At 39.6% G+C, this 72089-nt stretch overlaps 2 protein-coding genes and 1 long non-coding RNA gene across 4 annotated transcripts; 1 reads left to right on the forward strand and 2 right to left on the reverse strand.

Annotated features, from left to right (window-relative positions):
- Nucleotides 1-21770: 21770 nt before the first annotated feature.
- LOC146719353 (uncharacterized) lies at nt 21771-24952 on the reverse strand. 2 transcript variants are annotated; one of them, XR_014921430.1, is made up of 4 exons: nt 24610-24952; nt 23754-23825; nt 23072-23173; nt 21771-22898 (listed from the first exon to the last, which is right to left on the reverse strand). It is a non-coding gene; the product is annotated as an uncharacterized LOC146719353 (long non-coding RNA). The 2 variants fall into 2 exon arrangements; XR_014921431.1 differs by having other exon boundaries at nt 23946-24952.
- Nucleotides 24953-25808: 856 nt separating this feature from the next.
- Nucleotides 25809-32697, forward strand: lto1 (LTO1 maturation factor of ABCE1). Its single transcript, XM_085463849.1, has 5 exons — nt 25809-25903; nt 25968-26073; nt 26156-26226; nt 27130-27247; nt 31416-32697. The coding sequence occupies exons 1-5, from the start codon at nt 25845-25847 to the stop codon at nt 31485-31487; spliced, it is 426 nt and encodes a 141-aa protein (XP_085319975.1). The 5' UTR covers nt 25809-25844; the 3' UTR covers nt 31488-32697.
- Nucleotides 32698-46666: 13969 nt separating this feature from the next.
- ccnd1 (cyclin D1) lies at nt 46667-52757 on the reverse strand. Its single transcript, XM_085463863.1, has 5 exons — nt 52081-52757; nt 50552-50767; nt 49780-49939; nt 49477-49625; nt 46667-49399 (listed from the first exon to the last, which is right to left on the reverse strand). The coding sequence occupies exons 1-5, from the start codon at nt 52276-52278 to the stop codon at nt 49244-49246; spliced, it is 879 nt and encodes a 292-aa protein (XP_085319989.1). The 5' UTR covers nt 52279-52757; the 3' UTR covers nt 46667-49243.
- Nucleotides 52758-72089: the final 19332 nt, after the last annotated feature.

Raw genomic sequence — 72089 nt, forward strand, 5'->3', positions numbered from 1 at the left:
CAAAGGAAGCTCTTTCCTCTTTGGGCCTATTGAGATGCCATCACCTGTAACTGGATGCAAGGTTTTCTTTCTTTTGTCTCTCTCACTCACACACACACACTCGCACACACACACACACACACACACACACACACACACACACACACACACACACACACACTGTGAATGTGGGATAATGTGAACAAATGAATCAGAGTCAATGGGAGAACATTTCTGCATCACTTTTAGATACAACCAAGTGCATGTGAGCTGAAAAGAACAGATCATTTCTGTGATCATCAAATGGAAGTTCCTCTCTTTAGGGATGCAGTTACAGGTACTGTGCAGGCTGTAGTCACACAGACCTGAATCACTGCTCCAGAGTGCAACAGCAAGCTTGATTTATACATTTTATGGATTTCTGCCATGTACCTTTACCAGATACACGAAGCAGATGAGGGGAAACCACTTTCAATACAATTTAATCATATTTCAAAGGGATAGTGATGCTTTTTTGATTAACATTTCAGCTGTTTCGAAGCCCTGGTCAATAATGTGCTCCATGAGTAATTCAACCACTTTGATGACATTCTTACCTTAAACAACTTGAACACCAAATAACTCAAAACATCTTTCACATTTTAAAATCTTAAAACAGCCACCCTTTGCTTTGGTTACTGCTTTGCACACTCTTGGCATTCTCTCGATGAGCTTCATGAGGTCGTCACCTGAAGGGGTTTTCCAGCAGTCTTGAAGGAGTTCTCAGAGATGCTGAGCACTTGTTGGCTGCAGGGTGCTGTGGTAGCCATGCTGGTTCAGTGTGCCTCCAATTTTGAATAAATCCCCGACAGTGTCACCAGCAAAGCACCCCCACACCATCACACCTCCTCCTCCGTGCTTCACGGTGGGAACCATGCATGTAGAGACCATCCATTCATCTTTTCTGGGTGCACAAAAGCAAGGTGGGTGGAACCAAGAATCTGAGATTTGGACTCATCAGACCAAAGCACAGATTTCCACTGCTCTAATGTCCATTCCTCTGGTTTCTTGGTCCAAACAAATCTCTTCTGCTTGTTGTTTTTCCTTAGTCATGGTTTCTTAGCAGCTATGTGACCATAAAGGCCTGATTCACACATTCTGCTCTGAACAGTTGATGTAGTGATTTGTCTGCTTCTGAATCTCTATGTGGCATTTATCTGGGCTCTAATCTGAGGTGCTGTGAACTTGTGATTTGTGAGGCTGGTGACTCAGATGAATTTATCCTCAGCAGCAGACGGGACTCTTGGTCTTCCTTTCCTGGAGCAGTCCTCATGTGAGCCAGGACCATTGCTGGATACCTGGTGGGAATCGAACTTCGACTCCAGTTGCAAAGGTGTGTAGTCTTACCACTGCACTATCCAACCATGAAGCTCATTGAGAGAAGGCCAAGGGTCTGCAGCACTGTCAACAAAGCAAAGGCTGGCTCCTTGAAGGAATCTAAAATATAAAACATATTCAGAATTATTTCTCAATTTTTCCTTTGCAACATAATTCCATGTATCTTGCTTCATATATTTGATGTCTTCAGTATCTACAGTGTAAAAGTAGTAAAAATAAAGAAAAAACATTAAATGACAGAAATCTATTGGGAAATTCAGAAACCGTGACGGTGGTTATCCTGCCTCTGCCCTCTATGAGCCAATCAACGGCCAGTATGGAAACTACATTAGCCAACTGTGTTTGAACCTGTTTCAGAAGTTGTGTGACTCTTCATGTAAGTAGCGGTAAAATGGTTCAGGGGGAAGCTTTTTAGACATTACTTTTAGAAAAAGTGACACACTTTGACATCACGTTTTGTTGCTGTACTTGCATTTGCAGTAACCACTGAAAATAGATTAAGTTCATTTAGACTTAAAATTTCATTTTAGATAGATGGTTGCCAGCTTTCTCCAATTATGCATATTCCAACAACAGTATGCATGTATTTGCATATTTCATGAAATAAATGTGCAACTTAGTTGCACTCTGGTGTAAACGACCGGCTGGCTGAAGTGTTTCGCTGAATCCAAGTTACTCCTGAAGACTTTATTGAGCCTACTCTAGAAATTGTTTTTAAACCAACTAACGTGTCTTGTCAGTATGTCAGCATGCATGTTGACTTAATGGGATCCTAATTAAACTATCTGACTCGATGAGGCTGAATGCTATAGACTGATTAGCTTTTGAACCATCAGACAGACAAGCAGAAGTAGATTTTCTAATTTTGGTGAAAAAAATATTTAAAACAAAAAGAACAGCTGAGTTTCTCACCTTTAAAACAGGAAACCCTCCACTGGCACAACTGAATTCAGCACTCTGTGGAGGACTGGATGCCATTACTTTTAGACACTCTCTCCAGACCACCCCCCTCTCTTCCACTCTACCTGCAGGCTGAATGATAGCAATGAGGAGGCAAATTAATGTCTTAAGGTTTGATGGAGAGCACCCCTGCTGACACACACAGAGGACACACACAGTGTTTCCTTTAGGGCTGTCCCCAGTCTCCTGTCAACTGTAAGACAGCAATGCCCCGACCGTTTATTGATGAGACAGCAGTGGTTTTCACTGACTTGCTATTTCCCTCCAGCTGTTTGAAGAATTCCTTTTCTCTGTCTTCATCGGGTAACAGATTGATATATGACCAGGAGCAAAACCCACTTTAGAAAGAATGAGCTGGTTTAAAATGCATGAATCAAGTAACTGATTCATACCTTTGAAACTTCTACAGTAAATAAGTAGCATCTGCTTTGGTTGATACAAAAAGTCCATTTGCCTAATCAGGAATTATGCCGAGGTTGAAGGGTATTTAAAAAAGATTTATTTAAAAAATGTAGAAAATGGTTTTAAATTCAGCACTGATTTATGCAAATGATACCATTTTAGTCTGTGTAAGTATATTACACAGAGTGTAAAGTTTCTGGATAGTGAGAAAACGTACTTTATCTACAGATAACCATTTTCAGATCCTGAAATTACATGATGAAGCTGCCTGATGTTCTGTGGGCTTCTAATGTATTTGTGCTGTATGTGCTAAAAATGTGCTAAAAATCACTAACCCTAATGACCGCTTGAGACTGTTTCCAAACACGAGTCAGTCCCAGAGAGTCCCATATTAAAATGCCCTGTTAAAGAGGTGCATTAAAAAACAGGCATTTCAGGTGTTTTTCTGTTTTTCTGTTTCCCTGATGAGTGTGAGTATTGCATATAGATTCTTATACATAACTTTGCTCTTTGTTTTTTGTTTTTTCTCATTAACTGCAAACAAATGTATTGTTCTATAAGCATTAATGTATGATCCTATTTGTACTTGTTGATTTGATGTCAAACTGGTACATAGCTTAAGCCTACTTTTGACTTCTGTTATTGTATTTACTCTTTCCTTTTGGACTGTGAAATACCACCAGAGTGAACGAGAACTATATCTGTGGCTCGGGAGGAGGCACAGGTTATCTACTGACTGTAAGGTTTCTAGTTAAGGTTTTCTGGTTGCTCCACTTTTTATGAAAACATATGCTTGGGTGAGGTATTGAACCCAGAGCTGCTGTGAATGTTAGATTCACAGCCTGATGAGCACTTAGACGTGGAAAAAATGTTTTTTCATGAGTAATAAAGGGGTGTTGCATAAAGCACGCTCAACACTCAAAAACAATAGAAAAGCACTGTAGAGGAACCAGTCCATCTTCCTGTGATGTGATGTCATATGAACTGGCCAGTCACATGAAAAAAAAATATTGGTTTAATGCACGTTATTGATTAGGTAGCAATTATTAGAACACCATTGTTTAAGATATGCCATCTAATCATAATGACTGGTGAAGTCTGGTTACTTGGAACTTTATTCTTTGGGATTTTATTAAGCGGATTCTTTTTCATTGGCTTTCATTTGTGACATGCATGCAACACTGTCCCTCAGAAGTCAAACCCAGAGCAACTACATTTGGTTTACACACATTGTTTCACCCAAGAATACTGAATGACAGTCTATGCAGATGAATTCAGTTTAAAATATTGGATGAGAGGTGGTGTGAGCTCCGTTTGAGTCCGTAGCACTGAATCAATTTACAGTTACAACAGTCCAAATTTCCTGCAGCTCTGCAGACGGTCATTTGCTTTAGTTTGGCCTGAAATCTTCCTGTTTTGTTTCAGTCACAGTGCCTTCATTAAACCTGCATCTAATCATAACTGACAGCTGTTTTTAGTAAAAAGCTCTGAACAACCTCCTGCTACCTACCGACTCCTACTACTAAGCTAATGACACCAAAATACTTTTAATCAGACTTGGTATTGAACTTCTAATGAATTCTGATGCAGTGATTTTAAAGAATTCACTATTTCGTAGCATGTTAAATAACGTTAATCTAATTTATGCAAAGCTTTGCATTTGCTTTCATGATAGGTTTAACTTAATTGCCCCCGTATATAAAAATAGTAATTGTATCAGCAGGACTTGGTGCATCCACAGTTTCTTTGTTTTGATGTTCATCAAAGATGAGTTTTTTAAGAAGACTTGAAGAGACATTCCCAGATTAGTTCTGCCCACACAACTGCCTGCTATGTTACTGGGAAGCAGACAGTAGCTGCCTGCCTGCCTGTTTGACTGACTGACCCTCATTGTCCTTCAGCAACCAGGAAGATCAGTGGACCAGGACCCAGCAACAAAAGGCTTTTAGGCACCGCTCTGTGTGTTTGTGTGTTCATGTATGTGTATAGCTGTCACGGCCCAGTGATATAAGTGTCTCAGCACCCTGGATGGGTCCCACAATGACAGGAAAAGAGAAAAAGCTGTCACTTCAGAGGGTCTTTTCAAAACCTGCATCACTTTAGAACAAACAGGGCCTAAAAAGCCACATAGTTCTCCAAGCAGTGGAATGACCGATGCTCAGCTTGTGCAGAAAATTATTTTATTAATTACCCCAGTGCGCGCGCGCACACACACACACACACACACACACACACACACACACACACACACACACACACACACACACAACCTTTGCATTTTCACTGCTCATGCATTTCTGTTTTCCAGTTGTCTTATCACTGTTTCTTTAAGCCAAGTGTTTATTTATGTGCAGTCTCCACATGATGTTGGATCATGTTGTCAGAGGTCACAACCTGTTGCTGTTCCAGTGGGACTGGAGTGAGGCTCACATCTTGATCCATGCCAGTAGGTCACACTAGGCATTTGATAGCAGCAAGGCAAACAGAACTCTTGGACGTCAACTCATCCATCGATCATGGCTCAAGACAGTATCAGCCAAGCATGCAGCGCTGTCACTCACAGGTAAGCAAGTCCCCCGTGACCCTGCTTCCTGTTGGTCACGGGGGACTTGCTGTAAACCACAGGGTTAGAGCACCAACTGTTTTTGGAGGCTCACACAATGAATGTTCTAGCATCTTTACCAGTGTTGGCCAAGTTACTTTGAAAAAGTAATTAATTATAGTTACTAGTTACTTCTTCAAAAAAGTAACTGAGTTAGTAACTGAGTTACAAGATTCTAAAAGTAATTAGTTACTTGAAAAGTAACTATTGCATTACTTAAAAAAAAAAGTTGAACCCTCTGGGGTCCAGGGTAGAATTGGCCTTTAAAAACTGTTTATTTGCCTTGTTTGGTCTCATTCTTTTCAGCACAACCTCACGTGTCTGAATTTACAGTTATGTTTTCATTTTTACAGACTGTATCAACACAATTGATCTAAAACATAAAATCAGAGTAGAAAAAGTTGTTTTACTGTAACAACCACAAACATGTTTAATGAACCATATTTCAGAACTTTAAATGCAAATATAAATTGACAATTTTAAAATCATACGCAGAAGTTTTGCAAACAACAAAGTTATTTGCAACCATTTACCTTTTACGCCTTTTTAAAATAACCATTTCAAACTATTTACAGAACAATCAGCTGTTCTTCAGTAAGATGCCACAAATTATTTGTGCCACTGCAAAAATATCTGTCCACTATAACGGAAACATCACAGCCTGACCTGCACAACCTGCAGGTCTGACAGCAGCAGGTGTGTCACTCCTGTTTCTACCTGGAGACAGCAGTCGCCTCATTGTTCTGACACACAACACAAAACTATCCACAACACTACACACTAACTACACACTCCAAACACGCTAAACGTCACAAATCTCTCACATCTCAAAACTCTCTCTCTCTCTCGCCGTCACTCCTAAAACGTCCCCTCTTCCTAAACAACCAAATGTCATGCTGCCATATCATCTTTTGATTGGTCGACATGGTGCATTTTTCCACCAAGAGGCTGTTGTTTTTTTATTTTTGTTTTTGTTTGTCATAAGCAGAGAGTGCTCGCTGCGCTGTCCTTAGACAGTAAACGTGATGAAAGTATTCATATATATTGTTTATCATGACTCTGGTTTTAGTTGCCCTCTTAGCACAATTTAAAAACTGGTATATATCACCTTGTTGCTTTGTCATCTTGAAGTGGTCATGTGATTGGCTTACCACGACTACTTTATTCTTCCTCAGCCAAAAGCACTCATGCAATTGTTTTGCCCCCTGAGCTCCAGGCGTTGTGTCAAAAAGTCATAGTTTGCCAGAACGTGATTGCCGTCCACGGGAGCGCGCAGCTGCTTAAAGCTGTAGCGAAGTAGCTGTAAGATTACTTACAGCTACTTCCGTGCAACTGATATAAGATGCAGTAAGCTGAATACAGCTTCAATCATGTGTTTATTGAAAAAAAGTAACGTAACCGCATTTTCTTGTTAGTAAAAGCGTTGTAACGATAGAAATAGTAATTAGTTAGATTACTCGTTACTGAAAAAAGTAACGCTGTTACTTGTAACGCCGTCATTCCCATCACTGATCTTTACTCCTTTGCATAAGGAAGCTAGCTAATGTTTATCCCTAGTTCCTCATAGATCTTTGGCTCATTTTGCCACCTGCTGCAGGTGCTGATATATAAATGAAGGTCTGGGCCCTGAAGAAGTGACAAAGATATTATTGTCATGCTTTGCCTTTCTGTTCTTCAGTTTTGATGTTATAATATCACTTCATGCATCTTTCAAAGTATGGCATCCCAAATATTCATCTGGTTGCTTTTACTTCCTCTTCTGGTTTCGGTCCTGTTTTGACTGTGTGTCCTGACCGTTCACACAGAGTTTAACAGACCACCAAAACTGGAGGGTCTGTTTGGTACATGATCTATGGGGTATATGAAGCAATGGCGCTTCAGATGACTGCTGAAACCGTTTTCACTGCAGGCCTCAGTCAGTGAATGACACTCCTGCCTGTGTCCAGTATGGAGGATCACAAAAGCCACGCACATCCAAATGAAGAATTCTGTGCTTAAATAATGAATTGTATAATAAATTATGCATTTGTAAATTCATTTTTATTATTTTATGTATTCAGACATTACTAAAGTCATGTATTATTTAATAATTGAATTTAAAATAAAAACGCTATTTTTAAATCAATTTTTTAAATGAATTATTAATCCCTCCATAAATACTTCACAAAAAAAGAATTCATTTCTCAATAAAAAAGGTTTTATACACTGCTGAGTGTGCTCATAGCTTTGCCTTCTAAGAAGTGTGTGTGCTTGCACAACGGCCATTCAGCCTCGGGATTTACACTCTGCCCAACACGGATATATGAAGGAATGGAGAGCTGCTAGCACATCAGTCCAGATGTTACCACATTTTCTTCTTTCTGATACTTAGAGTTAAAAGAACCGAGACAGGGTGATTAAAATAAGAGCTGCAGAGGGCTTTTGCAGAGGGCAGACCCCAAACCCCAAAAAGTTGATTCTGTTCATCTGGACATAACTGTTTTAGTGACCAAGTCACTTGGATGTGTGACGAAATGTTTCTCCCACTAATAAAAGTGCGTCCAGATGAACAGAATCAACTTTTTAAGATTTCCTTACCTGGATGAGTTCCAGCTTCCATTTAAGTACATTTCATTTCTAAGAACTTAAGAACGTATCTGTTATTAGTTACAACACATGCACACGAGCATATTTCCAGATAAATGTCCAAACTGCTGTTCAGTGTGCTGACCAGTGTTCTGTTGCTTGTTACTCCTGACTGTCCTCATCAGCTCTCATTGCCATCTCATCAGGAGCTGGATCTAATGAGGGCCAGTCTCTCATTACTGCCCATCTTGCTCACTCCAGCTTGACCTATGACCTCGATCTTCCTACAGCCAATAGGTTGGGGTTTTGTTTTTTGTTTTTGGGGTTTGCTTGTTTGTTTTTTTACTTTCTTACCTATTCTTCTTTTAGCCTGTGGTCAAACGCAACTCTGAATTTTAAGGAAAGGTTTCCATAGGCAAGTTGATAAAACTGTTGTGTCATTTCATGTCATCTGAAAATCTGGATACATTTTATCCATAATTTGTGACAGAATAATATACTGAACCAAGAGAGTTAAGAAAAACTGAGGCAGGGGGGTAGTAGATTTAAATTATGATTATGATTTTAATATGGTAGAACTTCAGCTACCTTTGAATGTAACTAGTAGTTAAGAGTGGGGGGGGGGGGGGGGGGGTGACAGCATGGGGTCACAGGAAGGGTGGAGGTGAGGATTAAGGGGCAACAATGAGTTAAATATTCCCATTGTAGAGCACATGGAGGCCAATGCATCCCCCAAGCATAATTTGTCTGAATGTCTATGTGTGTGTGTGTGTGTGCGCGCGCACGTACACACACACACTTTGTGAGGACCAAAAATGTGACTGTTACTACACTTGTAGGGACGAACAGTCCCTTATGGGGCCCAAATTCCAGGCCCCACAAGTTTAAAGGCATTTTTGAGACTCAAAATGTAGTTTTAGTGTCAGGGTTACAATTAGGGCATGGTTAGGTTTAGCATGAGGACTGGGGTCAGGCATTTGTTTTTGATGGTTAGGGTTATGGTAAGCGGCTAGGGAAAGCATTATGTCAGTTAGATGTCCTCACTAAGATATAAAAGTCAAGTGTGTGTGTGTGTGTGTGTGTGTGTGTGTGTGTGTGTGTGTGTGTGTGTGTGTGTGTGCGTGAGAGACTAGAGCTCAGGTCTTGGTCCATGGTTGTTGGAGGTGAAGGGGCTCTCCAGAGAGTGGAGGACCCTTGCTGTCAGACAAGAATCTGAAGAGACCTCCCAGTAGCCATCAGTGGTGAGATCCTGCAGCTCCAGTGCTTCACAAACCTCAGCAGTGGAGGGAGGTAAACCAAGTGAAGATTTCCAGCTGACTCCAGATTTACACATATTATGAGGCAAACGTAACACAACTACCAAACCACAAAACTCTCACCCTGCAACACTAGCAGTACTGGTTACATGTGACAAATACATGTTAATAGTGTGAACTGGAATCACTGGTTTACTACAGGACAGGCAAATGAATGTTAGTGTTCATTTTTCCAAATCGATATAACTAGCATATATTTATACAATAAACTGCAATAAATGAACCAGAAGATTTTTCCACATCGTCTCAGTTTCATGAGTGCAGGATATGGAGATGCTTTTTGAAGTGAATGGTGAAGGTGGTGTCAGAGAGGACACATGAGGATGTTGCTCTATTGCTCCCGATAAAATGATTTTCTTTCCCACTGCTGAATGTCACTGATGGTGCTCACTTTCAGTGTCACTTTAAATGAAGCACTGCCATCTAATGGCAAGAGTCAAACATTCTGCAGGAACACCAACACAGTGCTGTGAAAAACCTGCTCCCCCTTCCTGATTTCTTAAATTTTTATTGCATATTTGTCAGATTTACAAGTTTTTGAGTTTTGGTTTAAAGAATGATTTACTTTATTATAGGAAAACAACGATCTAAACCTTCCTGCCCTGTGTAAAAGAAAAAAAATCCCATTGCTTCCTTGTTAAATCATTAATTAACTGATTAATGACATTTTTTTGTAAAGGTGAGGCCTGATTACTGCTGAATCAAAATACCACAAACAAAACAGGTCCAACAAAATGAAGCAGGCTAAAAGATCCTGTGGCAAACCATCGGTGCCATGATTCAAAGAAACTCAAAAACAGAACTGCACTGAGCCTCTGTCAGTCTAGAGGGTTACAAAACCATTTCTAACCATTATGGGGAAACTTGGAACAGTCCAGAACTTTGCCAGAGTGACCAGACTACCAAAATCACTCCAAGAACACGTCAACAACTCATCTAAGAAGTTGCCAAAGAACTTATGATGAGACAAAAACTGAACATTTTGGAAGGTTTGAGTAATATTACATAAGGCATAAAAATAATAGCATTTCATAAAAAGAACATCACCACAACAGTGAAACATGGTTTCGGTGGTGTTGTGGGCTGGTGCTGCTTTGCTGCTCAAGGACCTGGATAAAAATGGAGCCCTGAATTCTGCTCTCTTCCAGAAGATCCTAAAGGACATAATCCCAAACACAACAGCAACTCCAAGAAAGAAAGAAAGAAAGAAAGAAAGAAAGAAAGAAAGAAAGAAAGAAAGAAAATGAGGGTTTTGGAGTGGCCCAGTTTGGACTTAATCAGATTAAGATGCTGTGGCACCTTAAAACAGGCTGTTTGTGCTGGAAGACCCTCTGATGTGGCTGAATTACATCGATTCTACAAAGAAGAGCAGGCTGAAATTCCTCCAATGTGACAGACTAATGCCAGTTATTGCAAATGACTGATTGCAGTTTGTATTGGCAAAGGTGGCAAATCCAACTATTACATTTATTGGGCAATTACTTTTTCACATAGGGCCAGGTAAGTTTGGAGTTTTCCCCCAATAAATGCAATCATCATGTAAAAACTGCATTTTGTATTTACCAGGGTTATTTATTTCTAGAATTAAAATTTGTTTGACAAATGTGACAAATATGCAAAGAAATATGAAATCAGGGAGTGAAAAATACCTTTTCACAGCACAGTATCATTTCATGTTGGGCATCCCGTTCTTTGTAAGCCAAAAGACAATATAATAATAAATGTGTTGTTCAAACTTTTCAGGGGTGTTAGAAACATGGACTGAGTTTGTGCTTAAAGTGTGACCAAAAACACTCTGCTCTAAGCATTTGCTTCTTGAGCAACCATAAACATAGATGTGGTTTCCCTGATGAAAATACAAAGACTGATGGATCACTTCTGAGCAAACTCCAAGTCTGCAACATGGTGGTGACATCTGGTGAAAGACGAACTACCGGGAAACAAAGCTACATCAGAAAGACCTGCATCCTGTACTTAGCCCCAAACAGTTCATTAGTCCACTGAGTTCTTTTTTTTCAAAGATGTATCATTATCCTTCTACCTTCATTGGCACATGATGAGTAAACATGGTCACGTTTGATAGTTGCATGCATTTTGCAATATTCCTCATTTACAAACACAGCTGCTCACATATGCACACGTGCCCCTGCAGCTGTCTTCCAGGCCAGGCTGTGTGGGCATGTTATCTGCACGTCCTGACATGTTTGGCTGTATAAAGAGTGGTACAAAGTAAGCAGCCTGTGCCGTTATAAATCTGCACAGGTGCAATAAATAGTAGTAGCGAAACATGATATGTAAATTTCTTTTACCGCATGGATCCAGACCTGTCAGTGGCTGTTTGACGAAATTATGCTAAATCATATATTTAGTTACATTTGCTTTATACCGACTTGATGATGTAGACTTACCTTTTTATTGCCAAGTGAAAATGATTCAATGATGACCAATCTGTATGTGTATGGCCAGGTGTTCGTGACGTACTGTTTAGAAGAAAGCCTGAGGTTTTATGACATTTACATAATCTTTGTTTTTAATGGAAAGTAAATCTGCTGTTACTGTGTAAGATAAAACGTTGTAGTCACAAGGTGACATACTGTACATCCATGTTTATTATGCCCCATCTTAGAGAAGCAAAAACATGAATCGTGTCTGTGTTTGCTCAGCCTATCACATACCTGCCCTTCACCTGCAGTAGGGGGTGGAGATGCTGCATGGTATGTCAGTGTAAATCTTTAGCATATCACAAAACACACACACACACACAAACACACACACAAACACACACACAACCCCTTCTGATGAGTTGCTTCTTTTGAAGTTCTCAGTTTACTTTGTCTTTGGCCTTTTGGATAACCTCTAAACCTCCGTAACACAGGCAGAAGGTTACTCTAGTTCAGGTTCATTTCATCTTTGGAAGAACGGACTTAATATATGTATTTTTACCTGACTATACTTGTAAAAATATAGTATTTAAAAAAGGGGGACACTTGACATGACAAACAAAGAAAGATAAGCACATTCAGTTAAAGCAATAACATGGACACATTAGATTCAATTAAAGCATTAAGATGGGATTTAAAAAGTATAATGCATATGTGGTATAGGGCATATGCATATTAATAACATTGTTAATCAGACTGTATAGTCTATGGGAAGATATCAAATATCCTTAGTGCTCAGTTGATCAATGGCAAACTAATTTCACTCTCAGAGTACAGACTTGTGGTTCCTGGAGTTTCTTAATAATAATGGATTGGATTTATAAAGCGCTTTTCGGGCCCTCAAAGCGCTTTACAATTCCACTATTCATTCACTCTCACATTCACACACTGGTGGAGGCAGCTACAGTTGTAGCCACAGCTGCCCTGGGGCAGACTGACAGAAGCGAGGCTGCCATATCGCGCCATCGGCCCCTCTGGCCAACACCAGTAGGCGGCAGGTGAAGTGTGTCGCCCAAGGACACAATGACCAAGACCGTCCGAGCCGGGGCTCGAACCGGCAACCTTCCGGTTACAACTCTTTGAGCCACGATCGCCCCAGAACCAGCCAATCACAGACTTGGATGCAAAAAAATCTGATCGGCTGCTCTGGTCTCCAATCAGCTCGAAATGACGAAATGCAATATCCCAGAATGCATGTTGTCCAAAACTCAAACGAGGCAGTGGCGGAGGAACACAGAGGGGCGGAGTTTGAAATATTACTCTTTCTGGGTCACAAAATAAACTTTTAAGATATTTTCATGTGAGAATGTTTCTGTGTAAACTTCAAATACCTGCTCGATTCATCAAGACATCACATATTTGCATAAGTGCTCTGACGTTTTCGGAGATGCCTGTTACCCACCAGCTGACCGCATAGCTGGACTGGCCATTGGGCATACCGGACATTTGCCCGGTGGGCCGATGATGATTTTTCATTTTTATGTTTGTTTGTTTGTTAGTTTTTGTAACAATATAAACAATGAAAGGTGGTGGATTAGCCAATTGGTCATGATCAACTCTGGGCTGGACCAATTACAATACATCCGTATTGAGGGGAAAAGGAACGCGATTCGTCCCGGACTTCAGCTACAATGAAAGAATAAAGTTACGTTGAAACCAAGCACACCATTGTTTTTCTTGTGACATTACCAATAAGTCTGATGTGTCACATGGCCCTCTTCCTATTGAAAAAAACAAAAGTTGTATCCAAGATGGCCGACTTCTAAATGGCCACCATGGTCACCACCCATCTTGAGGAGTTTGCCCCCTCACATATACTAATGTGCCACAAACAGGACTTTAATATCACCAACCATTCCCATGTTATTACGGTGTATCCATATAAATGGCCACCCTGTATAATAAGTATATAATAAAAATATATCATACACAACATGATATAGCAAGAAAATGTGGATTTTGTTCAAAGGGTTAATAAACATCTCCGTTCCAAAAAACAGAATTTTCTGGCTATCTTTTTGATGGGTTAAGACTATGATCAAAACTTTGTTCTCTCCCATACTTTGTTTTTGTCCTGTTTGTGGTCTCTCTATTCTGTCCTTTCTCTGTCTTCGCTATCCACTCAGCCTCCAACCAGTCACATCAGATGGCTGCCCCTCTCTGAGCCTGGTTCTGTACTCTCTTCCTGTTATAAGGGAGTTCTTCATGCCCAGTATTTCCAAGTGCTTCTTGTATAATTGCTGACAATGTCCCTATAATAATGTACGGTCCTTACATCACTATGTGTTAAAAATGTACAATTTTTACTAGTCATATAATACAATGGCATCTGGCTAAAGACAGTGAGCAAAATGCTAATGCTGAAGCTTCCTATTAGGGATTAATAATCCAATCAGTCACATCACAATACCTAAAACCTGATCTTTCAGTTACAGTCTATGTAGTAAAGCCTTTCCTAATGAGTAACCCTGTGAGCCAGTAGTTCAGGTTGCAGATCCTGCCCTGATTTAAGGCCCGATGCCACAAGTGTGAATGTCCCCATTATCCGAATATGTACACAGCAAATCCAGCATGTCCAAATTAACACTGTCGGATTTGATTTCAACACTATTAAAGTGTCTATATGGGTCCACACCAGAGAGTGTTCATTTAACTCTTTTTGGAGAGTTGGTACGTTAACTCTGATTTAGTGTTAAACACCAAATCTGTCTGGAGTTGATAATTTAACACTTGGTGTTAAGAGTTTATATATTAACTCTCAAAGAGTATTTTAGTTTAACTACGTAAGAGTTATCTTCTAATTCATTCTAAAAAGCGGGAATTTTACTGTTCTGAACTTCTAGAAATTTATTTTGGAAATAAACATTTACTAAAAAGATGCAATGGTTTTTGAAAAACATTTATTCTGAACTGTGCACCACAATTTCAAAACATTTTCTGAAAGATGTAACAGTATACATGTTCTCACTTTCATTAGAATTGTGTTTATCAAAAGGTCTGACATGGTAAATGCAAATAAAAGCATTCTCATCACTTATTTCTTCAATACAATATGCATGTCCTTCATTCATCCCTTTGTGGAACTTCAACGCACTTCTGCTCTCCCCCATATTCCATCTTCACAAGCATATCCTGTGTGGAGATTGAATAAAAATTAGTTGACACTAATTAATGGCACAAATAATCCAGTAAACAATTGCAGCACAGTAAAAAAAAAAAAAAAAAAAAAAAAAAAAAGGAATCCTTTTTGAGCCATTACTTGTGTAAAGTATTTTCCCAAAAGACAAGGACACAGGCAACAGGTAATACTGAACTAAATTTAAAACCTCAACCTTTTTCATTTTTACCTAAACCGTGTGCACAAAACTCTGGAGGGATCTATGCTAACGTAGAATCCAGTCAGGACGTCAGCTACTGCTGTTTGCTCGTTTTTTTTTAATGGGCGATCGTTTTCAGGCTTCAAGTAGCACCATTATACCAACATTTCACATTCTACACATTGTTTTAGGCGTATTTGACCAAAAGTTTGACTGAAAATTCACATGCAAGCTTTTTTTCAAGGCTGTGGTATTTGCCCACAAACAATACCTTTCAGCTAGCTAAAACAGAATATTATGCTATCAGCGAGCAACATGGCTAATGCCTTTCACACAGCTTTGTCTCAACTCCAAAGAGCCACAGAAGTAAAAGCTGATAATAATAATTGAAACAATCTTTGAAAAAAATGACTTACCAAGCATGGCAAACAACTCAAATACAGTGGGGCAAAAAAGTATTTAGTCAGCCACCGATTGTACAAGTTCCCCCACCTAAAATGATGACAGAGGTCAGTAATTTGCACCAGAGGTACACTTCAACTGTGAGAGACAGAATGTGAAAAAAAAATCCATGAATCCACATGGTAGGATTTGTAAAGAATTTATTCGTAAATTAGGGTGGAAAATAAGTATTTGGTCAATAACAAAAATACAACTCAATACTTTGTAACATAACCTTTGTTGGCAATAACAGAGGTCAAACGTTTACTATAGGTCTTTACCAGGTTTGCACACACAGTAGCTGGTATTTTGGCCCATTCCTCCATGCAGATCTTCTCGAGAGCAGTGATGTTTTGGGGCTGTCGCCGAGCATCACGGACTTTCAAGAGATTATCAGTGGTCTTGTATGTCTTCCATTTTCTGATGATTGCTCCCACAGTTGATTTTTTCACACCAAGCTGCTTGCCTATTGTAGATTCACTCTTCCCAGTCTGGTGCAGGTCTACAATACTTTTCCTGGTGTCCTTCGAAAGCTCTTTGGTCTTGGCCATGGCGGAGTTTGGAGTCTGACTGTTTGAGGCTGTGGACAGGTGTCTTTTATACAGATGATGAGTTCAAACAGGTGCCATTCATACAGGTAACGAGTGGGGGACAGAAAAGCTTCTTACAGAAGACGTTACAGGTCTGTGAGAGCCAGAGATTTTCCTTGTTTGAGGTGACCAAATACTTATTTTCCACCCTGATTTACCAATAAATTCTTTACAAATCCTACCATGTGGATTCATGGATTTTTTTTTCACATTCTGTCTCTCACAGTTGAAGTGTTCCTCTGGTGCAAATTACTGACCTCTGTCATCATTTTAAGTGGGGGAACTTGCACAATCGGTGGCTGACTAAATACTTTTTTGCCCCACTGTATGTAGAGCAAAATGTTCTGAAACGGCTTCACTTCAGCTTCGATTGGAGCCGTGCTGGGGGCGGAGTCTGTGAATTTACTCTGTTGGTGTCATAGCCCCTGTAGGAGTTCAGAGTTAAGAGGTCAAGAGTTAATGTTTCCATTGTAACACCTCCAGATTTGACAGAGAAACACTCATTTTTAACACTCGATTTAACTACTATCATTTTACACCTCAGAGTTACATTAAAAGAATGTGACTCTGCTTAGAGTAAAATTAACTCTACTTTTGCAAGAAGACTATTAACACCAAAACATTTAACACTTTTGAATTTGCTGTGTATGAAACAATTTGACCAATTTTTAAGTCCTGGGAAGGTTGCCATGTAACAATACATCCAATTTTTTTTTATTACTTAGTTTTTAATAAAGGTTTTACATATTTTTTACAACAGAAAAGGAAAACAACAAACAACCAAAAACAACAATAACAAAACAAGCAGTCGACTGAAAAGCACAGCTTTTTCCCACAAAGCAGTTCTGGCAGTGAGAACATGACTTTGTATTCATGAACTGACAGCACATCTACAGATGTAAGAGCAGCCTAGGAGAGGCATGCAGAAGTTTATATAGATGTGAGTAGGCACAAACAGGAGAAAGAAAAAATTTATTAATTTAAAAAAATTTCGGATAGATTTCAACCACTTGTCCCATCTTGTGGTATAAATATTAGCTTGCAACCTTAACAAAAAGGTAAGTTTTTCCATTTTATGAATCTCCTCAACAACGCTCAACCAGTCCAGAACAGGGGGGTCAGTACAGAGCCACTTACGAGTAATTTCTAAATAAAATGTTATGACAGGCCGTTGTTTTGATTTAAAGCCTATAGTTTGTTCTATCTTTGATATAACATCTTCCCAAAATTTAGAACGTTTTCGACACGACCAGAATATGTGGGTATGGTTTGCAACAGTTTCCCCAGCATGAAGAATTTCCCCGTGTTTGTTGTTTTGGTGTTATGAAAAATCGTACCACGTTTTTCCAACTAAATTCTCGCCAGTATGCAGAGGATGAGTTTGAAATAGCAGTCTCACACATATTGTCCCATCGCTCAGAAGTTATAACTGAGGACAACTCTCTCTCCCATCTTCCCTTTATATAATCTGTTGAAGTTCCCCTTCTTTTTAATATGCCCTGGTAGAGTTTAGAGATAACTGACTTACATCCCTTAAAGTATGTTTGTGAAATCAGATTAATTATTTCATTGGGTTGTGTATTAATTTCTTTAGTCACGTAATTGTAGGTATCTGAAAAAATCATTTTTTCCTAGCTCATATCTTTCTTGTAATGTTTGAAAACTTTGCAGGCCTTTCTTATCCAGTATTTTACAGTATACATTAATGCCTTTATGCGACCAGTTCTTAAATTGTAAATCCAATTGGTTTGGTTTAAACTCAGAGTCTTAAGCCACCCACTTAAGTACTTGAATGTGGTTCCTTAGATTTAGTTCTTTCACTAACTCAAACCAGATAAGCAATGTAAAAGATGCGAAAGGGTTCAGTTCTTTCTGGTGGGCTGTTGCCAGCTTCTGATCACCTATCAAGGCTTGTATTGGAATGACCCCACACATATTCTCAATGTCGTTCCGTCGGGCCCCATAAGTGTCATCACACCATTGTATAATTATTTTGAGTTGAGCGGCAAGGTAGTAATCTCTGAGACTTGGGAGGGAGAAGCCGCCTTTATCTTTATGGAATAATAATGTGCTATATTTAATTCTAGGTTTCCGCCCCCTCCAAATAAATCGAGATATTTGTTTGTCCCAGTCATGGAACTGAGATTTGGGGATTTTGATAGGCAGAGACATAAACAGATACAGTAGTCTGGGTAGGACTGACATTTTAATGACCTCCATTCTTGCACTAAAATCAAAAACAAGTGTTGACCATTGAGTGAGGTCCTCTTTAATCTTTTGGTTCACGGGCTCAAAGTTTTTTTTATATAAGCCATCTAACGATTTAGTCAGCCATACTGCTAAATATCTAATTGCTTTCAGAGACCAATCAACAGAATTTTTTTTTTGACCTCACTCAACGGGCTATAGTTAAAACTTCAAATTTGTGTTTTTCCTATGTTGAGTTTGTAACCAGAATACATCCCAAACCTTCCCAGCAAATCTAAAAGGGTCCGGATGGACTGGTCTGGATTCGACAAGTACAAGAGGACATCATCAGCATATAGTGCTATTTTATGTTCTCTTGAATTAACCACGACCCCATGAATACTATTATTTTCTCTTATTGCCTGTGCTAAAGGTTCAATGTAAAGAGCGAAAAGAGTCGGAGACAAGGGACAACCTTGGCGAGTAGATCTTTCCAACTTTACACGGTCCGTGACTCGTCCATTTATCTTGACTCTCGCGGTAGACATTGAATATAATGTCTTAATACTGTTAATGGAGTTTTCAGCAAAACCAAATCTTTCTAGGACCAAAATCAAATACGTCCAGCTAACGCAATCAAAGGCCTTTTCGGGATCCAGACTTTTTAGTACCGCTTTATGATTACTTCCTCTTACATTATTGATTATGTGGAGAGAGGGTCTTATGTTGTCTTGGGTTTGCCGGCCCCCAACAAATCCAGTTTCATCTTCATCAATCAAATCTGGGATGAACGAGTTTAGCCTATTAGATATAATTGAGGCGTAAAGCTTATAATGTTGGTTTAGGACTGATATCGGCCTATATGAGCTGCACAGCATTTTGTTCTTACCGTCTTTAGCTATAATTGTTATGATTGCCTCAGACCATGATGGGGGTGGGGCGGGGGGGTGGACATATTCTCTAATGTCCAGTTCATTGACCTTAGCAAAACTGGAAGCACCTCCACCTCAAATGCTTTATACCACTCAGCCGGCAGGCCATCTGTACCTGGTGTTTTGTTATTTTTTCGTTTCTTTAAGGCCATTTCCAATTCTTCTTCTGAATCTGTTTGGTTAGGCATTCATTTTGACACTCACCAATTGATGGCAAATCTAATGAGTTAAGAAACATTTTTATATCTTCTGTATTGGCTTGTGCAGGTTGTGTGTATAACATTTTGTAATAGGTTTGGAATGCCAAGTCAATGTTGTCAGCTTGAAAGGTCTTCTTACCCTCAAATCACCCTCACCATCAAATAATGTGTACAATGCACAGCCAACTTATGGAACAAAGCAATACTTCACACAGATCAACTGGACCTGGCCTCTTGTAACTTTACATTTGGCTTGGAAACTTTCATCATACCTTTAGAAAATTGGAAAAAATATTCTCAAACTACAAAATTGAGAAAACATGGGATTGTCAAAATTATTTCCTTCGGGATTAATAAAGGATTCTGATTCTGATTTCGATTTATACCCGATATATAATTTAAGTCTATGAGGGTTTGGAGGTTAGAGCTTTTAAAGTGGGCATTGGGCCTAAATCGTTTCAAAGGTGTTGTCTGTTTTTTGTGAGGTTTCAGTTCAGCTCAGTTTTATTTACATAGAGCACAGATCGCCTATGAATAACATTTAGTAGGGACAAAAAAAATCTTGGATCCCCTGTGGCCCCTCCACAATGACAGGCAAACGGCAGGTCAGCATGTCTCGTGGTAGCTCTGCTACCACTGCTGTCTGGTCTTGTGTGAATAAGAAACACACTGTACAGTGACACATGTAGATTCTGTGTGTCAGCATACACATAATGTGGAGGAGGTGGAGGGACTGAGTGATTTTCACAGCAGATTTTTCCATTTGTTAAAAATTAGATTTAAAAATATAGACCTTCCATTACAACTTGTGACATGAAGGTGAAAACACTTGACATGAATTTTCACCCACAGAAGAGCCAGTGGGCTATGGCCTCATAGAAAAGTTTGCTGAACTCAATCATTAATCTGTGATAGTGTTGCTGATGGTCCCTTATCCAAAACCTCCAGCTGTGTTTTCACAGCTGGCAGATAGAAAGCACAGAAACACGTTCTTGGCAGTCAAACACTTCTGGACTTCTGAACTGTTTAAGATAACTTGTTTTCAAAGGTTAAAGCCATTACCCCGCTGACCAATGCTGCCCATGTTGGCACTTAGCTTTCTTTTAGAAGAATTATTAAATGGCCAGGTCAGCATACTCATACTCACTCACAGAAACCTTCCTTCATTATTCCACTTGGTTTGCAGTGCCCCCTGCTGTTAGAAGGCCACATTTCAAATAAAAGAAAACAGACCTTTTTCATCCAAAGCTCTATAATTACATAGGTGTCTTGCAATGTAAAGTCAGGGTGGTCTGGCTTATTTACAGTTTGCTTTCTTTTAAACGTTTGGCAGGCTAGACATGCCATTTAGGTTTGCTGTGTTTTCTGTAATCTGTAATGTTGAGGAATAAACACCTGGTTGATCTGCACCTCATCTATGTCTCAAGCCTCCTGCTTTATTCCTGCTGTTAATGGCCAGTCCAACAGAGATGAGATTCACGTGGTCTAATTAAGAGTGTCTTTGTTTCTGTAACAGGAGTAAAACAGGAAATAGCACAGAAGCTTAGTTAACAGGCCAAAGCCGTTGGTGAGGTTCCCTAACTGCCAATTTATTAAAACCTAGTTTAAAACCTCAAGTATTCCATTAGTGGGCACAACAAAGTACACGGCAAACTAAAACACAATACTAAATAAAGAAAGATGTAAAGAAAAATTATATTGCTTACATTACTTGCAAGAGTGTACACCCATTATGCAAACTGTGCACTTGACCGACAGAACCTGCAGCATTGGAAATGGACAGGATTAAAACCACACTGATAAAAATGACTAAGAAATAATTCTAAAAATGGAGGCTAAATACTGAATAAATGATCCTTAACACACTTAACACACTTAATCCTTACTTAACACACTGTTTGCTGCTACAACTACACATGTTTCTTTTCCAACTATTTATTTATGAGTGACTTATGTATGTATGTATGTATGTATACACTGTAAAAACTGTGACTAGAGGTTACTTAAAAAAGTTATGGCAACAAAGTGACACTTGAAATAATTAAGTAGATTTTAATTTCAAAAGATTTATGTAAAATGTAGAGAAAATGTTAATTAAATTCAAATAGAAAACAAAAGTAGATATTAATAGAATTAAACTGTAAATATGTGTTGGATTTAGGGTCAAAATCTCAAACTGAAGGTTGAAATTGTCCAACTTTACCAAAAAAAATAATTGATATGAAATAAGTCTCTGAGAAAAATTACTTTGAATTTACTAACTATCTGGCAAAGGTTTAGTAAAAACTTCCTAAAATATCCATTACAAAGAAATGAAATCTTCTTGTTTTTTCAGTAAAACTCAAATTGGATTCAATAATTTTCCAAATAAACCTTAAAAATAATGACTGAATAATAAGAGAAAATGAAATGAATTTTACTTATTTTCTGAGTAAAATGAATCAATTTCACAAAGAAAACATCAAAACAGTAATTTGTTTTATTGTGGAAAATAAAACACAGTAATTTATAATATAACATTTTTCTGCTCGTATACACTGAATTCTCATCAACAATCTCCTGATCTCCTAAATACATTCCTCTGCTGTAAATTTGTTTTAGTGTCATAAACAGTTTATCACACAGCTTTGTGTACAGAGCAACAGCAACATAAAGCATGAATGTAAACCAGTTTTGTAAAAAAGAAATTAATCTTTAGACTGTAATATCAACATGAACCTGAAATTTGAATATCCTTTACCGTTTCCTTTATCTCTGTTACTTATTTATGATTGACAAACAAAAGCTTTAGTTTGTCAATCTTTTGTTAAATTGAATCACTCAATATAACTGTAGAACAAAGGTTTTTCACTCATGTACATGGAATATCAATAATGTAAATCAACCTTTTATCCCAATTTGGATGTTTAACCTGAGAAAATCTAAGACACATGTAAGAGGAAGTAACATTTCTACAGCTACAGGACTGCACTTCTGTTAAATTTTAAAGTTGTTTTAAACTAATGTTTTATAGTAACATACACTATAAACAAAGAAAAGCTTCACTAGTGATTCCTCCAATTTGTTGCCTTTCAAACAGAATATTCCTAAGAAACTTGTAGGTAATAAAAAACAAACATTAAAATGAAGAGCACAAATACAGCCTGACACATTGCAGGTCATTTGGGTAAGACATGAATAAGTTGAAATTATTTTGAAAACTGAAAAGATAGCTGCATCTAACAAAGACAAACCAAAGGTTTTCAGTGAGCTTATTTCCCTTTCATTCTTTCAGAGTCCTCACTTAAGCCAATAACTTGTTCTTGAGGCTGTTCACTTTTGGTGAGAGCTTAGCACAATCCAGTTCAAGGAAAAGTTTCTGGAATACTTCCAAGGTGTATTTTAGCTCTTTGGGATAGGCAAGATCGACTGCATATGTCAATCCAACCAGCATTGCGCATGCTCTTGGAAAATTGCCCAGAGCAGGCATAACTCTCACACCCTCCAGCACAATGCCAATGTCATCCTCCTCAGATCCAACAGCCTTGATTTTGTAGATTTTCATCCTCTGTTCAGAAAGATCTTGTGACACACCATCCTCATCAGCATCCTGAAACAACAAACACATGGGTTTTCTGACTGTAGTTGCACACATGAAATATTTCCTGGACACATCCTGTAGCTGAATGACAAATAAAACATGATAATGCCTCAAATTATTTGAAACTTGACAAACACATATGAATAACAAAAACAGAATAATGTTTCTACTTCAACACTTACACTGTACTCTTTGATCAGTTGATCAATGGACTCCCCAAGGTACACCATCAAGCACTGAATAACCAGATTTCTGGTTATGTTATTGCTAGGATTGCTTGGTGACTGAAAATGAGCAAGAATTCCAAAAATTACCATCAGATAAGTGACCATTTATTAAGACAAAACTGTGAGAATTGGCAGTATAAAAAAAAACTGTTAAATATCAAATTATCATCACATGGAGCATTATGTGCGATAATTAGCTGATGTTAATGCACATGCCTGGGTGCTGACAGTCAACACAAAGGTATTGTCAACATGCTTGACAGGTTCAATCTTTAAATGTGTCGTTTTAGTAAATTACATTAATTTAGTCATTTAGTTTTTTTTATCTAATTTAGTTTATGTTCGTCAGAAAGGGTTTTTCCTTCTTGGGACAAAACAAAAACCCAGCAATACCTGTACTTGTGTTTTTTTGTTTGTTTTTTGTTTGTTTTTTTTACTAAGAATAGACATGTATTTAAAATACAATTAAAACATGAAACCCATAATTGTGTTGTTAATTATATCAGTGACGTCCTGGCGTCCTCTTGCACTGACAAAAACATGCAAACAAATTAGTGGAGCTGTGCACCATGCAAATGAAATTTGACAAAAAAATTCTTTAAATAAAATTCCAAGCTGAAATGTCAGTGGAAAATACCTTGGCTATGATAGCCTGCAACTTCAATCCCATGCTGATCAGGTGAATTTAAGTTGAGGGATCTTCCATTACCTGAAAGGAAAGCAACATTATCATTAATCTCAGCCAAACCGATTTACTCACGAACAAATAAAACACTGAAAAAAACCAAACAATAACATTTTTAGGTTGTCTAAGTGACTTATACATTACGTTTAAACTGAGTAGCGAAACCCCGCGGTGATCTGAAAATGATGTGCCGGGAGTTGTGCTGTTCTCGGCGGCTTCAGTGACCCTCGAGCTCCCGGCTTGCTATCAAGCTGGTGGGTAGCAGATGCTCCGAAAACGTCGAAGCACTTTTGCAAACATGCGATATCTTGATAAACAGAGCAGATATTTGATGTTTACACAGCTACTTTCGCGCCTGAAAATATGTTAAAAGTTTATTTTGTGACCCAGAAAGATTAGTATGAGTAATTTTAAAACTTAGTAGCGGCCGCCATTATTGGAAACTGGAGTTCGAAAAACTGACTGTGGCTGACAAAATCACTCACAACTGACCGCAAAACCTTTTCATGAACTTTTAAACGTGGATGAAAGACGTTAAAACTCATCGGAATATACCGTTGATATTTTTTAATACGGTAAAACATGTGGTTAGTTAAAGCTGTTCAGTAACACAGTCGTGAAGGCTTGGAAAGTGACCTTGTGCTAGCAGTCCACTAACTGCCATTTGTGTAAAAATACGATACTATCATTACAGTGATGATTATTAATAAAATTTCGACGTATCATACTCTTTAAAACCTTTACTCAAAACCGATATACGTTATTGTTTAAACCGTGTCTTATATTTGAACAAATTAAGAAGTCTTACCTCTGACAAAATGGAGACGTCCACTCATGAAGCGCGTGTGTCCTGCACGTGGCACAAAGGATTATGGGCGGAAGTGTACAATGATTAAAATGAAAATGCTTTCATCAGTTAAATCTATTAGATTTCTTAAATTTTTTTAGTACTCAAACATTTTTTTTTAAATCTACTCAACAAACCATTGCTGAATTTACCCCAAACAAAACTGTGTAAATTTAAATAACTGAACATCTCAAAATTGTTGAATTTTGCTTAGATTTGATTAAAACTACTCATACACGTTTTTACTGAGTAATAATTACTATTACTCTCCTATTAGATTCTAATTAACCCCAATCACAGTTTTTACAGTGTATGTATATATTGTACTATTCTTAGTTAGTGTATTGTCTGTCTTGTCTTAATGTTGGTTTAAAATGGAGCAGTGTAACAAAAAATAATTTCCCCCAGGGATCAATAAAGTATTCTGATTCTGATTCTGATTTCATGGTATAGAAAAGGTCGGTACTGGCTTAGTGTTAGAAGGGTTTAATAAATATACATGGTAATAGCACTCAATGTAAAGGTGCATTAATTTAACGTACAAATTATTCATTTATGATTAATAAATAAGGCAAAAGGTTAAAGGTAACATGCTCTTTTCTATTTACTAATGGTATTTTTTATTCTGTATATGTTGTAGCTCTCACGGTGTGTTCACGTACAAAGCTGTTTCATAAAAGGATTGTGAACCATCGGCTTTAGAGACCATCTTTTATACCGGGGATGCTACAGATTCATGCTGATTAGGAGCTGGGTGAGAGGACTGTTAGTCATTTTCTATTGTGAAAGACAAAAGAATTCAAACTTTATTACAGGACTTGAACCCCATGTAAGTTCTCCCCAGCAGTAGTAAATGAACAACTTTTATGAAAACACTTAAAGTTACTCACCAACACACAAAACATTCATCTTTGCTAAATTAGGCTAAATTACAAGCACCGAATTATACTAAAACAGCCGTTTGGGAGCTTTAAGATTTGGCTCTTTTGTGGGAGCTGAAACTTTGAAAAGAGCTCAAACAGGCTGCTGAGAAACTGCTTCATTGGTTTCTATGCGTTTGTCAAAGCAAAAAATAAAATCAAAGAAACTCATACCGTCTGAGAACACTTTCCCTCCTACCCTGGGGGTGGCACTGCCGCCGGGTTCAGAGTTCAGTCAGATAACAATTTCCGGCGAGTTAGCCGGAAGTTGGAGCAATGGCCGACGTGAGAATGGACGATGACCTGTTTGGTAGCATTGTGTTTGCAGAAGAAAGGTGGGTTTAGTGAATAGATGCTGCTTCCTGTAGCAGTCTGAAGCTCAGTTTCGTTGTTTCACAGGTTCCGAGATGAAGGCTACCGGGAAGGTTTTAAGAGGGGGACCCGCCGAGGGCTTCAGGACGGCCGCAGACACGGAGCTAATCACGGGGCCCGGCTGTCCTGCGAGGTGAGGACAGGACCCTTAACTGCGTGATTCAACGTGAACCTCCGGGTGCTCAGAGAGGTTTACTGTCTGTTGTCTCTGACAGATGTCCTTCTATTACGGCTTTGCAATCACGTGGAAATGTGTCCTCCAAAACAACATAGATGGCAAATCAAGGTAGGACCGCCTTAAACACGATCCTCCAGCCGTTCCCGTGCTGCTGTTCATCGCCACAGCTCAGCTAGTACAGGCGCTCTGCGTCTGTGAAACTCTGTGATCGCCATGTTAATCCCGAATAACACAGCACCGTGATGAAGTGCTAGTTACAGAGTGGACTGAAACCTGTTCAGGATCCGTGTATCGGGCTCTGTTGAGCAGGTGTAGTTACAGGAGATAGTTCGCATTGTTTCTCTCTGATGCTGCTGTGAGTGTTAGTGCTCTTTTTAATGCTCCGGAGGCAGTGTGGCAAATGTCAACGCTAGACTCAAATATCCCTAGAAAATACAAAATGCATTTTTTACAGGACAAATCCAAACCTACATGGCCCGATGTGACAAAACGATTCCTCCTAAGCTTAAAAGTAGGTTTTGCCAGTTTGCAATGAATCGTTTGCAGTATAACTGGCAGTGAGTCTGGCACGTTGCTGTGAAGGAGTTTCAGCCTAATCTTTGTAGAACTGTAGAATGAACAGCCTGTTTAAAGTCGTGACAAAGCATCTTAATCTGATTTAAGTCACATTTTGACTAGGCCACTCCAAAACCGTTCAGTGGTGGACTTGCTGCTGTGTTTGGCATTATTTGGCATTGTCCTTTAGGAGTTTCTGGTAGAGAACAGAGTTCAGGCCTCGATTTTTATCCAGGTCCTAAAGCAGCCCCAGCCTGCCACACTACCAACACCATGTTTGACTCGTGTTCTTTTTATGAAATGAAATCATCATTTACAAACTGCGTTTTGTATTTATTTTAAGCATTTACTGCTCCACTCCTTAGGAAAGAAGTTATTTGTTTCACCTGGTCATCACTCTTAGCTGCAGTGTGTGGAATTGTTACAGCTATGTCAATCCAACTTGTGTGCCATCAGAAAGCGTGTGAAAGCACTGGACGCCCTCCTTGGAATGATCCAAAGCTCTCCTCTTGATGATCCGCACTCTCCGAAGCTACAGGATGACATGGGCAAGCTTCGAGCTAAGTTCAGACAGGTACTTGATTTCTTGTTTTAATCGGAGCGGAATGAAGGTTTTTGTGGAGCCAGTGACATGATATGAAATCAGACTTTGCTACTGTCACTCACTGGTTTGTGGATGATCGTTTTAAAGCCTTGAGTCTGAGATTTTGGTTTTTCTCTATTTGGACAAAAAAAGAGGTTTTTTTCTTCTTTTTTTTTTGAATCAGCTAGCTATTGGGCTTGCTAGCTAGCCTGGCTAGCTGCAGTTTGCTGAGCAGTTGCACTGTGCAGTAGGGCTGCTCGATTATGGCAAAAATGATAATCACGATTATTTTCACTGAAATTGAGATCTCGATTATTTGACGATATTTATTTAACCCTTACGACCTACTATAGAACCAAGTCCGCCAGAGCTTATATTACTTTTTTACATGCTGTAGTGCCATTTGTGGGAGCATTTCAAGTTGCTATACAACTGATATAGCCCATATTTTAATAATATGTATGCATTAAGTCCATAGTAACTACATACATTGGGGCGACCGTGGCTCAGGGGGTTGGGACGCGTATCTGTAACCGGAAGGTCGCCGGTTCGATCCCCGGGCTCTCTGTCCTGGTCGTTGTGTCCTTGGGCAAGACACTTCACCTACCGCCTACTGGTGTTGGCCAGAGGGGCCGATGGCGCGACATGGCAGCCTCGCTTCTGTCAGTCTGCCCCAGGGCAGCTGTGGCTACAACTGTAGCTGCCTCCACCAGTGTGTGAATGTGAGAGTGAATGAATAGTGGAATTGTAAAGCGCTTTGGGTGCCTTGAAAAGCGCTATATAAATCCAATCCATTATTATTATTATTATTATTATTATTATTATTATTATTATTATTATTAATTGCAAAAAAAGTGCAATAAACTACAAAAAAATTGAAAATCGTTTTTGGTTTTGTTTACATATATTTCTACTTGGAGAAATTTAAGAGGTTTATCCCTCAAAACTTTAAATACAAAAAAGTTGCAAAAAATAGTTTACAACAACAGGAAATTTATTTTGAGTGCCTTCATAGTTTTATTTATTTTTATATACTGCAGGAAAAACAAAAAACAATCCTATGATGCAAATTTGCAAAGAAAACAGCATCAAAATAAACTACCGTATTTTCACGACCATAAGACGCACTGTACTAAAAGGCGCAGTCTCAGTTATGTGTGCCATTACTGTATTTAACACACACATAAGGCGCACTGGATCATAGGGCGCATACAAGTACCGTATGCGTATTTAAAAATAAAGCGGGAGCAAACCTGAGTTCGGTACCTTACTCACATTTTTATTACCGGTAATCGTCATCATCAACAACACACAAGCATACAAGTGTGCGTATTTAAAAATAAAGCGGGAGCAAACCTGAGTTCGGTACCTTACTCACATTTCTATTACCGGTAATCGTCATCATCAACAACACACAAGCATACAAGTGTGCGTATTTAAAAATAAAGCGGGAGCAAACCTGAGTTCGGTACCTTACTCACATTTTTATTACCGGTAATCGTCATCATCAACAACACACAAGCATACAAGTGTGCGTATTTAAAAATAAAGCGGGAGCAAACCTGAGTTCGGTACCTTACTCACATTTCTATTACCGGTAATCGTCATCATCAACAACACACAAGCATACAAGTGTGCGTATTTAAAAATAAAGCGGGAGCAAAACAAAGTTTGGTACTCACATTTTTATCATCAATCAAACCCATCGAAGTCCTCATCCTCTGTGTCTGAATTGAACAGCTGCGCTAAATCTCCATCAAACATGCCAGGTTCACTTTCTTCACCGTCAGAGTCACTTTCCGTGCCATGCGGCTCCTCGGAAATGATGCCGACTTTTGCGAAAGCTCGAACAACAGTGCCAGCAGACATGTTAGCCCAAGCATCTACAATCCATTGGCAAATTGTGGCGTAACTCGCCCGGCGCTGCCATCCACTCTTGGTGAAACTGTGGTCTCCATCGGTCATCCATCGCTCCCAGGCCGCTCGCAGCCTTACTTTGAACGGGCGGTTCACACCGATGTCCAGCGGTTGGAGTTCCTTTGTCAGGCCTCCCGGAATGACAGCAAGCTCACAGTTCATTTGATTCACTAGTTTTTTCACATCGGCTGTGAGATGGGCACGCATAGAGTCACAGATCAACAGCGATGGTGATGCGTGGAAAAAACCACCTGGTCTCCTTACATACACCTCCCTCAGCCAGTCTTTCATCATTTCCTCATCCATCCAGCCCTTCTCATTTGCCTTAATGATGATTCCTGCTGGAAACTTCTCTTTAGGCAAAGTCTTTCTCTTAAAAATCACCATAGGCGGCAGTTTCTGTCCATTAGCATGGCAGCCAAGCACAACAGTAAAAGAAGACTTTTCGTGCCCCGTTGTGCGTATCGCTACCGTGCTGGTCCCCTGCTTCTCCACAGTGTGACTCACCGGGATGTCGAAAGTGAGCGGCACCTCGTCCATGTTTGTGATGTGGCTGGGCTGGATGGTTTTGTCGCCGATGTGTTTTCTGCAGTAGGAGTGGAGGATGGCCAGCTTTTCCTTATAATCTGCTGGAAGTTGCTGCGCTACCGTAGTCCTGGTCCGGATGGAAAAATGGCACCGTTTCATAAAACGAAAGCACCAAGACGGACCTCCTTGGAAATGTTCAATGTTCATCTCTTCAGCTAGTGAAACTGCTTTTAGCCGAATGGTGACCGTCGAAACGCTTCTCCCGCTCGCTCTTTGCTCGATGATCCACCGCTCGAGTCTTTCCTCCAACTCGGGCCACCTCGCCTTATGTCCGCGGAAACTCAGCTGCGTTTTCTTGACCTGCCGGAGCTCGTTTTCCAGCTTCCTCCATTTGCGAACCATCGATTCGTTAATCTTAAATTCTCTCGCCGCTGCTCGATTTCCATGTTCCTCCGCGTAGCTGATGGCCTTCAGTTTAAACTGTGCTTCGTAAGCGTGTCTCTTTGCCATTTTCAGGGTTGTTAAAACAACGATGTTCCACATAATGCACATACCTGTCCTTTTATACAGGTATGTGCGATTGTCCCGGTATATACGATCAACGCCCACACTTCACCCTTTAACGTTCTCATGGTGTTCTCTACTACATCCGCCTTACAACACATAGGGCGCACCGCGCTATAGGGCGCACCGCACTTTTTGAAGAAAATCTAAGACTTTTAAGTGCGCCTTATGGTCGTGAAAATACGGTATTTCCAGCAGTGCAATTCGACTTCCCAGCATCCCAGCAACTATTCAGAAAAGCATAAAGTCAGACATGACTTATAAAAACACCAGTATAGGCTCTTAAGGCCTACAAGTAAAAAACTACATTTTCTGCGAAAGTGACGTCACTTCCGGTTTAGGGCAGGAAATGGCGGACATGCGATCGTTCGCGCTGACGTCTGTTTCACTGTGGGAAGTGTTACGAACAGCTGATCGGATCGGCAAAGCGTGTTTCTGGAATATTATGTTTTTGTTCCTGCAAGAGCTTTTTATGCAGTTTTTGCAAAGCTATATGTGGAAGGAAACCGTGACCGAGGACAAGCTGATGGCATCAGATGTAAGTACAACTCCTCCGGTTTCATATGCAAAACAAATTATTGCGCTAGCTTACACGGTTCCGGTTCTACAGGGATTTAAAAATAGTTACACAACACGGAGCGTGCTGCTCTGACCGGCTTTAAAGGGTTAACAATGACTTTAAAAAATAATATAACATAGTGTGCAACACCACTGAAGTTTTTTTACCTCTCTTTTCAACCAACGGCAGTCACTCTCCTCTCCAAATAACTTCTGCTTAGCTTTCCGGGCTTCCCTCGGGTCCTCTTAATCAGCGGTCTCCAACCTTTTTTGCGCCACGGACGGTTTATGCCCGACAATATTTTCACGGACCGGCCTTTAAAGTGTCGCGGATAAATGAGGGAGGGGCTAATAATCGGCTCAGTCATTTTTAATGATCGTTGAAAGCCCAGATCGTAATCGTGATTAAAATTCGATAAATTGAGCAGCCCTACTGTGCAGCACAGTTCTTGGTTAATTAAAGATACCTCTGGTGTAGTTTCTCAGCTGTCTCCTCGTTTCCCTCTGTGTGTATAGCAGATGAGGCTACAGTGTCACCTGATTCAGTGTTTTCCATATTTTCTTCACTGCTTTTTTTGTTGCTGCTGTGCAGGTCTGCTCTATGCTCAGTGTCCCAGCTGACTTCAAGGATTACATCAGCGTGACTGAAGGCACTTCATTCTAAGTCTGTCTTGATGGTGAACCAGAGCCGACCCAGCGCCCAGACACAAGGTGGAAGCTGATTTGATGTCAGCCTTGAATGCCCCAGCAGATATGGTCTGCAGTGGATTCATCTGAATGCTGGGAGTGTGAGACAGTGACAATCAGACAAGAATTGTGTGATCTTTGATGATGTAGAAAATGTACTGTCACTACAGACCCAGAAACAGGAATTTGATTGATTGATTTCCTACAAATTGATTTATTGCAGTTTTTTAGTTGACTACAGAACTAAACATCAGGACAGTAAGGCGGTGAAAGTTGTGTCCTTAAACATGTAACATTAGATTTGATGAAATAAATAAGATTATTTTATCTAGATGGTTGCTCTAAGCCCGACCTTCCCAAAGTGTGGCGCCCGCCCCCTAGGGGGGGCCAGAGCCATTGCAGGGGGGGCGCGGTATGAAAAGGGGGGAAAACAACGCTTGGACACTGCCAGCACGGGGCGCCCACACAAACGCAAAGCAGGAGATGAAGCGTCGCTGAATATGTTTCCAAACCAACTTCATTCTAAGACAAAGACTAGAAAATCTGGTGAAGCAAATCTTCCCTTTGGCTTCACCTGCACAGGTGCAGAGGTAGGTCTCCCTGCAGGGTTGGTTTCCGCTGTTCAAATCACAGACAAACAGGATCCCACAGCTGTTTATGTTTTTGAACCCATGTTGCACAGAGAGGCATTTTTTGAAAAATGTATTGATGCAATGTTGAACATTATTACACAGGAAACAACAACAACACATAAAATAATGACACCGTGACGCCTCTGCCTTTGTAAACAGAGGGACAGTAACTGCGTGTAAAACCTACAGACAGTCAGATTAACAGTATTTCGTCTCTCATTCTGCAATTCATCTCATGTAAACAATAACGTGGCCACAGCGTGACGTGAATAAAGGCGCATACCTTTGACGCTGCGTGACCAACTCTGTATTCCTCGTCCACACGGAAACGCAAAAAAGGAGTTTAAAAAAAAATCTCCGTTTTGATTCGAAACATTGTTTACGTGGACGAAACAGCTGCGTGTTCAAAATCACCCGTGTAGGTGCGGACGCAGCGTAAACGAGTTAGTAGTTTATTTTATTACTACCTGTAATTTATTGCTGTTTACTTGTATTTGCTTAACTGTTTACTAAATGTTTGAGGTGTGAAATAAACAGCAATGGAGCAAAATATGGGCGCGTGTGATTGGAGGATGTGTTTGTGCGCGGTTGATGAAGGTGATAAAGTACATTAAGGTGAGGTTTTGAGGGTGGAACATTCTGTTGAGGAAATCGGATGAATTCACAGATAAATTGTACATCAGTGTTAAGATCAGCTTGACCTTCAGTATGTGTTTTTTAATAACTGTTCTTACAGTTTTTGGACCACGGCCTTCACTGAATGAAAGTGCCCGCTGCAGCGTGTCGGTGTCAGCACGCTACAGTTGTTTAGAAAGGAGGAGCATAGAGGGTATGTTACTGAAGTAAATACAGTGGAACCCCGACTTACAAATACCCCATTTAACGAAAAATTCACGTTACGAAGGCACTGAACGGCAATATTTCTGCCCGTGTTACAGCAAAATACCCGCGTAACGAAATCCACTGGCTCTGATTGGCTGAGCCCAGAATGCCTACAATGCCTTCCGAATCATGTGACAACCTCTTGGCTTTCGTACTTGCGCTTCGCTGTTCCACTTGAATCACGTATTGTTGTTGTTTTTTTGTTTTTGTTTTTTAATAAACTTTATTTAACAAACAATGAGTCTACAACATACGAACAGATGAAGTATACAAAACAACAGAACATGTACACACAAAGCCAGGGGAAAAGAAAAAGGTAACAATTATAAGAATACACGCAAAAATTCACATACATACATTGTTTTGAGAGGCTTTTTGTTGGTGGAGTCTGATATTGATTGTATGTACATTTTCACATCCTTAAAATAATGACAGAAATATGGTGTTTTGTTAGTAAACTTACATTTATGGATAAAAAATTCAGCTAAAAGTATTAAGAAATTTATCATAAAAAAACATTTCTCATACTTCTTGGGGAACTTAAAGAAACAGAATAAAACATTTTCCCATCGTAAAGAAAACTCCCTTAAAATATGGACAATAACAAAGCTGCTAAATTCCTTCCAGAATCTCTGTGTAAAAGAACAGCACCAAAAAAGATGTGTCACAGTTTCTGGATGATCCCCACAGAAAGTACAATTAGTATTTATGTCCCTTTTAAATTTTACCATGTAGTGACTGGCTGGATAACATTTATGTAGAATTTTAAAAGAGACTTCTTTCACCTTATTTACAATCAAATATTTATGGGGGACCATCCAGACTGTCTTCCACTTGATATCTGGAACAAATCGGTTCCAATAAGATGTTATATATGGGAGAGAGACGATATCTTCTTGGAATAAACTACGTATTCTCTTATTGCTGTTACCAAGTTCCTGTGAAAAGCAGATTTTTCCTATTGGTGACTCAGCTGGATCAGAGAGAGTGACTGAGGTAGAGATCGAGCTGTCAGTGTTTTTATATAACATTAAAGTCCCTGAGGGTATGGCACCAAGCACCATTGAGAATTCCTGAACATTGATTGGAAAATTATATAGTGCAATAAAGTCGTTGTAAGTAAGTAGTTGTCCCTCTTTATTAACCAGCTGAGCCACCAATAGGATCCCATTTTGGAGCCAAGTTTCCAGGAAAAGTGATTTATTTTTCTATAAAATATCTCTGTTGTTCCAGATGAGGTATTTGTGAGGTGAGAAGTTGTGTTTATAAATGAGGGTCCACGCTAAGAGGACCTGCTTATGGAAGGATGAAAGCTTTACAGGGAGTTTCTCAACATTGTAATTACAATTTAAAATAAAAGTAAAGCCACCAAAACGAGAGAAAATGTGGTATGGTATAAAGTTCCAGATAGAGGTAGGGTTTTAAGAAAATGTTTAGCCCGATTAATTTTGAAAGTGTTGTTTAAAGTAGAAAAGTCTAAGACGTTAAGCCCACCTGATTCGTACTTATTCATCACAACAGTTTTTCTAATATAATGCGTACGGTTTTTCCATATAAAATTAAAGAGCATACGGTCAATATCTTTACTACTTTTCTACGACGTATTGTTGTTGCAGTTAGCAATTAGCCTATAGCCTGTCGTTCACTCAAAAGGCGCGATGGGTGCTTCGACCTACGAAAATCTTCGATTACGAAAGACCCTCGGGAACGAATTCATTTCGTACGTCAGGGTTCTGCTGTACTGTGGGTTATGACTGAATGGACTTTTGAACTGAAATTAATCTTGAGGTGAGTTGATTTGCCTTTTTACCATCACTAAAAGTGGAAATGAAACACTAATGTATGAAGCCTAACTTGCATCATGGCTCTCAGAAACTGACACATGTAGCGCTGTCTCTGCGTCTGGATTTAAGAAATAAGTGCTTCAAGTTTTAAAAACATGTTTAGCGCCTTTTTTCTGTTCGTATGGAACATTCTGTATTGACAGAGGACGGCGCCGGGCTCAATAGTATAAATTAGCCTTTATACATTTAGTGTTTCGTTGTCTTATAATGTAATAGTAATCTGATATGTGTTTGTTAAAGCAGCAAGCAACAGATTAGACATGACATTTACAGAAATATGACAATTAGGTTAAAAACCTACGGACAGGCGTGTGGGGGTGTTAAAACTGTGTGATGTGTGTGAGCATTAGTGCTGTGCAAGTGTCATTTCTATCAAAGTGGAAGGAGGCTGCTCCTCCATCAAAATGCACGAAAACAGTAACTGAAATAAATGCACAGAATCACTATATCTATATGTCTTTCTATTTGTTTGTGGTAAGCCTTGTTTAAGTGGTGATAATTATTCTGAATTTCAGGAGCAATACCACACCTCATACTCTCCCCCCTCTGTCTATCTGTGCCTCATGCACTAAAACCCACTGTTCTCATTTCCGTGGTTCCACAGTGGTACTGGAGGCCAAGGTAATGCCATCCAGAGGAAGAATCTGGTTAGATACCATATTTCTAAGATTTTCAGGGCCGAGTACAATAACCTCAGACCTAGATGACCTCTAAAGCAGGAATTTAGAGGTCATTCATGTCTTTAAGACATTCCTGCAGTTTAACTAATTGCTAAGTGTTACCTGTCTTCGTTGATAGAAGTTGGGTTCATCTGCATAGCAGTGAAATGCTATGCCTTCTGATGATACTGCCTAAGGAAGCATGTATAATGTAAACAGAACTGGTCCTAGCATGGATTAACCTTCCTATGTGAAGATGACTCTCCCTTTACATGAACAACTTGGAGTCTATTATTGGGAGGTGTGATTTAAACCAATGCAGTGCAGTAGCCTTAATACATATAGTTTGCTCTAATGGTCTAAAGTGATGGCTTAAGTAATTGTTTAACTGCTGCCAGCTCGAAGGCCTGCGTTGTGTAGCACACTAAGAGAGACAGGTTGATCATATTTAAGCTTGAAGCATTAATTAATGGCAGAAGTTCTTTGAACAGTTTTGTAGGAATGAGGTCAAAAAGGTACATTTTACTGAAATTACTGAAGTTAACTCAGAAACATCAATTAGAGAGTCTAAATTAATAACCTTTGTAATTAAAGTAAGAAGTTAATGAAGTCATTACTAGTTAACATTAAAGGAATGATTGGCTCAACAAAGCTACAGTTCAGAAGAGAAACCTGGTGTTGTTCTTATTTTCTTCAATCAATGATGAATATTAGGATTTTCTAGCTTTACGGAGGGCTTTTTAAAAAAATACAAAGCAGTAAGCTACTTAGCTCCTGGCTAATTGATGATCTTCTAAATGAGTGAAACCCCGTTTCTGCTGGTGCGCATTAAATAGTGACAACAGGGAAGAGTGCCACAATCTCCACTAAACGGGCTGCCGTGAGTCAGTCTGTGCAGGTAGAGTCACTGCATTGAACTCCCACCTGCACACCTACTCTAGTTACTCTTGCAGTCTGTATGTTTGAATGATTTGGCATGATCCTCATTACATCAGCTGCACACTCCACAGAGGCCCAGAGTTCCTATAGATGTCAAAAATATCTGGAAATGACGTGTTTTTCTTTGGGAAAATAAGACTGAAGGTTACCTAAACAAACTGATTTTTACAGTTTTACATCCTTTATACACTCAGCGCACTCTACAGCCTGGTAACGTGGAAACTTTAAATAAATTGTTACATTTAAGAAAACAGCAGCAGACGGTTTCATAGAAGTGTAATTGGTTATTTTCATGTAACAACAGGACCCAGAGTCCACATTATTATCAGCAGATATATTCACTCTGGGGGAAAACAAGTGAAGGAGACCGTCAGGACCAAGCTGGGTTTCTGAGAAACTTTCTTTCATCACCCCTGTCCTGTACCAGATGTCCTGCTGACCCCCTGAGAGAGACATTATTTTAGAAACATCAGGAAACTGTATCTCATCACAGGAATCCAGAAGGAATCCCGATCTTCACCAGCAGCTCCCTCAGAGGGAGCTCTTCTTCAGATCACCACAGGCCCACTGCAGAAGCTGGACAAACCCAGCACTTTATGAACACTGTGACATTAGGAGGACTCACGTCGTTCTCAGATAAAGCACAGAGTCTCTGAACCTTTACCTAATGATGTTATATTCAGTCTTGTGGAAAGTTCTTCCACAAGTTCTTCGATCTAGTTTTATTTAATGCTATCTTAAAAATCTACGTATCATGTCATATTCACGCAGCCGACACCGTTATATGGATGTATAATCGCTTTGACTTTTTGACTTGAACCTTTTCAGTAAAACAGCTAGAAGCACACCATATAGTAGTTTAGCCTTTGTACTTTTTTCATCAGCTAATTTTGGAGTTACTGCAAATTTATTCCAATATTTTAAAATGTATTCAGCAGATTGAACATAGAGGACTTGTCTGCTGTCACTGGGTGATGCTGAGGGCTGAATCTGAGGGCAGCTCCTGTAATCAAAAAGACAGAAGAATCAGATGTGAAGTTTATCCCTCAAAGCACAAAGAAAGTCTGAGCCTTGCTTGTCTTCACACACTTTAGGATCTGTACAACATTTTATCTTTGGGACATTGGTGCTTTTTAAATGGAGATCTGCAAAGATGAGATGGAGCAGGTTTCCTGGTTCAGTCGTGTTGCTGCATCATGGTTACCTGCAGGCAAACAGAGACAAACATGGCGATATTATCAGTGTTTGAGCTGCTGCCTGAGCTCTGGACAACATATATTAATGCTTGGCATTATTTCTTTCAAATGAAGTAAGCTGTACAGAGTACTGCACATGTAAATGTGTGAAGAATATCTCATTAAGAATAATTCAGATTCATTTTGAAATAAAATATTTGAAACAAACTCACTAAAACTATATACAGAGATCTAAAGAGTCAGTCCTGGAAAATAAAGCCCTCTCACCACCTCCTTCAGCTTATCTGGAGAAGTATCTAGCCTTTTCCAGCCTAGCCAATAGATGTAATCTCTCCAGCATGTCCCAGGTGTATGCTGGGGCCTAGGAAACTAAGAGAAATAACGCTTTTATTCTTCTCAGGTTTGCTGGGAATTGCTTCTTCATTCATGATTCATTCAAATCTTAAGTGTGACCTGCATCCACACTCTGTGCTGAGTTTTGTCTCAATATGCTACAAAATTCCTGATAAGTTAAAGGACAAGTCAGGTCAAATTCAATGCGATCAATTCCATATGACTATGGAACTGGCTTCCAGTAGTCTAATTCCTTGGAATTGTTAGTCTGCCTGCCTATCTATCGGTTCTTGTACTCTCACCCGCAATCAGCTGATTTTGTGAGGAGGAAAATAGTGGCACAGTCTGCAGCGTTGATATGGACCTGGGGCGATTCTAAGATCAGCGCTTTTGGGGGTGCTGAGCACCCAGAGAGCTGCCCAGCCAAGCAAGATAAACTTGACTCGTCACGATGAGACGGCTTCCCCGTCTCTGTCAGTCCCTGCATCCTTAAATGTCTTCAGTTGTCTCCAGTTCTCTCTGACTGTCTCCTTGGTGCATTTAAACCCCTGTTCCTCCCTGTCCTTGTGGTCTGTTTTCTTTGTCTCCATTATCAGTCATCATAATTTTACCATCTCTGTGCAAGTCTGCAAATTTCTTTATTAAATCATAAGATTCTTAAATTCATCAAGTCTCTGGCTGGGTCCTCGTCACAAAACATGACACCACTGTACATTTTAACACTATTTAATCCCACATTCGTGAAAGAAAAACAAAACACTTTTTAAAAGTCTGTAACAAAACCGTCAAATCTGATAAAGGTTATTTAAATGCTGCAAAAGAAGAATGGATTGGAATAAAAAAATACAAATCCTAACCTTAATTACTGGGGGAAATGATGAATGATGCTCAAGAAGTAAACTGACTGCATTTTTTGGATAGAGATTCACTTTTAATGTGTGTGTATAATATAACATAGATACATAAAAAATACACTCCAAAATTAGAAGAGTCCTTGAAATGTACAAATGTACAAAATATTAATAAAAAAATATATAAAAATGGAGGCAACTTTGCCTGTGGTACAATGTATGAAAAGATCTTTACTGCAGATACTTCTATGGCTCTACCGATTTTTTTCTTTTATTTTAACCTATGTCGCCTCACCTTGAGGTTGGCAAATCACTTTTGGTGGTCAACTCTCTCAAGCAGTTTAACAGTTTCTGTTGTGCCTGTCACTGCTCCCTGTCTGTTTTCTTACCTGGTTCTTCCTGACCTTGTACTTTCTCCTCATGTTCCCTCTTTCCTCTCTCCCTCTTTGGACTGACAATCATACACAAATAGATTGTATTCAATTAGATGAAAAAATTACATTAATTTGAAAAAAAAAAAAACTATTAAGATCACTAATACAAAAAGTCCTCTCAGTGTACTTTCAACCAAAAGGCAAATAACCAAACCACATGTACATCTAATAAAAGATATAAATATTGAAACACTGATCCAACATTATCCTTTATTAATGGATCATTTGATCTTACACTTTTACCTGAATGTTGCCCCTGGGTTTAATATGGGCACACATGACAAAATAAGCAGCTTCTCTCACTCCATTTCAAACAGGACAGTGGTAACAACAGCAGGCTACGGACAATCTTAAGTTTTAGATTTTAAATAGGCTGTATACATTTCAATGGGAGTAACAGGACAGTGAAATGTTACTGATTTTACTACAGAGCAGGATGGATTGTAGAGTAGCAAACATCGTCGGCAGTAGCGGTCCTAGCCTGTTTGGTGCCCTGGGCGAACATTCCCTCTGGCGCGCCCCCCCCCCCCACATAAAACGTTGTGTGTGTGTATAAATGTGTGTATAATATTAAGGATTGTACATTAAACATAAAACATAAAACTGTTGTCGGAACCATATTGAATTTCACCAGAGAAACACACACACACACACATATAAAGAGAGAGAGAGTATGCATAGTTGTTAGGAGCTGGGTTCTGGTTATGTGGTGTTTTTGTCTGTATGTGTTTTTTTGGTGCCTACCTTTTTGTATAGGTAGGCGGGGCAGCGAGTCACTGAACCTGGCACACCTGTTACTCATCAGATGCATTCTTCAGAAGTGTTCTTTAGGAGCTACCTGACAGAAGACTAGTGTCAGGGAGTACGGCTGCAGTGACGCGACTCGGCTGACGTCGCAGTTGAATCGCACGGACGAGTGTGGTGGGAAATTTGAAGGTGGACGTTACGGACTGAGTGAATCGATTCGTTTTTGGACTTTGGACTACGGATTAGGATCACGGATAGTGGCAGTTGGCATAAACTGGTATGTGACTGGCTGGAATGGCGTCTCTGGTAGATGAGGATTAGGGCTGCCACGATTAGTCGACTAGTCACGATTACGTCGACTATCAAAATCGTCGACGACTGATTTAATAGTCGACGCGTCGTTTGAAGCTTTGTAAGATCACAAAAGACGCAGGAATGAGTAGTAGGATTTAAGAGTGTAATAACGGACTGAAACAGAAGATGGCAGCACTGCATGTACACTTGCAAATTCCAAAACACAATGGAAGTGCTCCAGGACGCTAGGGGCAGTGTTGAGCTCGATTTGCAAAATAAACGGCAAGTTTGTCTGTATGGGACGGTCTAGTCTCCGTCGCGCTTCCCAGGTTGCCTAGCAACCATGATACTAACCGCTGGAAACGTGTCATACAACTTTGTTTGACAGAAATGAAGGAGAACATATTTTGTTAATTTGTTTGTTTGTTTGTTTCTACAAGAGCTTTGTGTGATTTGATAAGTATCTGAGGCTGAGACCACAGGACAGTAAAACATGATTGTTGGGCTTCATTTTTGTACTGAACAGTCATAAAATCATCACATTCTCTGTAAGATTAAGCTCAGCTATTGAACGGCGCATATTTTGAAGTAAAGGCTTTAAAACCAAGTTAGTACAAACATGGCTAATGTCACATAACTTTCCCGACATGTGGCCAACAGTAATGTTTTAATGTTCTTCATTATTAAACATTTGCACATAAGTGACATAATATTCAGTACTTACTTCTGAAAGTTTACTCTTCGGCCGCTCCGCTTCCGCCGTTTTTTTTTTCCGGCAAAATTATCCACACCACCACCGCACTATGAAGTCTGGGATATGTTGGGCCATGAAGGCTACACCGACCCATCCTTAAAATTCAGGGAAATTAAGGACGCATTTGAGGGCTGCATTTTGAGCAGCCTTTGAATTGGGACAGCCTTCGTCGTGTCGCTGTGACGTAATCGGCCTTAAAATGCGGCCTTTAAGGCTGCAAACCCTGAATTGGGATACAGCCCAAATCCGGTCATTGGTACTTCCTGGCTTGTGTAGTAGTTACTAGGTAACAAAAGCTCAACACTGCCCCTAGCATCCTGGAGCACTTCCGTTTTGTTTTGGAGTTTGCATGTGTTTTGGAGTTTGTACGTGCTTTGTCTCTAGGGGCCACCATAAAAATGCCACCTTTTTCAGAAACATCCAACTAATATATTTCAGCTAAATCACAAGGGGAAAGAATTGCAACTTCAGTTGGAGCTTGTGAAAAGATCTTCTTCCTTGCAGGGAATTTCTTCCTCCCACTGTGATCCCACTTGAGGTTGTCCTATCCAGTGCTGGGTGTCTCTTCATGCTTTTGGACACTCTCTCCACCAATATCCTACTTCTTCACAATTATTATAGATAGTAAACATCTTCGTTAAGGCTAGAGAGCTCCCTGATTTCTTTCGGGTCCATATTCCTTGTCATGATATTTGCTGTTGATGCATGATGCGCTCGTTTGGAGGCAGCCCCCACATTGCTGGAACTGGTGGGTTTGGCTGCTGTTGCTGCTGTGCTAAGGCTGCTGGTACTGTCTGCTGTATTTCAGCCTTCAGATCCCTAGATGCTACCAATATTTATCCAGACCTTGCCTTTGTGTTGGCGGCTTCCATGTTCTTCTCTGCAATCTGACGTTTCAGCATCTCTTCTGTCAATTTTTCGATTTCCTTGCAATGTTGATCCTGTCTTTGACACATCTACAGTCTTTGGATTGCTTCTACCAACAGTTGTTTCAATTGGTCAGTTTCCCTCTGTAACTGCTAAAAACTCCTGGAGTTGCTTTAATGTAGTTTCTTCATCTTTCCTCTTTAGCTGAGGTGCGGCCTCTGCAGCTGCTGGTCCAGTCTAAGTTTCTTTTACACTCTGTGTTGGATGATTCTGCATCTCCGCTTCTTTCAACATCTGGTACTTGAAAAACTCTTCGAGCGGTCTCATATTTCTGGGACCATAAATGCCATTTTACTTTCTTATTTAAGTCTGACTATTGTGGTTCAAATTCCCAGCTTACTTTCAATTTGTTTTGTCTTGATGTTACAATCAATCTAAATATACCCTATATATTTTGGTGTTTATGTATTTATTTTGTTTGTAATTAGTTACTTAGTTACTTATTTCAGCTTCAGTTATTTTATTGTTCTTATTTTCAATTTCTTTTATTACTCAAAAAAATATTCTTTTTTAAAAATTGTTTGTTTTTATCTATGATTTATTATTACTCTGGTCTTTATGTTAATCAGTCAATTGATTTTCTTTGTATTCTTTTAAATCCTCAAACTATATTTCTTATTTATTTTAATCTATTAATTAATTATTCTTACATTATTTGATTTATTCCATCTATTATCAGTTCCATCTGCGTCCACCACGGGCTGGGGAGTGATCTGCAGTGTCACCCTCCTTCCACCAGGTGGAGCCAGATATCATCCATCCATCCATCTTCTTCTGCTTTATCCGAGGCCGGGTCGCGGGGACAGCACCCTAAGCAGAGAAGCCCAGACCTCCCTCTCCCCAGCCACCTCCTCCAGCTTATCCGGGGGAATACCAAGGCGTTCCCAGGCCAGCCGAGAGATATAATCTCTCCAACGTGTCCTGGGTCTGCCCCGGGGCCTCCTCCCGGTGGGACATGCCTGGAACACCTCACCCAGGAGGCGCCCAGGGGGCATCCTTGTCAGATGCCCGAACCACCTCAGCTGGCTCCTTTCGATGTGGAGGGATGGTGGAACTTCTCACCCTATCTCTAAGGGAGAGGCCAGCCACCCTTCGGAGGAAGCTCATTTCCGCCGCTTGTATTCACAATCTCGTTCTTTCGGTCACTACCCACAGCTTGTGGCCATAGGTGAGGGTAGGGACGTAGATCGACCGTTAAATTGAGAGCTTCGCTTTTACACTCAACTCCCTCTTCACCATGACGGACCGGTGCAGCGTCCGCATCACTGCGACCGCAGCACCAGTCAGTCTTTCGATCTCCGGCTTCCTTCTCCCATCACTCGTGAACAAGACCCCAAGATACTTGAACTCCTCCACTTGGGGCAGGAACTCATCCAAGTGGATGCCTAGCCAGATATCACTTATTCTTAATCCTACCACTAGTTGGCACTAATTTATATATTTTATAAATTTTTTTAGCTGTAATACCGTCTTTTGCACACATAGTGTTGCACTCTGTTGAATAGACCCGTGGTTACTAGTTCTTCTTCACTTTTACTCAACCAACAAAGAACAACGACAAACAAAAGACATACATTTACCTCACTTTGCTGCTTTTATGGGAAGCACGATATCCAGTGTTGGGGAGTAATGGAATACATACGTATTTAAAATACAAAATATAAGTACCGTATTTCCCGGACTACAAAGCGCACCTGAATATTAGCCGCACAAGCTAAAATCGGGGGAAAATCCTGTTTTGCACATACATTAGCCGCACCTGACTAAAAGCCGCAGGTGTTTCAATGTTGACTTCTCATATGTAAGAGAATATGCACAAAGGGAATTGTCAGGAAAGAGATGGCTGTTTGGAGACATCACTTTTATTAATATTTTGAAAAACAAGTTATGGGTACATATTTGCATAACTTTTTAGGTATATGTACAAGTACTGGTAATTACAAGTACGAAACATGTACTGTGCTTCATAAATGAGTAACAAATGTAGTACATAACAATAACCTACAGCACACCAGAAAAATAGATCCGGGCTACCTTTTAGGCTCAGGTGCAGTGACACGGCTTTAACAAGAAGAAAAGTCAGTCATTCACCATCTTTCTCTTCTTCCTGCGCACTGAAACCACCAAAGTCCTCTCCTCCAGTGTCGGATACAAACAGGCTCAGGATGGCTTCGTCATCCACTCTCCGCTTCTCTCCTTCGTTGTCACTTTCAAAACCAAAGAAATCCTCGTTGTCAGTGTCAGAGTCGAACACCCTCAGAAGGGCCGTGGCGGTGTCCTCCTCTCCATCATGCAGCAGTCCAGCCCTTCAAATCCGTTGGTGATCGTGGATGTTTTCACACTTTTCCACGCTGTCAGAATCCACCGGTGGAGTTGAGCATAACTTGCTTTTCGCAAGTTTATCGCCACTCGTCATCCACGCCTCCCGCTGAACGCGTAGCGCTACTTTGAAGTTTGTTTTTCGCCCTACTTCGTATGGCACTACGTTGCCTGGTGGACGGATATGTGACCAACATACCACTCTTGAACCCCGATTCTTGCATGCAGAGAAGTATATAAACACAGTGAGTTAAAAAGGTGACTGAAGAAGAAACACTCAGAGCATCGTAGGAATCCCCCAGCAGCCTAGACCTATTGCAGAGCCAGAGGGTCCAAACCCCATCGCCATTTGGGCCAGAGCCCAAGGGTCCTGAGCTCGCCCATGCCACCGGAGCTGTGGGTTTCTGAGCCAGCACCATCTGTGCTGCCAGAGCCCGAGGGATGTATTCAGTTTGGTCCTGCTTCATCTCGTTCTGCTCTGTCTGTGCCAGAAGGTCATCCCTTCCGTCACGGCAAACCGCCTGAGGAGTTCCGTCTCTTTCGCTGCCGCTGGCCACTTGCAAGACTGCCTGAGGTGTCCCATTGCCCAGAGTCTCCGTCACTGGCCGTGTCTCCTCTGTCGTTGGCTTTCAGAGTTTCTCCATCTTTGCCATCAGCCTCTTGGTCCACCATTTAATCTTTACCTCCACTCACTTCCTCTTCTTTATTTCCAAAGTCATCCTACAGCTACTATCTCATGCTGCCTAGCTACAGTCTCCCCTGACATCACCCCACCCCATGCAGTCTCCCATCTCTTTCCGATTGCACCTTCTGTACAAGATGTAGTTCACCTGTGTGCATCATCCTCCACTTTTACAAGTCACACTATTTTCTTCCCTCTTCTTGAAGTACATGTTCACCACAGCCATTTCTATCCCATCACTATCTGACTTTCTATAGTTCTCCCCTTAACATCATGTCTGCTCAACACCTCAGTTTGAACAGGTGTGATGTTTCACCTGTTACCTTCACCTTTATGTTCTTTTTAGGTCTATGTCAATCACTACCCTCTCCCCACTGGGAACACTCTGTACCACTTCATCCAACTTCAGAATTCTCCTCCAATCATAGGATCCTGTTGGTCCTACGTTTGGAGATGGCCGAGTTTGTAAACAACACAATTATACAGATTTCAGATTGCTTTCCCTCTTAAGGATCATATCATGATGATTATTGTGGGGTCTTTACCTTACAATATAAAGCCCCTTAAGACAACTGTTGTTGTAGTTTGGCAGTTTAAAACTAAAGTTGAACTGAATTGAAAGTCCCCAGGGCTTCCTGGGTGACTCACTCACTCATGAGCCATGTCAGGCCTTGGAAATAATATATTCATTGCAATCGCATTTGTCAATTGTGGGTGTATACATTCAATCCCGGTTGAACCTACTTTGATTACCTTTTCCAGAACTGAAATCTCAACTTCCATCTTCCCATCAATCAACTTATTGTTCATGGTTAGACTCTTACTGTCTACGCGCCAAAGTCCAAGGGATCTTTCAGGAATGGTAGTGGAACTGATTTTTGACCTATTATTTTCTTATCTCAAACACAATGTTTTACAGAGCAGGTTAGGTCTGCAGCATGGCAACATAGCCTATTAAGAAATGATCTATCTTTGCAACATCTAAATCCCAAGTTTAACCCTGAAGTTATCTTACTAAGCCACAAATCTTAGCTCTGGTCTTCATAGTTCTGGCCTCCATCTCTCATGCCTTTCTGCTTTAGAGTGAGGTGGAAATAAAATGAACCCTGCCAGAGTTTGATCAATGGTTTTAGCAGGCAAAACTTCAGTAGTAGCTAGCTTGTTTTTGAGTGCTGCTAATGAACACTGAAAGTTATGCCACACACAGTCCTACTGCCAGACTGTAAACTACTGCTGAAAAATAATCCCTGAACAAGAAAGAAATTACTCTGCAACCCTTAAAAACTATATTACACACTTGTGACGTGTATTAATGTGTTTGGTATAGGTAGAGTAGGTCATCGACTAATTGAAAGTTTGGTAGTCTGATTCCTGGCTGCTCCAGTCTGCCTTTTAAATATCCTTTAAAAGGCAGACTCTGGTAACCCCAAGGTGCTCTTTGATGCATCCATCACAGTAGAAATGTTAGAAAGCACGCCGTAGAAAAAGCATAGTGCTTTTATGAATGAGGCATGCTGAATAAAGCGCCAAGTACTCAGGTAGAGTAGAAAAGTGCTATAGAAGAACCACTCCATTTAATATATTGTTCAGTCTTGCAAAAACACATTCAGTTATAGTGAGCAGGTTTGAGCTCCTCTGGACCAAAACAGGCAACCAGTTTTCCAGATTCCATCTAATGTTTTTATTGTGTTGTCAACACAAGGATGAATACACCGTTCCAGTTGCAAAAAACTGGCATGAAGCAGACACAAATGTGTGGAATGATTTGTGAAAACATTAAAACAGTCTATGGCTTACTGAGCATGACACTGAATCTACATACAAATTCAAATCAACTCACTGACAGTTGGAGCAAAAAGCTTTTTCTTGTATATAAATATAAAAAGGGGAAAGGAAGGCCACTATGGGCCTAAAAGGAAAGATAAAGTCTCTTTCACCGAGACAGCTTAGCACTCAACAGAGTTATACATATCCCATTTTCTGTTATGGCACCAGTATCAAAGCATGCCCTGGACTCGCTGGTTTCCATTGCAGATGCTTCACCTCAAATAGTTTTATGCAGCTAGTAGGCACTGAACCAACAAGTAGAATAGAATATAACTAAACGGAAAAAAAAGACTACAAATTAGAGATAGTTGTTGACTGTCACATGAGGTATTGTGGATCAAAGCATTTCTGTACATTGTCTCATTTTTCCTTGTTTTTGGAATATTATGGAAAATTTTTCTGTAGTTATGAACAAAAAAAAGATCACATAGAATACACAAGAAAAATAAACAAATGAGGATGTCAATAACAATTTCTATGAGAAAGTTCAATCCTAAAATGGCATTATATCGACATATGTATAAAACAACCAAAATGTAGCAGCAAACAGGAGAAAAGCATGGTTTTTAATCAATTTTTTAAACATGTAGCTGGAATTTATTTTCTATAGCAGCGGAATACAAGGAGTGTTTCTCTCCTACTCTATCCTTAATGTACAATCAGAAACCTATTTTACAAGGTTCCTACACAGTGTGACATGCTCACAGAACTCACGTTTCCCACGCTTTGACTCCATGTAGTAGAGAGCTCTCCTTGCTCATGGTAACCTGTCCATCCGTATGTATAAAGTATATATCAACCTGAACATGACAACATCCCCGTGCTGTGTAGGAGCCCTTGTATGAAATATACAGCAGTAAGACGCACCCCATTGGTGAGCCCTCAAACTTTTTGCCACTTCTTTTGCTGGCTTCGCTTCCCTTTTTCCTCTAGGCAAGTCCCAAAAAACGCACACCACGTCTTTTAGGTTTGTGCAAAATCAAGTTAATATTTTCACCACTCTCTTTTTTTAAGCTTCATTGCCCTCATAATCTATGACACGTATGTGAGCTGGGCTACAGCAATGGAGAAGAATTACAGAGACTAGTTGCAGTTTGACCTGTTCTGGAGGAAGAAATAAGCTTGAATTTAACGTCAGCTCATGAAGCCATGGTCAGCATGAACCTACAAAGATAAATAATATGTTTTACTATACAAAAATGATTTGAACTATTAAAATAGTACTTTTTACGTTTAGCTCTGGGCCTTTAACATTTGGCTTTGCACACATTTAAACCTATAAAATCATGACGTCAGAGCAGCTCTACCTGTATGAAACACTGAGAACTGGAAGGCAGCTACAGCGAGCCACGGTGCTGAGCAGCTTTCAGTTTCTGCCACAGTGCTCAATTCTGTGTCCCACACCATGAATCAGATCCAGGCATAACTGGGTGTAACTGTCAGCAAGTACTCCCCACACTCTCCATCATCAAAAGACTGTTTTCATATTGTTTTACAAACTATCACTGTGACTTTTAGCTGAGCCAGCATCACTGACCAAAAGTGCTTTTCTTTAGAAAACAAAGTTGGAATGAATTACGTCTAACTACACAGAGAAAGAACAGACTGTGGACTGCTCTGTTTATATTTGATTTTATCAAATAACAGGTAAATGGGTAAAGCAAAAATCAAAGATTGACCAAAGAATTTCCCTAGTCCAAACCTTACAATAGCAGTCCAAAGTCTTTAAGGGTGATAGAATGTGAGCATCTCACCCTACGTTTGCTTTAAGACAAACAAACAAACAAGCTTTGAAGAACAGAAGCATAAAACTAACTAACTGAGAGGTTTAAAATGATACATAATAAAGTGACTAAATATAAGCAAGCAGGGTATATGAGTGTCTGCACTACAAGACAAACATGGAAACTTGGGCAGGAACTCTAAAGCATTCCGACATAACAGAAAACGAAGTAAAAGACGAGCCTCTTGCTTTCACGTGAAGCCCTGATGACAGACTATGAGAACCTACTGTACACTTTGGGATGTTTTAGTAGGCATGCTCAGTCTGCTTTAATTGAAAGATTCCTAATTAACGGTGAGGGAATAAGAAAAACATTTGCCTCTGTGGCTTCAGCTCCAGCCCCACAGAGCTCATTGATATTCAGTGTCTGTTCTCTCTGGTACATCTCTGTAGAGTTCATTTCTTTTCCTGGCCTGGGAGGGGACGCTGGCAGGACATGTGACAGGGGTGAGCATGGTGAGCATCCTATCTTGGCAGCCGTAGTGGACAGCAGGCATGTGAGTGACACGCTGGAGGAGGAAGGGAGGGAGGGAGTTCAAGTGGGGTGCCCCATCCCTGGTCCGCCCGTTACCACCCTCTGACAACTTTCCCTCCATCACTGCTCATTGTGCGACGTAGGTCCGGGTCGCCTCAGATGTTGATGTCTCTGACGTCTGTTGGGGTGCAGGACAAGTCCGCGTCCTCGTCAACTCGTTTAGTTTCTGTTGTGCCATTGTGCTGTTGTGCCTGTCGCAGGCTAGACTCCAGCAGAGACTCTATCTGCTCCTGACATGACCGCAAGCAGTCCTGCAAGCACAGAATTGAGACTGAGTCAAGACCAATTGCACTGCAAACATCAAATAAGTGACAAAACGTTTCCATACCGGGTCGCTACGAATGACCTGCGACAGGAAGTTAGTGAGGTTCTGGGAAGACAAGGACGCATCTTGGCTCTTCAGGTAGAGCCCTTGAACAGCTGCTGCTACACTCCCTGCGGCCACCATTGAGGGAGGGCTGGCAATGAAGTTGACATCTGTTAAAACAGCACAACAAAGTTTTCCAGGGATGAAAACAACTGCACGCTCATTGCTAACCTGAGAAACTCAGAACTCTGTTTTCTGCTCACACACACACACACACACACACACACACACACGCTTGCATTAAGGACAAAGTTCATGTCACACCTGTAGCACACAGTGCCACAAAGGTCTGGGCATGTTTCCTGAGGATCTGCTTGGTGGAGGGATAGATCTTCAGCTTGGACAGGAAGTGCTCGATGAAGTCATGAGGAGTTACTGAAGCCAGATCCCACTTGAGCTTGTTGAGAACCAGCAGCTCCATTTGCTGTGGACGGAGCAGAACAGAGGGAGTCACTCAAACTGATCCGTATACAGTACAAGTGTCTGTGGTGACATGTATTTATTCTAGAAGTTATTTTAGGTTTTAAAAGTTTTATCTAATCTGCTTTTTCTTAAAATGACATTTGACATCAAGTTTCTGTGTCCCCATCCCGTCCAAATGTATACAAACACAGTCATCCACAAAAACATATGCTGCAGTGTAGGAACATGAATAATTGAGATATGCTCCTTTGAAGGGGAGCACACAATAGAAGAAGACTGTGAGACTGACTGGAGCCAATGTTGGTTATTGGCAAGCATGTGCAGGTCTGTCCTATGACCACTAGGTGTTGCTGTGAACCAGATTTTTCTTGGCAGCCACTGAAACCATTCATGAAATCAGAGCGGCCTCCAGCCACCATGGGAAAGTCATCCGCAGCCATTCAGACACTGCTGCACATTTCTGCTCTTAGTTCAACGTCATTTCAATACAGTTTCCTCCCTCCCACCTACCACGGTGACACTAACCAGATAAACTGCAAACATTAGGTATACTGTTCAGTGCATATTGTGCTGTATGTGTTATGCAACATCCAAGTGTGCAGAAGTCAATTACCAGCAGTTCCCCGGGCAGGACCGAGTTGTCCGTGTAAATACAGAGTTTCTCCGCCGTTAAGGGCACAGTCTCCTTCATTTTTGATGCTAGAAACATGCATGTGGCTCCGAGCAGCTGTAGTCTTGTTTTCCTGGTGGCCTCAACTGATAGAAATCTGTCCAAGTAGTTCATAGCGAGCGGAAAAACCTCCTCCTCACATTTCTGTTCCTCGCAGACCTGGGAGGGTAGACAAAGCTATTAGAGTATGCTTTTGCTCGGTTCCAGGAACTTCCAACTCATGTGCATTGCGGAGTCTTTGTCTCTGCGTCTTAATCCGTGCACAGCTGTTTGCGTTCAAGAGCCGCACTGACGACAAACGACATTAGAACAAATTACAGTCTGCACATTAAATATGTTTGAGTTGTTTCAATTTCCTCACCACTCTATTTAAAAAAAACAAAACGTAATTTCAGACCACACCGGAATAATGGCAAGTTCACACGCAATGTATTTATTACGTAGTTTGGAGTGTTCAGCACAGAAAGCAGCCGAGAATTAGTTTGCAGTCAGTTCTGACTGAGACACAAAGGTGGCGTCCATGCAAGTTCCACACTCCAATTTCAACTTCGTCATCTTTTCAAAAAATATTTAGAAATATTTAAAAATTATCTGGCCGTGTTAAAATAGGATTTAAATGATCCTTATCGAATGACTAATCGGATGGGACACAAATGTACCCGACTGCAGTCCAAGTGAATTCAAAAGAAAATGTTTTTTGCGACGGGCTTTCACGTGTTGCAGGCAGCACTTCCCCCGGCGCCCAGATGCACAATTTCAAAAATTAATAAAAAATACAAGACAGCACAGAATTCATTCCAAAACTACACGTAAATGTTTAAAAACATCTCAAGTATTAAAGCCGACTCCAAAATGTCATTTCTTCATTTTACGCTTTCTAAGAATATCCATTTTTCGTGGCGACCTTCACACGCAGCCCGGACCGTCGGCAAGCACAACAAAGTTTAGCAGCGGACAGCAGCTAAACGAGCGCCAGCAGGCACCGTGCAGCCGTCTCATCTTATACAGGCATTTCTTTCCGATATTACAAAGTTATTGTCATTTCTGTTGACATTATTGATTTTTAAAGATATTAAAATCTTCCTCCTGTACGACAACAAAGATGGCGCATAATACTGGCACAGAGCAGACTGCATACGTGTACATTGCTGTTATTTCGGAATATTTTTTCCGATCTCGTCAACATTTAATGCAAGAAGCAAAAACATGCGGAATCCAAAGAAATAACTAAAGAAAGGCAGCCGACTCGTGGTGGAAAGCGAGAGGCCGATCTCCGCTTATAGGTGAAGGACCACCCAGCACTCATCGGGACTTTTCAGAGCCTTTATGTAACATGCACAGTAAAATAGCAGACGGAGCCGCACAACTTTCATATAACGACCAATATGCCACCTTCGGGTGTACACAGAGGTTAAGCAAGCGACACGCCGTCGGGGAGTTGGAAGCAAAAAGTTAAAGTCAAATAAACCAACCTCCAACATCCAGGTGGCAACTATTTTTCGCATTTTTGGTACAATTTCTTTCTGAACACACTTGAAGTAGTTTGGCGAAGGCAAGTAGTTTTCTTCGGCCTTGAGCATGGTGTGTAGAACTCGGTCATTGAGCAGGTTGACGTCCTGGTAAGCTCTCCTGATTGAGTCCACCTCACAGCACAGCAGCTGGTCCTCCATAGTAGGCTAATTCTGCTTTGAGTATATTTATCACTGCCGATAAAACTTTCCTATCTCCGGGTTAAGACGTCACCGTGTAACAGTAAGAAGACGCCGGAGCACAGAAACCCACAGCCAGCTACTTTTCTCGCCACTTTCTTCTTACTGGGCTGCCGCTGCTGCGTGCTGTTACTCCGACTGTGTGCGCCAGCCCTCTGGAACAAACCACTTCGCACTGCGAGACAAAAACCCCTGCCTCGCGCTCACCAAACACGCACGAGAACACACACAAAGTTTATCAGCGAACACGCACGGCGGAGGAGATGACGTCAGCTGTTGTTAAGTGTTGGGGGTGGGCAGAGGCGGCAGGGGGTCGGATCAAAGAGATAAGCAGTCTGCAAAAGAGCGCGCGAGGAAGGGATTCTATTATAGCGCTATACATATATATAAGAAAGAGAAGGGAAGACCTCCCTCCTCGCGTCTCTCCCCCCTCCTCCTATAGCCTGGTACCTTCTAAAGAGGAGGTGGGAGGTCCGGGGTCAGGGAGACGTCTGTCCCTTTTGGAAAGGATATGCCAGGGGGTGGTTGCTTGTTATCAGTAGGGGGCGATAGAGGCTCACAGCCCTCTCTTTTCATATTGTACTTCCTCTGTCTGTGACTGAATGAAAGCAGAAGCTCTGAGCAAACATAAGGTGAGCACGTGGGACAACAGTGAGTTGCTGCTTTAGTCATTCACTTCTCTGACTCCATCTAGCATGGGAGAACACTGGAAAGAGTTTCCCAGATCAGGCTATAATAATTATAGCTCTATTATCAGCTGACTTAAAGGCCAGTTTCCTTTTTTCTTTAGCAGAACATACATTGTATTATTGTAGGGTCTTTACTTTACCATATAAAGCGCCCCGAGGCGACTGTTGTTGAGAATTAGGGCTGCTTAAATCAAACTGAATTTAACTGAATAGCTTCAGTACAATTCTGTTAGCACTGAACAGTGTAATCATATATTTATATGTGTGTGTGTACCTCAGTATAATAAAATGTTAGGAAAATAGTCAAGATTAAAGACTTTCCTGACTCTCTCTCTCACACACACACACACACACACACACACACACACACACACACACACACACACACACACAAACGGGAGGAGACTGGCGTTAAACCAATGGGAGGAATTGCTGTTACTAGGCAGATGTTGGTGTATCTTTTCATGTAGGGAAAAGTTCAGTGCACTGGAAAACTTGACATTGCTATTGATAATCCAATCAAAGTCCTTTGACACAGTCTTTTAAAATAAACAATACAGACGTTTACTACCAACGGTATTTTGTTCACCAGAACCACCAGGAAACAATTTAGATCAAGTTATTAATGGAGCCATGCAGAGATGTATATTCTGACTTTTGCAGCTTGATGAAAACTATGAAAGTGTATTTAGCTGCTTAAGTTAAAAATTAAATGGGCACTCTGTGCACATTTTAATCTATTTTCAATATGCATTGGAGCTTTTCACATTCCTGAAATTCCTGTCTGAGCTAGTGGGTACCGTAATGCCTGAAGCAGGCTTCACCTCCGTGGACAAAGCAAGAAGTCACATTAGGAGCGTATCTGCACTCTGCTGTGGCTTCGAATGAGCGTATAAATGTACGAATAAATGATTCTGTTGTGTAAAACCTGTATCCATCTATTCAGAAATGTTTCACAGATTGGCTCTTTTTTTCAAACACTTATTTGTGTATTACTTCCACTTTAGAAAACACACTGGCCTTTGCTGTATACTTTAATATATATTATACTCTGTATTTTATTGTAGCTGCTTTGTAACTGAATCATGCTAGTAATCCATTTCAGTGGTGAATTGCTGGTTACCAATTTGAGCTTTACTGTTTTATTTATAGTGTGTGCATGTCACCTGTAAAGCTTTTATCATTGTTTTATATCGTATTTTTACCATGATGTCATTCAAGTCCACGTTGTTATTATGTATACTCTGCAGACACAGATGCTAATAAAACTGATGAATGATTGTAGTCTGCTTCACTGACAGCTTTCCTCTGTGCCATTTGTGTCTCTTCAGCCCCTCGTGCACAGTCAGATATGGGTTTTCTCAGGGAAACAAAGAGAGCTGGAGCATGTGACTTTTGCTGTGAGGCTCTTCTAGCAGCTTTATGGTAACAGGGAGGGGTGTTTAAAGGGACAGTGGAGGGTGACATGACACCAGCATACGTACTGATTCAGACTATCCCACTACTGCACAGCCCATGGCATATAGCCCATTGCTATATGCAATTTACCATATCAAGGCCACGGCTTGATAATGTGGATTCAAACATATAGCAATAAACTATTAATGGCATCCACCCATTCTCTTGAACGTCATCTTTGGCAGGACGTGTGGCATAAGATATCCATCTTTAACTCTCTGTTGACACATATAACCAAACTCATCTGTTGGGGTGTTTATCAGCAAGATTAAACACAATGACCAGGCCTTTCATGATAATTAGTGGAGAGGTTAAGCATGGGTAAATGACGGCCCCATCACATGTTTGTGTTGATCACGTTCTTCAACATTGCAATGTGAGATGTGGATATTCTTTTAGCTAATGATGCAGTAAACTGGCATTTATTAGTTTCCCAGAAGTATACAAATTCACAACGAACCCTGTAATTGAAACTGTATGCAGATATTTATTAATCAATGATACAGACGCTGAAGGTGATGGAAATACGTTGGTGCATTTACAGAGTGTCTGTGTATCTGCGTGTGTGTGCTCATTTCTGTCCTCCAACTCACACCCTCCCCCATGCCGTTTGTACTTCTCAGCTTTCTGTCATGTGGGGCACTTTTTGCATAATGCTGAAACCTTTAGAGATGAATTGTATAAGGCCGTATTCCTTCACATTAATATGCATGCTCATAGATAACACAGTCATACTATTGCACACCTAGATGTGCCACATTGAGGTAAACTTTTGTCTGTGATGTGGTGTGTTTTTCTGAGATTTTCTTTTACTCGTGTGTGGTTGATTATCTTTCCTATTCTGTGCAATTTTTGCATAACTGTGGCATACTCAGAAACTTTGGTCTGCTGCATGTTGAACATTTTTGTAGTGCAGTCGGTTCACTTACAGCAAAGTTAATATCTATCCGTCTGTGACGAGGAATCAAAGCTTTGAAGTAATAATGTGTGTTTGTGTGTGAGAAGGCTTGCCTCACACAGAGAAGTAGGAGAGTTTTCTTTTTCCATCTGAATGAAATTCCTTTCTTAGCTGAGGGCAGGGCCACAATGACCCTGCAAAGATGGATAGGGAGACTGTCCTGTGAAGTGATCCGTTAAACCAGACAGACGGAGGTCATTCTGTGTGTTTGTGTCTGTGAGTGTCCACCATTTGCACCATAACTGACCTAACAGCACCTGGTTTCTAGCTGGATGAGTGACAGACATTTAGGACCAAGGGCAAGGATAACAGGAAAACCCCCCTGGTGTGATGAATCAGTAGGTGTTTGGGAACGGCATAAAGGTAAAGAGAAATGCATGCAACCTATACCCCCTCCCCCTCTCTGTCTCTCACAGGCACACACACACACACACACACACACACACACACACACACACACACACTTCAGACTAGATAGTACTGCTTTGAATAGTTTCTGTGAATGAGGCTGTGGTATCTAACTCGGGTCTGACCAAACAGTGCACATCCATTATGCTCAAAGTGTTTTCATAACAAGTGCCACAAAAAAATACAATAATAAACTGAGCAGAGCCAGCATACAATGCCTTCCCCTCTCCCACATGTAGTTTCTCTGAAGTATAACCCAATTAACACTCAAAGCTATTTGAAGACCAAAGTTTTGCAGGTAGGTAGTTACAATTGGCAAGTATTTGCTAAGAGTTTAAGTTCACAGCTAACATTAGGTGCTGCTGTGGAATTTTACATCTCTTTAAAAGTAAAAGTAAGTACCCACTTGACTAAAAGATATACATTTTTCTATTGTGCACGCTGACGTCTTTGGTTGGGCTGAGTCCATTGTGAGCTGTAAATCAGCATTCTCTCAGATGCCAGGGGTCACAATGATGATCATTTGCCTCTCAATTGACCTCCTCTGTGTTTCAGGATGGCTGCAGAGATCGTGTATGCGTACGCATGTGAAAGAGAAATACGAGTTCCATGTGGAATTATCATCACACAAATCTGTTTACTGGGTTTGTGTCCTTTTGCTCAGTTCTTATTCAAACTGCGTAAATGTGTGCAATCTAGAAATGAATAATCAGTGATTCTCACATATTGCCCAGAGGAATTGCTTGGGAGTCACTCGAGAGGCTCATAAAAGTGCACTGATGCCTCACAAACATAACAAAAGTATCTTTTGACAACTGCTGTTCGAGTATTTGCAGTTGTGCTGATCCAACAGGCGTTAACATTCAAACAAGGTCCTCGGTCTGCCTCTTGTGTGACTTCCTGCCTCATGGTGGTTGAAATGTTGTTTTAGCATCTCAAACTAGTTTATCATCAGAGCGTTCTCACTCCCGAGGCGTAACATGCCGACGTTTTGTCACGTCCCGCGGCGTTCCTGAGGAACGCGAAAGGAGACCTTCGGCGTTCTTATGGTACGCGGCGGGTTATGGCTGGAATCCAGTGCAATGACGCTCCCGCGGTAGTAGACGTTCCAGCCCTGTATTCCAGCCCTAAACCTAACCTTATCCCTAGCCCTGACCATAACCTTATTCCTGACCTTAACCAGGACTTTAATGATGTTAAATAGCGTGTTTCTAAGCGATTTGAAGAAAAAGAGCGAACATGTGTAGGTTCAGTCCAGACGGTTCTCATATTTCCTCTTTTTCCGAGGTCGTCATTTAGGAACGTGGTGGGTAGCCGAAAACGTAATATGGTGACGATTTGTCACCTAGCGTAAAATGTTACGCTTTGGGAGTGAGAACGGGTTGTTATCATACAAGTGTAATTTCTTACACATGCATGATTTTATACGTGTACAAAAAAGCTATTCAATCTTCAAAGCAGAGATATTTGTGTTCATTGAAAGCATGCTAACTGTTTCTTCTAATAAAATTCAGACCAGAGGGTTCAGTCCATTTCTAGTTCCAAGTGTTCAACGATAAGAAAACGTGATCAAAAAGAGCAATAATCTATCTCAAATAAATAGCTTTCGGACTTAATAATGGCAGGACTTCAGTTGCTGGTAAATGGCCATCCTTTGACTCCTGCATTTACACTTTATTTACACAAAGTAAGTCTATTTTTAAAACAGTATTATACTGTACTGTGCCACACAGCATGTTGTTCCACACAGGAAAATCACACATTGTTCACAGTGGTCTGTTTACTCTGCACAACCAGACATTGGTGTTCAGTTTAGCCTGTAAAATAAAACAATAGTTTGGATGTAGACTAATGAGCTCAGAAGCATTTGTTTGGATTTGTTTTTAACTCTTATTCAACACTCCCACTCCATATTACAAAATACATTAACCCAAATTCTAAATTGTGCTTTACACTTTTAAGAGCCTTCTCTATCTTACAGATAGACACATGAGCTCACACAGTGATACTGGCGTACTTGATTCTCTGGGGAGGCTCCGTTTGAAAAATATGAAAAACTAGAAAGTGCATTTTCTGAAGAAACTGCAGTGTGAATGCTTGAATCTGAATGTATGCACTGAAATGAATTAATTGCTGAATTTAAGTTAAAAATTTTGAATGAGATGAAAAATACAGAAATTTTCACCTGAAAACAAAAGTGCTGAACTGCTAAAAGCTGAAGGTTACACAGAAGTTGGAAAATAGCTGAAAATGTTTTAAATGTAAATTAGAAAAATCTAAGAAATGAGAAAAGAAATTTAGACTAAGAAAAACAAAAAAGAAAACATCTGAATGAATATTAAAAGTTCATATTCTTTGAATTACTGAATGACTAAAATCTGATCCCTCTGCTTGGATCCACACAGTTTAAAAAATTTAAAAGTCTGAGCTTTGAAAGACAGTGTTGGAAAGAGAACAACGATGGTGACGTTTTGAGGGTAAAATGATGGCTGTAACACTGTGGACACAGCAGCAGTTGAAAGAGAAGTGTTTAAGATGAATCTTGGCAGGTGTGAGCCTGGTTGCTATAGTGACTGCACCCAATGGCTCCATACACACGACACAGACATGCACCTCACTTTTGCTGCTTAAAATGAACAGAAAAGTCAGGCCGAAACAAATCGTTCCTAAATGAAAAGTAAAAGTCGTATTGACAAAATTCTTTCACCGTGAGCGACAGCAATGTCTAGTCTACTGAATTCTCAGTTTTCATGCCTGTGGAGTTTATTATATGGACGTGGTGACAGTGGAAAGACACCATGCTCTTCTGATTTTCAAACGAACCTTCTGAGCCATTTTAACATTAGAGTCTATGGAAGAGTTGGAGGGAGGAGGCTGTGCATTGGTGACATTTACGAAAGAACCATAACACATATTACAATAGTAAACACATTGGATGAAAGAGGACAACGATGGCTACATTTTGAGGGTAAAATGATGGCTGTAGAGCAAACGCTGTGGACACAGCAGCAGTTTTAAAAAAGATTTTAAGATTATTTTTTTTTGCTCCTCTCACTCTAGCAGTTGAGCTTCCTCACTCTAGCCCCAACATTCCGTCCCATACACACCCATTATAAACTCTGAATCGGGTGAAAAAACATCATGAAACTTAAACTGGAACTGAAGAAAAAGTATAATAGATATTGAAAAGATAAATACAAGTTGAATAGTTGAATGTCTTGTCTTCGTTTTAAAGTTTGAATGGTGGCTCTATGTCAATGTATGTGGAAGTAGATACAGTTTAAAGAGGAGGAAGTTGAATGAGAATTTGAAGGGTCTCTCCATTGAAATACATTATAAATTTTTGTTAAATAAAGTTGAATAAAATAAAAAATATAAATGTTAAAAATGAGAAAAGTAGAAGCATTCATGTCCAAAAGAATAGGAATCTAACGGTGTTTGAATGGTTTTTCTAAGTTGAGCGGTTTTGAAGGAGTGAGATGCCAAAAAACGTACGGAATATATAACTAGAAAGTGCATTTTCTGAAGAAACTGCAGTGTGAATGCTTGAATCTGAATGTATGCACTGAAATGAATTAATTACTGAATTTAAGTTAAAAATCTTGAATGAGATAAAAAAAAACCCCGAATTTAACCTGAAAACAAAAGTGCTGAACTGCTAAAAGCTGAAGGTTACACAGAAGAAGAAGTTGGAAAAAAGCTGAAAATGTTTTAATTGTAAATTAGAAAAACCTAAGAAATGAGAAAAGAACATTTAGAGTCAGAAAACATCTGAAAGAATATTAAAAGGTCATATTCTTTGAATCACTGAATGACTAAAATGTGATCCCTCCACTTGGACCCACACAGTTTAAAAAGTTTACATCTCTGAGCTTTGAAAGACAAGATGTTGGAAAAAGAACAACGATGGCGACGTTTTGAGGGTAAAATGATGGCTTTAACACTGTGGACACAGCAGCAGTTGAAGGAGAAGTGTTTAAGATGAATTTTGGCAGAGTGGCAGAGAGAGCTCGTTAAGCAGGCAGGTGTGAGCCTGGTTGCTATAGTGACCGCACCCAATGGCTCCATACACACGACACAGACATGCACCTCACTTTTGCTGCTTAAAATGAACAGAAAAGTCAGGCCGAAACAAATCGTTCCCAAATGAAAAGTAAAAGTCGTATTGACAAAATTCTTTCACTGTGAGCGACAGCAATGTCTAGTCTACCAAATTCTCAGTTTTCATGTCTGTGGAGTTTATTATATGGACGTGGTGACAGTGGAAAGACACCATGCTCTTCTGATTTTCAAACGAACCTTCTGAGCCATTTTAACATTAGAGTCTATGGAAGAGTTGGAGGGAGGAGGCTGTGCATTGGTGACATTTATGAAAGAACCATAACACCTAGTACAATAGTAAACACATTGGATGAAAGAGGACAGCGATGGCTACGTTTTGAGGGTAAAATCATACCTGTAGAGCAAACGCTGCGGACACAGCAGCAGTTTTAAAAAAGATTTTAAGATTAATTTTTTTGCTCCTCTCACTCTAGCAGTTCAGCTGTCTCACTCTAGCCCCAACATTCCGTCCCATACACACCAATTATAAATTTTGAAACGGGTGAAAAAACATCATGAAACTTAAACTGGAACTGAAGAAAAAGTATAATAGATATTGAAAAGATAAATACAAGTTGAATAGTTGAATGTCTTGTCTTCGTTTTAAAGTTTGAATGGTGGCTCTATGTCAATGTATGTGGAAGTAGTAAGAGTTTAAAAATGAGTAAGTTGAATGAGAATTTGAAGGGTCTCCCCATTGAAATACATGGGAAATTTTTGTTGAATAAAGTTGAATAAAATTAAAAATATAAATGTTAAAAATGAGAAAAATAGAAGCAGTCATGTCCAAAATAATAGGAATCTAACGATGTTTGAATGGTTTTTCTAAGTTGAACGGTTTTGAAGGAGTAGGCTTTCAAAAAACGTACGGAATAGATAAAATATAACTAGAAAAATTTGCATTTCCTGCGAAAATGCAGTGTGGATGCTTTAAAGCTGAAGCTGTATGCAAAAAGTAGCTGAAAAAGCTGAAAAGTTGCAGAAATTGTAAAAACTTTGCAGAAGCAAAGGAACTTTGCTAAAATGGAATAACTTAGCAGAACTGCAATATCTTAGAGGAAACATAATACTTGGCAGAAATACAATAGCATAGCAGAACTTAGCAGAAATATTGTAACTTACCAGAAACATAACTTCTCAAAAATACAAGAATTTAGGAGAAATAGTATAAGATAACAGAAAGAATATATTTAGACAAAAATACTTAAGCATTACAGAAACACTATGATTTAGAAAAATAGTACAACATAGCAGAAATACTGTGATTTACCAGAGACACTGTGATGAACTATGAATATTGTAATTTTAAATTAAGACTATGTTTTAGCACAAATATTATAATTTGGCAGAAATACTATGATACAGCACAAATACTCTGGTTTAGCACAAATATTATAACATAGCAGAAATACAATTATATAGCAGAAATGCTATATTTAGAAAGAAAAATATAATATAGTAGAAATAGTATGATTGAGCAGAAATACTACAATATAGCATAATAACGATGATTTAGCAGAAATACTATGATTGAGCAGAAGTACTAAGATGTAGTAAAAGTACTTTGATTTAACAGAAATACAATTATGGAGGAGTAATACTTTAAAATGGGAGAAATATTGATACACACACACATACACAGAGCCTAAAGGTAAGAGTATTTGTGCCATGGAGTGTTAAGAATGTGAGGTCCATATTAGAAAAGCTGGTAAAATCATAAAAGTTTGCAGAATTGTAATAAATGATGAATATGAATTACTGGTCTGTGACAGTGTATTAATTTGTAGGGAAAAAAACATGTTGACCAAGGTGGAATCGAACCCACGATCTTTGGCTTGCAGACCCGTGTCATTACCAACTGCGCCACTGGGAAAGAGAGGAGCCGTTTTGAAAAACAGGGTGATGAGCAGTCAGAATTAGATCCCGGTGAGAGGCGAAAAACGCCGTTTTTTGGAGTTACAAAACGTTGTGTAACTCAAAAACTAGGTGGACTAGAGGCATAATTCTTGTACTGGGTGAATCAGCGGACTTTGGTGTACTTTGACTGCGATTTTCATTGCTCTTTCTACAACCGTCGCTGAGATATGACGAGAGAGGAAACGGAAGACCTCAGACATGATTGGCTGGCTGGGAAGCCGTGTAGGCCCTGATATGTGATATGTGTCTGAGTCCGCACAGAGGATTGGCTGCCTGGCAGAAATATATAGAAATAGTATGATTAAGCATAAATACTACATTTAGCAGAAATACTATATTAAGCACAAATCCTATAAAAAGCAGAAATAGTATATTAAGCACAAATCCTATAAAAAGCAGAAATACTATATTAAGCACAAATCCTATTAAAAGCAGAAATAGTATATTAAGCACAAATCTTATAAAATAGCAGAAATAGTATGATTTAGCACAATAGTAATAAGTTAAACAGAAAAATTGGAAAAGCAAAATGGACAGCTGAAGAAATGCTGAACATGCTGAGGGTCCCTCAAATATACTTGTTAAATGAAAAAAATCAGCAAAAAAATATATAACAGCCACACAATCAGAAATATGTACACATAAGGAAACACACATGCACAGAGAGACACACACACAAGATCCAATTCAGTCAACCAGTCTAAATATATTGAATTTGAATCTTAGAATGAGATCATCCCATTAAAAGGCCTTCTCTCTCTCTCTCTCTCTCTCTCTCTCTCTGTCACACACACACACACACACACACACACACACACACACAGGGAGAGAGAAGTAAGTTTCTAGCTCAGTCAGCCTGGGAGCTGCTGAATTTGAATCCACCAATCAGAGAGCCTGTGCACTTTTTCCCGCCAAAACAGGTGCATCTATTTACACACGCAGCACAGAGAGACACAGGATTATCCGGTTGTTCAGTCTGACGTCATTAGCCGTGTCTGGGTCTAAACTCCGCTGCAGGTCCATATATCAAACGATCACTATGGCATTACTGAGAGTTGAAAAACTGTCTAAAGTCTTTCATCTTTAATAAAATGATCAGCGTTCTGCTCTACCAGGTGTAACAATTGAGTTTAACATCCAGGCATCCATGAAAACAGAATTTATGACATTTAACGGAGTTAGAAGTTAGCAGGGAGTTAGCTCGCTAGCTTCTATCTAAATACAATATAGCATGTCCTGACTGCGGGGTTTTGGAAACAAATTAAAACATACAGCTCTGTTATCACTTCCAGCATAAATGAAGACAGAAAGCTAAACAGCAGTGACGTTTGTAGGGTTACTGAAGTTTGGCTAGCTGGTATATAATGATGTGCTACGTGACCGCTAGCGACACAGCTATGTTAGCATAATATAAACAAGCTAACTTTTTTTCCACTTTATAAAAGTTACCGTGAGTGTTCTCGGTGGTCAGGAACAAATGTAATTGCATGGCAGGATGCTGTAAACGGACCAAACTTCAGCCAGGAGAACAACTGAGATAATCCATCCACAATACGAGGTTAGTCATTCATATACTGCTGCATGGGCTGGGCTGTAGTTACATCCTAAGGTTTTAAAAACTGAGCTTAAATAAATGATTAGCGGTAATAAAAGCCGAGGGAGGTCAACAGTGATCGCTGACTGTTTTAGGAGCTTTTTGAGATCAAATAGAAGAAAATACATAACATTAAACATGTTAACAACACAAATGCCATATTAAACGCAGACTACTTTAGACCCGGAAGTAGGATTCGTCGCGTCATCACTGAACAACCGGATTGCAGTCTATTTCTCATAATGACGACTCCCCTCAAACAAATGACCATAATTTCCTAACCATAGGGGCTAGAGCGGTCATTCTTACACCGTTTTGTTCAGAAGAGATGGGGGAATCTTCAAGTGTTGACAATTTATCATTAAAATATGAATTTTTAGAGATATATGACATGGATGACTTGTTGACTTAGAAGCCACGAATTCCCCAATATGCAAATTTGAATGCCTCAGACCACATATATGATTGGCTGGCTGGGAAGCCGTGCAGGCCCTGATTTGTGGATTTGAATTCCTCAGCCCTCAGATATGATTGGCTGGCTTAGAAGCCATGAAGGCCCCAATATGCAAATTTGAATGCCTCAGGACACATATATGATTGGCTGGGAAGCCGTGCAGGCCCTGATTTGAAAATTTGAATGTCTCAGTCCTCACAGAGGATTGGCTGCCTGGGGACCTGGCAGAAATATATAGAAATACTATGATTAAGCATAAATACTACATTTAGTAGAAATACTATGTTTTAGCACAAATACTATAAAAAGCAGAAATACTATAATTTAGCAGAAATACTATATTAAGCATAAATCCTATAAAAAGCAGAAATAGTATGATTAAGCATAAACACTACATTTAGTAGAAATACTATGTTTGAGCAAAAATCCTATAAAAAGCAGAAATACTATATTAGGCACAAATCCTATAAAAAGCAGAAATAGTATGATTAAGCATAAATACTACATTTAGTAGAAATACTATGTTTTAGCACAAATAGTATAAAAAGCATAAATACTGTAATTTAGCAGAAATACTATATTAGGCACAAATTCTATGAAAAGCAGAAATAGTATGATTAAGCATAAATACTACATTTAGTAGAAATACTATGTTTTAGCACAAATCCTATAAAAAGCAGAAATACTGTACTATGATTTAGTAGAAAAACTATAAATAATCAGAAATACTATATTTGGCAGAAATACTATATTTTGCACAAATCTTATAAAATAGCAGAAATAGTATGATTTAGCACAATAGTAATAAGTTAAACAGAAAAATTGGAAAAGCAAAATGGACAGCTGAAAAAATGCTGAACATGCTGAGGGTCCCTGAAATATACTTGTTAAATGAAAAAATCAGCAAAAAAATGCACAGGGAGAGAGAAGTAAGTTTCTAGGTCAGCCTGGGAGCTGCTGAATTTGAATCCACCAATCAGAGAGCCTGTGTACTTTTTCCCGCCAAAACAGGTGCATCTATTTACACACGCAGCACAGAGAGGCACAGGATTATTGCAGCCTATTTCTCATAATGACGACTCCCCTCAAACAAATGACCATAATTTCCTAACCGTAGGGGCTAGAGCGGTCATTCTTACACCGTTTTGTTCAGAAGAGATGGGGGAATCTTCCAGTGTTGACAATTTATCATTAAAATGTGAATTATTAAAGATATTTGACTTCTAATGCACCATAACTGAGTAGAGCGAAGCAAAAACTGGCTTGACTTGCCCTCAAACAACGCTTTGTAACTCGAAATCTATTTGGAGTATCGATATCATTCTTTCACCGTAAGAGACAGCAGGCTTTGGTGAACAGTCATGGAAATTTTCAGGTCTCTGTGGAAATCCAACAAAAAGTTATGATGAGAGAAAAAAGTGGTTCATTTCCAGGGTTTGAAATTTGAAGAAATCTGAGCGACGGACGAATTTCCTACCCTCAAACAAGTCCAACTCATTTCAGAACGGTAATACGTGAGAAAGAAATTCTAGAATTGTGAGCGTCACGAGTGTCTGAAGATATACCGGGACTTTTCAAGCATTCACACTAATAATAACTAGAAAAATTTGCATTTCCTGCGAAAATGCAGTGTGGATGCCTTAACGGCTGAAGATATCTGCTGAAAAAAGCTGAAAAAGTTGAAACAAAAAAAAAAAAAAAAGATGCCCTGAGCAGGATTCGAACCTGACCCTCCTGGTCGAAGGGCAGCTATTTATCTCACTGAGCCAAACACTTTCTCATAAAGAAAAGGTGGAGAGATTGACAATTGTGCTAGCAGAATTTGGGCAAAAAAAATGGGGTGAAAATTCTGCTGAAAAGAGTTCAATCAGCAGAATTTCTGCTGAAAAGAGGTGACTGAGCAGAATTCTGCTGAAAAGAGGTTTTTGCTGAAAAAGAGCTGAAAAAGTTTGGACTTGTGCTGAAAAGGGGTTAAAAAAACTGAAAATTTTGCTGAAAAGGGGTGAAAAAAATGAAATTTGTGTTGAAAAGAGTTTAAAAAAAGTTTAACTGTTAAGTGAAAGAAATGTTGCCATAAGCTGGATTTGAACCCAGGCCTCCCAGTCTGAGAACGGATGCTTATCTCACTGAGGTAAAACACAGCTCAGCCCATCATGCAAAATCAGTGACCACATTGATAATGTGTTCCATTCATTTCAATGGTCAAAAGTCATAACACACATCAGCAGAAATAGCAGAATTTTTTAAAGTTTAAACATAGCATTTCTGCTAAAACTTAGTATTTATGCTAAATAATATTTTTTTCCTGCCAAATCATAGCATTTGTGCTGGAACACAGAAAGTTCCACCAAATCATACAATTTGTACTAAAACATTATTTATGATTTAGCAGAAACATTGGGACTTGGTAGAAATACTATGATTTACATAAAATACTTTGACTTAGCAGAAGTACTACAATCTAGGAAAAAAGTACTAAAGCATAGCAGAAATTCTATCATTGAGCAGAATTACTAGGATTTAGAAGAAATACTAAGATTTGGCACAAACACTGATGTGGCTCAAGAACCTTTATTATGCAGTTATACTATGATTTGGAAGAAATACTATACTTTGGCACAAATACTATGATTTGGAAGAAATACTATGTTTTAGCACAAATACTATGATTTGGCTCAAATACTATAACTATCCTCGGTCAGAAGGAGAGGCTGACATCCAGGGATTAGATTACCACGAGGTGGAGTTTATTGCGGTCAGATGGATGGTACAGGGAGGTATGGCATACAGTAGGAGGATGTGGAGAGGTGATATGGTGTGGTTTCTATGATTAAGAACAGGGTATGCATTACAACATGCATACAGATTAAAGATTAAGAAAACTGGTAACAAATTCCTCCACTACAAATCAGTCTGATGCCACTTTTTACAGGGTTCCCGTTTACTAAGGCACTACCCAAAAGGCGCCACAAGAGGGCACTCCAACACAAGAGGTGATCTATTTACACTGATGCACTTAGTAAACAGCCCCTACTTAGCCACTACATAATACAGTGATATTACAGTATACAAATTCACACAAATACTATGATTTGGCAGAAATACTATGACTGAGTAGTAATACTATAACATAACAGATTTCCTAAAAAAAACTATTAAATTGCAGTAATTCTATGACTTGGCAGAGATACTACGTTTTAGCACAAATACTATAACAACGCAGAAATACTATGACTTAGTAGTAATACTATAACATAACAGTTCAATGTTCTTGCACAAATACCATAATATGGCAGAAATACTATGTTTTAGCACAAATACTGTGATTTGGTATAAATACTATGATTTGGCACACATACTATATTCCGCAGATACACTATAACATAACAGATATTCTACAACTTAGTAGTAATACTATAACATAACAGAATTATTATTTGGGCACAAATACCACGATTTGGCAAAAATACTATGATTGGGTACAAATACTATGATTTGGCAATAATACTGCATTTTAACACAACTACTGAGATTTAATTGAAATACTATGATTTAGAAAAAATACTATTACTCCATACAAATACGATACTTTGGGACAAATACTATGTTTTGGTTCCAATACTATGATGTGCAACAAATACTATGATTTGGCACAAGTACTATGATTTAGTACAAATACTATGATTTGGCAGAAATACTATGACTTAGTAGTAATACTATAACATAAGAGATATACTATGGTTTTGCAGACATACTATGTTTTTGCACAAATACCATGATTTGGCACAAATGCTATGATTTAGCAGAAATACTATGATTGGGTACAAATACTATGATTTGGCAATAATACTGCGTTTTAACAACAACTACTGAGATTTGATTGAAATACTATGATTTAGAAGAAATACTATGACTCCATACAAATACGATGCTTTGGCACAAATACTATGATTTGGCAGAAATACTATGACTTAGTAGTAATACTATAACATAACAGATTTCCTAAAAAAAACTATGAAATTGCAGTAATTCTATGACTTGGCAGAGATACTACGTTTTAGTACAAATACTATAACAATGCAGAAATACTATGACTTAGTAGTAATACTATAACATAACAGTTCAATGTTCTTGCACAAATACCACAATATGGCAGAAATACTATGTTTTACCACAAATACTGTGATTTGGTATAAATACTGCGATTTGGCACACACACTATGATTTGGCAGAAATACTATGCCTTAGTAGTAATACTATAACATAACAGATATACTATGGTTTTGCAGACATACTATGTTTTTGCACAAATACCATGATTTGGTACAAATGCTATGATTTAGCAGAAATACTATGATTGGGTACAAATACTATGATTTGGCACAAGTACTATGTTTCAGTACAAATACTATGATTTGGCAGGAATACTCTGGTTTAGCAGAAATACTGTAATTTGGCATAAATACTATAATTTGGGATAAATACTATGATTTGGCACATATAATATATTCAGCACATATATTATAAAATAACAGAAATGTTTGGCCCCAAAACCATGATTTTGCACAAATACCATGATTTTGCAAAAATACTATGAATTGGCAGAAATACTATGATTTAGCAGAAATACTATGATTTGGCAAAAGTACTTAGATGTAGTAGAAGTACTTTGCTTTAGCAGAAATACTATGATTGAGGAGTAATACCTAAACATAGGAGAAATATTGATACACAGACACACATACACAGACAGTAAAGGGAACAGGAGCTGTGGAGAGTCTGGGCTTGGTATATGTAGGTCAGTTAAATTAGCTGCACCTGCTGTAGTCAGCCCTTACACACACAGACACAGAGAGAGGTGTGAGTTTTCTTCAGTGTATTTCTGACATTCAGGATTCCCCTCGAACAAATGGCCATAATTTCCTAACCGTAGAGGCTAGAACGGTCATTCAGGCATCGTTTTATTCAGAAGAGATGGGGGAATCTTCAGGTCTTCATAATTCAGAGATAAAACATAAATTCTTAAAGATATATGACTTGTAATACACTGTAACTGAGTAGAGGCGAAGCAAAAACTGCCTTGACTTGCGCTCAAACAACCTTTGGTAACTCTAAATCTATATGGAGCATCAAAATCATTCTTTCACCGTAAGAAACAGCAGGCTTTGGTGAACAGTCATGGAAATTTTCAGGGCTCTGTGGAAATCCATCAAAAAGATATGACGAGAGAAAAAAGTGGTTCATTTCCAGAGATTGAAATCTGATGAAATCTGAGCGACGGACAAATTTCCTACCCTCAAACAAGTCCAACTCATTTCAGAACGGTAATAGGTGAGAAAGAAATTCTTGAATTGTGAGTGTCAGGAGTGTCTGAACATATACGGGGACAAGCCTCATGTCTTAACTTCGCTTCGTTAAGGAGATATGACAATTTGAAAATGCCTCTCATTAGAGAAATCCAGCGGTGATTTTGAACAAACTCTCCATTGAGTTTATATGGAGAGTTTTCTGACTTTGTGTTACTCTGAGGAGATTTGCAAAATATCTATGAGTCCCACAACAATGATAGTGACATTTTCTGAAAGCCAGCAAAAATACCTACGTTTTGGTGTATTTGTGGGGCTTGAGTGGAAATTGAGCGAGTAGCAAGAAGTTGTTTGGACATGAAGAGAAAATTCAAACAGTTTCACTGTCCCCTCTGAGTTAATTGCATAGCAACCATAGCAACGCATGTATTTTCTGAAAAATCACAATTTTGCAACTGAAAACTCAAAGAGGGATAAGATTAAAACGGTAGAAGATCTGAAAAAGCTGAATCATACAGGAATAGCCAAATCATTTGAGAACATTTTAAAGTTTGAATGAAGTTTCTAGGTGAAAGTATGAGGCAGTAGTTAAGTTTCAAAGACAAGAAAGTTTTAGCAGAATTGTGAAAGTTTCCCATTCATTTCAATGGGACAAATTAAAGGAAAAAAGTGTAATATTTTAAAAAGATAATAGTAATAAACACCAAAAGTCATAGCCGGCATTAGCAGAAAGAGCAGAACAGTTTAGAGTTTGAACGGTGAAAATAGCACAAAAATTGTGGAAGTAGATTCACGGCAAAAAGTGTACGGAAACACCCGGAATAATAACTAGAAAAATTTGCATTTCCTGCGAAAATGCTGTGTGGATGCCTTAACGCTGAAGATGTCTGCTGAAAAAAGCTGAAAAAGTTGAAGAAAAAAAAAAAAAAAAACATTGCCCTGAGCAGGATTCGAACCTGGCCCTTCTGGTCTAAAGGCGGCAATTCACCTCACTGCACCAAACTCATTCACACAAAGAAGAGGTGGAGAGAGTGACAATTGTGGTGAAATTAGCAGAAGCTGCTTAGAATTGTGCTGATAAGAGGTGAAAAAGCTAAACATTTGGCAGAAAAGAGGTGAATCAGAAGAATTTCTGCTGAAAAGAGGCAAAGAAGCAAAAAGATGAGCTGAAAAGAGGTGTAGAAGCAGAAGTACTTGCTGAAGATGGCTGTATGTGTAATGACACACTGGAGAGCAGTGACACACAAGAAAGCAGAGCGCATGCAAGCAGGGAACATGTGTAGCAACTGTCACAGGTAGGATTCAAACCTCTGCCACCGGGTCTCACGGCAGATGCCCTACCCTCTGAGCCAAATGAGTTCTGGTCACAAGCAAAGATATGATGAGAGGGACAATGTGCACTGTGGAGCAGAAGCTCAAATTAGCAGAAAAGAGGTGAAGAGGAAGAACTTTGTTGTGAAATGAGGTAAAGAAACTGAAATTTGTGCTTAAAACAAGTGAAAAAGCTGAACTCTGAAATCCTGCTAAAACAGCAGAAGAGGCTGACATTTTTCAGCTACTCATTGAGCCAAACTGGTTCTCACGTAACTGAAAAAAGGTGGAAAAGCTTACAATTCTAATGAAAACAGCAGAAGAGGCTGAGATTTGTGCTGATAAGAGGTGAAAATGCTGAAACAATCAGAGGTACTGCTTCTGTCTGCTTCATCAGGCTGTGTACTTGTATGTATTTCTGCCATAGACTGTTAACAAGAATGTGAGGTCCATATTAGAAAAGCTGCTAAAATCATAAAACTTTGCAGAATTGTAATAAATTATCAATATGAATTACCGGTCTGTGATAGTGTATAAATTTGTACTCAAAAACTAGGTGGGATAGAAGCATAATTCTTGCACTGGGTGAATCAGCGGACTTTGGTGTACTTTGACTACGATTTACATAGCTCTTTGTATCTCCGTCGCGGAGACATGACGAGAGAAGAAATGGCTTAATTTTCGGAGTTTGAAAAATGAGAGGAGGACAGATTTCCACCCCTCAAACATGTTTTTGCAGAAACACTGTAATTTCGCTTAAATAGTATGAAATAGCAGTAATACTATGATTTGGCAGAAATACTACTTTTTAGCACAAATACTATTGTACAGAATGGTGTACGTCAGTTTAATGCTGGGTGGTGCTGCAATAGTAACTATCCTCGGTCAGAAGGAGAGGCTGACATCCAGGGATTAGATTACCACAGGTGGAGTTTATTGGCGGTCAGATGGATGGTACAGGGAGGCATGGCATACAGTAGGAGGATGTGGAGAGGTGATATGGTGTGGTTTCTATGATTAAGAACACTGGCAACAAATTCCTCCACTACAAATCAGTCTGATACCACTTCTTACAGGGTTCACGTTTACTAAGGCACTACCCAAAAGGCGCCACAAGAGGGCACTCCAACACAAGAGATGACCTATTTACACTGTAAACACCCCCTACTTAGCCACTACATACTACAGTGATATTACAGTATACAAATTCACACAAATACTATGATTTGGCAGAAATACTATGACTTAGTAGTAATACTATAACATAACAGTTCAATGTTCTTGCACAAATACCACAATATGGCAGAAATACTATGTTTTAGCATAAATACTGTGATTTGGTATAAATACTACGATTTGGCACACATACTATATTCCGCAGATACACTATAACATAACAGATATTCTACGACTTAGTAGTAATACTATAACATAACAGAATTATTAATTGGGCACAAATACCACAATTTGGCAAAAATACTATGATTGGGTACAAATACTATGATTTGGCAATAATACTGCATTTTAACACAACTACTGAGATTTGATTGAAATACTATGATTTTGAAGAAATACT

Source organism: Copadichromis virginalis, linkage group LG1 (assembly GCF_057382275.1).
Source record: "Copadichromis virginalis isolate Kocher_CV1m ecotype Utaka linkage group LG1, C_Virginalis_male_GT1.1, whole genome shotgun sequence".
In the NCBI taxonomy this organism is placed as follows: Eukaryota; Metazoa; Chordata; class Actinopteri; order Cichliformes; family Cichlidae; genus Copadichromis; species Copadichromis virginalis.

What these genes read in the sequence shown, in the direction of transcription:
- lto1 (XM_085463849.1), top strand. Translation starts at nt 25,845, where the DNA reads ATGGCCGACGTGAGAATGGACGATGACCTGTTTGGTAGCATTGTGTTT. An exon ending in GGGCCCGGCTGTCCTGCGAG is followed by an intron (nt 26,074 to 26,155) that starts GTGAGGACAGGA and finishes TGTCTCTGACAG; the next exon opens with ATGTCCTTCTATTACGGCTT. An exon ending in AACATAGATGGCAAATCAAG is followed by an intron (nt 26,227 to 27,129) that starts GTAGGACCGCCT and finishes GTGTGCCATCAG; the next exon opens with AAAGCGTGTGAAAGCACTGG.
- ccnd1 (XM_085463863.1), bottom strand. Translation starts at nt 52,278, where the DNA reads ATGGAGGACCAGCTGCTGTGCTGTGAGGTGGACTCAATCAGGAGAGCT. An exon ending in TCCTGCCCGGGGAACTGCTG is followed by an intron (nt 49,940 to 50,551) that starts GTAATTGACTTC and finishes CTCCGTCCACAG; the next exon opens with CAAATGGAGCTGCTGGTTCT. An exon ending in TGTGGCACTGTGTGCTACAG is followed by an intron (nt 49,626 to 49,779) that starts GTGTGACATGAA and finishes CTGTTTTAACAG; the next exon opens with ATGTCAACTTCATTGCCAGC.